Source organism: Gossypium arboreum, chromosome 1, assembly GCF_025698485.1.
Source record: "Gossypium arboreum isolate Shixiya-1 chromosome 1, ASM2569848v2, whole genome shotgun sequence".
In the NCBI taxonomy this organism is placed as follows: Eukaryota; Viridiplantae; Streptophyta; class Magnoliopsida; order Malvales; family Malvaceae; genus Gossypium; species Gossypium arboreum.
Genome location: NC_069070.1, coordinates 31636583 through 31708671, shown reverse-complemented (window position 1 = coordinate 31708671; position 72089 = coordinate 31636583). Strand labels below are relative to the sequence as shown.

Here is a 72089-nt window from a genome sequence, read left to right as displayed (position 1 = left end):
TTATTTGACTAATAAGTGTAAAATGCAATGGTAAGACACATTACACTCTTAAGAAAAGAACATAAGTTTAAATTTTAAAGACAATATTATTAGGAGGGACAACCCGGACATGGATCATAAAATGGACATGAAGAATATATATATATAAAACTACATTTAATCTAACAAAAAATTAAAATGAAAAATGATATGGTTATTATTGAAGGCAATATATGAGTGCCAGTGATTTTGGAATCAGACCAGATTATTCAATTAAACTGATTAGATTGGAAATTAGTCTATATACAAACCCAGTTAAACTGATTAAACCAACCTCTAAGCAAATCGTTTGAAAACAATAAAAAATAAAAAATTGGAACAAAAAATAATTGGTTAAACCTATTTATAATTTTTAATAATTTATTATTTTTATAAAATTTTAATTAATTATTTAATTATTGTTGGACTGGTGATCAAATCAATAATCTAACTAGTTTGACCATAATCCATTGTTTAAAAATTGATGAGTGCTATTGCCACCTTTAAATATTGAAGGTAGCATATGAAATTGGTAAGGCTTAATGCATACTTTTGTCCTTAAAGTATATCGTTTTTTCCACATTGATCCTTAAAGTTTCATTTTCTCACTTTAGCCCCTACCATTATCAGACGTTTTTTATTCAATCCTTTGAATGACACGGGGTACCGTTGTCGATTACTTGAGACAGAGACTCAAGATTTACTTTGAGATTCTGGAAGAAGTTACAAGAAGCCTTAGGTACAAAGTTGAACTTTAGTATAACTTTTCACCTGCAGACCGATGGTCAATCAGAGCGGATGATCCAGATTCTGGAGGATATGTTGTGATGTTGTATCCTTGAATTTCAAGGTAGCTGGGAAAAATATCTGCATTGGTAGAGTTCGCCTACAATAACAGTTTTCAAACGAGTTTGAAGATGGCACCTCATGAAGCCTTGTATGGCAGAAAATGCCGAACTCCATTGTATTGGACAGAACTTAAGGAAAATAAGATCCATTGAGTTGATCTAATCAAGGAAACTGAGGAAAAAGTTAAACTGATACCTGACTGTTTAAAAGTGGCATCGGACAGGCAAAAGTCATATGCTGATTTGAAAAGAAAATAGATCGAATTTCAATTTAGAGATAGAGTATTCTTGAAAGTATCTCCATGGAAAAAGGTATTAAGATTTGGCCAAAAAGGCAAATTGAGCCAGCGATTTATCGGACCATACGAGATCACTGAAAGAATTGGACCGTTAGCCTATCGTTTAGCATTGCCACCAGAACTGGAAAAGATTCATGATGTGTTCCACGTATCTATGTTAAGGAGATATCGATTAGACCCCTCTCATGTAATTTCACTGACTGAGATTGAAATTAGACCGGACATGACTTATGGTGAGGAACCAGTCAAGATTTTAGCTCGCGATGTTAAACAGTTGAGAAATAAAGATGTGGCTTTGGAAAAAGTTTTGTGGCATCAACATGGTGTAGAAGAGGCTACATAGGAGTCGAAAGAAACCATGAGAAGCCAATATCCGAACCTGTTCACTGGTAAGACTTTCGAGGTCGAAAGTTCCTAAAGGGGAAATGTAACATCTCGAAATAGGGCTTAGTCGAAACAGTGGTTTTGGGACCACAAATCTGATGTTGAAATATTTATTTTATGATTATTATGAGTTCTAGAGTATGAAAATATACATGTGTTAAAGTTTCATGAGGAAATTCTATGAGTAAAGTGTCCAATTAGAAAATAAGGACTAAATTGAATAAATTGCAAAACTTGGATTCTAGAAGCAATTTGTATGAAATTGCTTTAGAATATTAATTAGAAGGCCTTAAAGAGCAATTTTCCAAATTTCTAAATTTTTGGACAAAAATGGGCATGTATAGATGAAATTGTAAAGAAATGGCTTGAGGGCATTTTGGTCATTTGGCTAATTAATGAAATAAAATGGGAAAATAAGCCAAAAATCAGCTCATTTCTTTCATGTTGCTGTCAAAAATTTGGGGTTCTCCAGACTAGGGTTTTCAAGCTTTTCAAGCTCAATAGTAAGTGCTCCCTAGCCCCGTTTTTAATGTTCTTCGTATTTTTGAAATCCCGGAAGCTTGCTCTCTCCATTTCTACCTATATTTTGAGTTAAGGTTCATGTTTACAAAATGACCCATGTGTGACATGTTTATTCTTTGATGTTCTATGGAGGAATTTGAAAGTTGGATGTGTGTTAAACATCTTTTTCTAGGTGATTTTCATGAAAAACCCCTAAAAGGACCTATTTGCAAAAAGTGTAAAATATGTGGTAGCAATGTGAAATAATAGAAAATGTGGGCTGTTGTAAAAGGAAAGAACATTCAGCTTGGCATAGGTAATGTAGAGATTGCATGCATTTTGTTGTACGAGCCTAGGGACTAAATCGTAAAAATATGAAAGGTTAGGGGCAAAACGGTCTTTTGGACCGAGGGTGAAATTTAGATTCGAAAAGAATAATGTAAGGTATTAATGATTCTACTTTATTTTTATAGATCCCGAGGAACAAATTTTAGAGGCCGATCAAGGAAAACGGAAGGTTTCGGAATAACCGAAACGCAAAACCGAGACGAATACCAGGTAAGTTCGGATAACTTAAAGTAAATTCATAGTATGCTTAATTGCATGATCTATGAATGTATGGTAATTTCATTTGATGATGGCATGAAAATATATGAAATACATCAATAATAATGACATGTTGATAGATGTCCCGGTTGAGGTTGAAAAGGGAATCTGATGGATAAACCATGGCTTACATGACTTGAGATCTTGCATGTGTTGCAGAAAGGATTTAGCCTGGACGAGTAATCGTTGATCTCAAATATAAAAAGGAACTAGCCCGGACGGATGTTCATTGAGTGATCGAGCCTTCCAAATAATATGTGTGCATTTTGGATTTAGCCCAAACGGGTAATCCGATTAGGGTCCGAATTTAGCCTGGACTGGTATTTCAGATCTGAGCTCATTAAGGGTGTTTGTTGCTATAAGGGATTTAGCCTGGACTGGTAATCCCGACATCACCTTATGAGTTTAAATACGGGGGATTTAGCCTGAACTGGTAATCCCGCCGTAAGATGTGAGGTTCGCGGGAGTGCATACATGAGATGATCGCTTTTATGACTTGACGGTAAATGGACAATCCATCGAGATCTTCTGAGAAACTTAACGGGATTAATTTGAGATATAAAAATGAAAATGTTGAATGATGAGCTCACCTAAGACAAATAACATGGTGTATTGTTATGGGACTAACTTGTTGATTAAGTGCATGTGATAGGGAAATTATTTCATGCTCGTTGGTCTTATTGCTTAATATGGATGTATGCTAATAAATCGATAAGTTTAATATGGATGTATCCTAAAAAATCGGTAAGTTTACTTTCCAGTTATTTGGGCTTACTAATCATGTAAATGCTTACCCCTCTCTTTTCCCTGTCTTATAAAGCTCGAGGACTCGTAAAGATTGGAAGATGGTTGGAGAGTCAACACACTATCAACTAGTCTAGCTTTGGTAAATAGACACTTTTATTTTGTTCAATGGCATGTATAGGGCTTTTAGGTTATTTTGTTGTATGTGTCATTTGGTTTGCCTAAATGAAGGCATGTAAAGGTATATATATATATATATATATATATATATCTTCCTATATATAGCCATGGGAATTGGCTCATTTTGATGCAAGCTATGACCTACCAATTTATGCATACTTATGTTCATTACTCTTGTGAGAATCAAGTGTGACATCTCACATTTAGAGACACATATTATGTCCAAATCACATAGGATAGATTGGCCATAATTGGCAATGAGTTTTAATAACGAGCCAATCTTTAATGTGTCATAAAGTATAGTAATCATTGATACAAAGGAAATAACCTAGCATAAGTAAAATCGATGAAATGAGGTTTACATGCAATGAGGTTTATCGAGGTCAATAAGTATACAATTAGGCCTTTCTATGTATTATGGTAACCTATAAGTGTAAGTGAGTAATAGAGAGTCACCAAAGGTTTGGAAAGTAGCCTAACATGGTCCACGCGGGTAGACACACGTGTGTGACACACGGGCAACCCCATGGGCGTATGGTATGGCCGTGTGTCCCTTGCACCTAAGAAATTTCAAGTCAGAATGCATTGTAAAAATCACACGGGTAGAGGCACGACCGTGTGTCTCACCCGTGTGAAGGGCACGGCCTAGCACAGGGGCATGTGTCTTGGCCGTGTGCCCCCAAATGCATGTTGATGTCATAAACAGAATGCTCGAGTTTTTGGACACGGGCGACCACACGGGCATGTCTAGGCCGCGTGAAGGACACGGGCCAGGGACACGGGCATGTGCTTGGCCGTGTGAAAACCCTTGTAGGTTCGAATTAGAAAATTAAATCTAATTAATTCCATACGGGTAGGGGGGCGTGTCCCGAAGCACACGGGCGTGTGAGACACTAACCTAGAATTTTTCTTGAAATTTTTTCTAAGTTCTCGGTTTAGTCCCGAACCTTTCTCGACATATGTTTTAGGCCTCGTAGGCCCATAATAAGGACATTGAGATGTAATCCAATTGGTTTTATTTTGAAATGGAAGTTTATAAACTGTAATTCCCGTAAACGTTCAAGTACAAGTCCGGTAACGCCTCGTATCCTGTCCCGGTCTCGAGTATGGGTAAGGGGTGTTACAGAGAAAGTGTTATGTGGCAATTTATATTGTAATTATGATTACTAGACTACAAAATTTTGTTTGGCAGCTCAACTGCAATTATATGAGTGACACACTGCCACATATTGGTGTGATTGGATGGAAGGACTATTGGAGTCCTATATGATGTGTAGCGGATGGGGTAGGACATGATATGATATGATATGTTTTGATTCGTTATGATATGATAAGTTATACTTTGATTGAGTTATTATGTGCTATAAGACAATATCATGATTATTTTTAAATGTACTGAAATTAAGGGTCAAATCACACATTGGGCTTTAAGCTCACGCCAGGTGATCCTCCGACTTAAGATTGGATGGTGACTCTGGAGCTCGGGTTTCGTATTTTTGGTTAAAGTATTATGGACTTTTTATTTGTTTAGGACATTTTGGACTTTCTTGGATTTTTATTTGTTTTTGGACATTTAATTTTTGTTTAGTTCGTTAGGATTATTTTGGTATTTATCATGCAAGAGCTTTTATCGTTTAAGGGCGTTTAACTTATGATAACTAAAAATGAACTGTGGTTTACAAACGATATACTATAGGATTTTTTGCTGCAAAACTAAGGTTTTCCATTGCAAGACTAATTGGAATTCTCTAAAATGTTTTAGCATGTAAATATTTCAAGTAAATTGGTTTCGATTTTAGTAATGCAATTAAGTTGTGATTTCGAAAAATTATAATATTTTCAAAGAATTATTCTAATTGAATTTTCCTTCTATTGAAATCAATTTTCATCAAAATTAATCAGTTGTTTCTTTTGCTTGTACGATGTAATCTCCATGATTCGGTCGTAATGTCTAGGCCGAGTATGGAAAGTTACAATTTTTATAAAATTAAATTTTAAAAATATTTTTATAAAATTTATATCAAAATCAACTATTTAATATTTTAAAATACATGAATTTTTAATATTTTCCTAATGCTATTTTATGTGCTCTATTTGTTTTGTACCAAAATTATGGTCAAACACTCAACAATGGTGGACTTGGGAGAATGATGACATAATTGAATATTTGCAAATATTAAATTTGTCATTATGATAATAAATATTAAAGGAATGGATGAGCAAGTTAATATTAAGATATTCACTTCACTTTTTAAAAATTATTATTTGTGAATTTAATATATTGATCTATAGTCAAATCAAGACAATAAAAATATTTAAAATAATTAAAAATGTTGTTTAAATTATTATTTGAATTGAAATAATATTATTTTAGATATCCATTTAAAATATTTTATATATTTTGTATTTTGTACTTTTAAAGATTTTAGATGATACCAATACTATAATACCACTGTATGCCATGTGATAATATATAATTATATGAATATCTCATTTTAACTCATAAAGATAAAATTAATATATGTGAGAAAAAAATATCTAAGAATTAAAAGTGAAGAAAGTGATACACTTTCCAAAGTTTTATTTTATTTTTATATATGTTTAATTTTTCTTTTTAAAAAATAATTTTATCATTTAGATTTATGTTTTTCATATAAAACACACTTGTAAAATTGTGGTGAGGAGAAATAATAGTTATTTTATTCGAAATTAAAAATTAAAAATTAAAAAAGAACACATGCATCAAAACGCCATCGAAGCAGAAATTCTATGAATCGCAATTACAGAACTGTCCCTCAATACTGACCTATTTTTCTGGTCTGAGTTCTTCTTCGACTCGGATACGATTACGACTCTCCGCCCTCTCTTCTGGAAAAAATTGAATTTTCGTTTAAATTTTATTTACATTTTTAATTATTTTCCCTAGAAAAGAGACCATTTTTATCTCTAATTTTCCTTTTTTTTTTGTGGATTCAATTGAGATTTCTAGGGTTTTATTTAATGTACGGCGAAGATTTAATGTCGTATGAATGGAGATTGCCTATAGCCTCTCCATCGCTCTTCAATCCCATCAGCAGTTGATCACTGCAATTATCATCACCCTCCTTTCCCTCCTTGCCGTCCGTTCATTCTTCAAGAGGCCCCACCACAAATCAAACGTAACCGGTACCGCCACGTCATCCGCTAAAAAGCAAGCCAGAGAAACCAGACCATCTTCCTCCTGCAACCATACTTCCAATTCTGCGGCGCTCCTTAACGGAGGTGCTGCTGGGCCGGCGGAGGAGGATATGGTGATGGCGGATGTTTCGAAGGTTGTGGCAGAGATGCAGAGCGGGGCGTCAATGATGGAACAGTTGGTCCCGGAGATTACAACCCACGCGCTTAGTTACTTGGATTATCCAAGCCTTTGTCGGCTTTCCATGACTAATTCGCTTATGAGAAAGGCAGCTAATGATGATAATGCCTGGAAAGCTCTTTATCACAAGGTACCCAATTTCCCCCTTTTTTTATTGCCTTGATTTAATTGAATATTTATTTCATGTATACTTACCTATTACTGGGGTTCTTAGCATAAATTTTCTGGCTTATTCTTTTTGCTTGCTAGGATTTTACTTTGGAGCAAGATACAGTAACACCTGTTCATGGGTGGAAGGCATACTATGCAGCTACAAGAGCCATTATGAATGTTAATACCGAATTCTTTAACATCATCAAAGATAGGTCTCTTTCATCTATGAGTCGTTTTTGGCTGAATGCGGATTATGTAAAGTGCATTCATGCGTCAGGGGTTCTTTTTTCAGGGTATGAATATGTTGCTTACTTCAAGATCAGGATATGCTGTTCACTTCATTTTTGTTCTTATGTTGCCCGAAAGTTATAATGTTTCAGTATATAAGTTTTTGCTCGTATCTTGTTGCTTGAACATGGCACATCTTTTTAACCTTATGATTGGGTTAAGTTGCATGGACTTGCTGACCGGTTACATAGCATAGCCGATTGAGTGTTTGTGTAGTTAAGATGTTTCTCCGAAATGCTTTGATGATTCCAAGAATATTTGAAGATAGAGAAGAGCTTTTTTAATTTGTAGGGTGATTATAGGTTGTTTGTATGACCACAATGTTAATGGCTTGAGTCTTGGTTTCGGCATTGGAATGGTTTTACCAGCGTTTTGCTATTTGAACATAGTGAATGCCGTGCTTGGCATAGAAATGCTTTTGTCTTGACATATTGGTGCAATTTAACTGTGAGAAGAAAAGAGAAAAGGCCCCATGTTTTTTTTTTTATAAGTATGAGGCATATGTTAGAACAAAAGCATGTCACTTGTATGTAAATAGAATTTCGGAATAGACAAAAGATAATGTATTCAATCAATGCTGACAGTCATTTTTGTTATCCATTGCAGGTATAATGCTGTAATACAGAGTTGGCAGCATGCATTTAATTGGGAGCAAGGGGTTGATTTTCAGGTTAGAGATGTTCGAGCTCGGGTATTAACGAACATGGCTTGGGTTACTATGAAAACCTATGTTGACATGGATAACGGGGCATTTAACATGACTAACATCTTTGAGTTTCATCATGGACGGTGGTACCTTGTGGATCATCACAGCTCGGAGATGCTGGCTGATGGTGACATCGGACAACAAATTGTTCATTGATATCCAAAGATGAAAGAGTTATTAATACAATGGATAATTTTAGTAGTAGTAATATATTAGCAAAAGGCAAGATGCCTGGAAGTTTCTCTGGGATTTATTTCAAAGATCATTCTTTTTCTTTTTCTTTTTTTTTTTTTTTTTGTGGTAAATAGGTCCCTGTAACGTTTTAGTCTTGTTTTACTTTCTTAAGTATCATAATTTTGGCTGTATGTATTTATATATTCTTTTCAATTCTTTTTTCACATGAATGTGTACATGTGAACTGAAGATGGGTTCACAAAGTTGCATGATAACGTTCCGGATAAAAAAAAAAAAAAAGCTCAAGGACCAACGGCTCTGAATGAATCAATATTTTGATTTAGTATGAGGGTATGATTGAACTTTTCAGGGATGGAAAGTCAAAAGTAATTAATATAAAGGATATAGTTGTTAAGAGTTCCATGGTCTAGTGGTCAGGACATTGCACTCTGAATCCAGTAACCCGAGTTCAAATCTCGGTGGAACCTTTTACTTATAATTATTTTCTACCAAGTTCATGGCTTCAAGCTTTATTTATGGCTTATGCAATGAAAATAAAGAACAGGTTAATCTCCATTGTTATGGCCCTCGTAGCAGGGTTTCATACTGAAAGCCATAATCAGCTTACTGCTGGTTAAAGCCTTTGTTTTTGGTTGTATAGGAGGGACAAATGCCCTAAACTACTTACTGAGCCACGTCATATATATGTAGGAAAAGCCACCCCCACGACATCAGCCATAAACTGGTGAACTGGTGGAGGGCCTTTGAATGATGAATACCCCTTTTCCAAATCATCTATACAGGAATTCAATTTCAATGTGTCTAATTCCCTTTTTTTTCCATGCACCATAGATAAATCTATATCTCATTTGCTAAGGATGAAGTTAGAGATTTTGTTTAGAGACTGAATTAAGGAGTTGTTTGGTGATTTCTAATGTTAATTTTTAATGGAATATGATTAATTGGAATATTATTGTTAGAAAATTTACATAACATGTTTGACACGTTAACACTTTCCTAAAAATATAAGGTTACTTGATAGAATTATTCTTATTAAATAAAAATAAAAATATTAATATATTTTAACATTTATCAATAAATTTATTATTAATAAATATTTGAATTAGACATTTAATAATAATATTTTAATGCTTTTGTTTATTAACAAATATTTGACTTAATCCGTCTGTATGATTTTCTCATGTTTTGATCAAATTTATTATATGAATATATTCATAAAAACAACTTGCATATTAACTCAAGATTTTGAAGATGTACAATTTGTAAATTTTTCCTTATTATATTGTAGGTATAAATTCAAATATATTCATAAATCATTTTAATACTAATTTTAAATTAGTATTTTGATTTAGATGTATGACATTTTTTCAATAGTGGCCAAATTTTTCATTTTTAACACAAATGAATTTTTATTTAAGCTTTATTAGGGTGACATGTCATATATCTTCCTTGATGAGAAAATTGGGCAATGAACTAGTTAAAAAATAAAATTTAAGAGTAGGTGATGCCAATGTTGTTGTTGAGAGTAGAGGTGCTTATAGGTCGGGTTTGGATCGGCCTAAGCATGATATTAATATATTTTATCTTTGTTCAAGCTCGGCCTGGCCGTAAATATGGGCCTAAAATTTTGCCCAAACCCTCTCATATTTGCAAAAAACTAACCCAAATCTTACCTATATTATTTTTAATCTTTAAAATAATATTTATATTATATTATTTTAATATTTAATAATTTTATACATTTTTTTGAATTTTTTATAGTCATCTTAACATTATTTTAATATTTACATTAGAATAGTATTATATATTTAATATAGGTTTAAATTTTTAATGTGTTCTAAATTACATAATATATAAAAATAACATAATATAAAATATTATAAACTTAAAAATAGGTCGGGCTGGGCCGAGCTTGGGCCTTAAATGTTCAAACCCAATCCCGACCTATATTGTAAACGGACCTAATTTTTTTGCTCAAACCCACTTTTTGGGCCTAATATTTTTTCCTAAACCCTTCCAAATTTCTGGCAAACCTTCAAACCTAGGCAGATAACTTAACCCATGAACAGGTCTAGTTGGAAGTAATGAGATGTCATTTATAAATAGGTTTGTTTTGCATACACTTACTTAATTGTACAAGTTGTTTTAAGTTTTCTATGCTAGAAAACAAAATTTACTTATAACAAAATAAAATATAGATATTTACCTTTTTTTTTTTAAGTACTTTAAGATAATGAACTAAGTTGAAGAGACCAGATAACAACAGAACAAGCAAAAATTGTGGATTGTTTTGTGTGTGTTGAATACCATAAACGGGAATAGTATCAATAAAGACTCATTTTTAAAATTATTTACAGAAATAAGCCGCTTCTAAAAATAATTACGGGTATAGATCGAAAATTCAAAAACACATTGACGTGGACCCATTTTCAGGGGATAACTTAAAAAAATGCGTGGATGCGCTTTTGCTCATACTCGGACTACATTTTCAAAAAAATGTCATTTTTTAAAATATTACGAAGATAAACAAATTTTTTAAAAATTTACGAGAATAAGCCTTTATAAAGACCCAAAGTGGCAACGCCATCTTTTTAAAATTTTTTGGTGCTACCAATTAATGTAGAAATAAAACTTACAAAACAAATATTTATATAGACCCAAAGTCACATTTTTCTTGTTTTCTTAAGTAATGTGGGATGTGAGATATGTGTATATATAGACTCATGAATAGGCTTGCAGTTTATTCCTAGACAATGTGGGATTCCTTCCTCTTTTAACTAACAAAATAATATTAAAGGCTACACTATATTTTTATATATTTTTACTTATAGAGTTAAAATTTTTTACAAAAAATAACATTTGTTATATTATAAATAAAATTTTTAAACTCTATAAGTAAAAAAATATTTAAAATATAAAATGAGTATATAAAATATTTAAAAATTACTAATAGTTGAGTGATAATTTTGTAAGTTTTATAATTCGATAGCCAAAAATCCTAGTTAAATGACTACTAATGTAATTTAATCTAGATATAAAATATGAAAAATAATTATTATATTTTATGTATATTATGTATTTCTATGAAAAACTTATTCAACATAATTATATACTATGTTTAAATAGATTATCTATCTAGTCAAAATACATCTAAAATAAATTTATCAGCATTCATTAGGTGATGAAAATTAAATTAAAATTAAAATTAAAAAATAAAGAGTATAGTAAATATTTTAAAAATAAATATTTAAAAGAGAGATCAATTTTTAAAATTATAAAAAACTATTTGAATACCAAATACTCACCATTTATTTCTTAATCAAACATTCATAACATAAAATAAAATAAATACATAAATAAAATTAAAAGTATAACTTCTAAATTGAAATAATGGAGCTTTATTTTAAAAATTAGAGTTGCATGGATATTAACTACAAATATTTAAAATTGAATAGAAGATTACTGCATGTACAAGTTTCATTTATGCAATTTGTTCTTTTTTTTTAATGGTCCTTTTGTATATGCGACCAATTCTAAAATACAACAAGATTAAAGATCTCAAAAGATAATTTTATAATATGATAAAATCTTAACAAAATATATAAAAATAGAAATTGTTTTGTAAAAAATTATAAAATATAGTGTAGCATTTAACTTTATGTTGTTAGTTAAAAGAGGAAGGAATCCCACATCGTCTAGAAACAAGTTGCAAACCTATTCATGAATCTATATATACACATATCTCACATCCCACATTGTTTAAGAAAATAAGGGAAATGAGATTTTAGGTCTATATAAAAATTTGTTTAGTAAGTTTTATTTCTATATTAATTGGTGGCACCAAAAAATAAAAGAAAAATAGTGATGCCACTTTGGGTTTTTATAAAGGCTTATTCTTGTAAATTTTTAAAAAATTAGTTTATTTTTGTAATATTTTTTTAAAAAATAACCTCTTTTGAAAATTTAGTTCGAGCACAAGTAAAAGTGTGTTCACATCAATGCGCTTTTGCCTGACATAAAGAAAAAAGTGTTGACCTGAAAGTGTTTTTCTGGGTTATCATTGAAAACGCGTCCATATCAACACATTTTTAAATTTTTAGTCTATACCCGTAATTATTTTTTGAAATGGCTCATTTTCATAAATAATTTTAAAAATGGGCTTTATTAGCACTATGCCCACCATAAACACAAATAAAAAATGTTAATTTTGTCCTAACAATTTCTTTTTACTTTCCATCTACATTGGAAAGTAATTTTTCCGACAACCATCAAATGAATCACTTTCTATTGCTTAAATTTCTTAAAAAGTAATAAATTTTCATCAAATCACACGCCTTCTAAGAGTAAAGTGAAAATGATCTTAAGATTGGATATATATATATATATATATATATCATTATAATATATATTATTTGAATAAAAATTAAGTTGTTAAACCAAATTATTTGTTTAATTTGATAGTTTAGTCAGTTTTTTAATTTTAAATTTAGATAAACCTGATTTTTTTAAATTTAAGAGTTTAATTTTTTTATTCATTGTGTGCATAGAAAAAATATTCCTAAGTTTATATATCTAATTAATCTGAAAGTGCTACCAATTTATTGCATTAAATTAAAAATTTTACTATGACTAATTGAAAACTTTTGGAAGGTCAAAATAATTTTACATATTTTTTAAGTAAATAGAAAAAGGTAACTTAAAATTGTTAAAATATTTAGTTCAGTGTCTCGAAATTTATAGTCTTGTTTCAAGATATGATGCCATTGTCTCCAGATTTCATATTAGATTTCAAATTTTGATAAGTCTCATATTTAGAGTTATTTTAATATAGTTTTATAGTACTTTAGGATGTAATTTTAGCATTTAGATTAATTTTTAGTATATTTTATAAAATTTTGGATTAATTATATTTTATTTTATTTTTATCATTTTTAGAGTTAGTTCGGATTTACTTGTCATTTTCCTCCTTACATTGTAGGCTTCGGATGAAGAATAGAAGGCTTGGCGCAAAGAGTAAAAAGTAGTGAAGAGAAGTTTTCTGCTCTTTCGAATTTCAGTGCGGTAAAGCACAATCTTCAATTTTAGACTTTCAAACAGCAAGCAATTCGCTCCACCACAAGTCTACATTCAGTGGAGCAGAACTATTAAAACCTCAAAAATAAAGAGTGGCGTGATTTTAAGAGAAAAAGGAGGGAAACAGAAAAAAATCAACTTGGAGGCCAAGAAACAATTCTCTCATACTAAGGGCAAGTTGTCAAGCTTACAAAAACGAGAAGGAAAAGAGATCCGAAGATCTCGATATTAATTCGAGAATTATTCTCTCTAGATTATTTCTTTTTACTTTTTCTCAATGCAAGGTTGTTTTGAATCTCTTCTTGTGTTGTTTTCTCAAATCATTATGAACTAAACTCTATCTTCTCGGAATGATGATAAATTTTATTTTTAGTTAATTAATTATTTTCTTTTCAATTGTATTGATTTCTATTAATTATTTATTTAGTCTCGTGTTTATTTAATCTGGTTGCCTGATCACCAAGTTGCATTAATTTGATAATCTTGTTTTGTCTTGTAAGAGAAAATTAAGGTTTAGATCTAGACTAATAGATTAGGATTAACTTTAGTAGCGATGATGAACAAGTTAATTTATAGGATAAGAATATACCTAATGACCTAATCAATCTAATAGGTTCGTTTGTAATGACTTTGCCCAACTTTCTTAGCATAGGAATGTAGCTAGTGGAAAAGGGGGGATTAACTTAGCTAGATACTAGAAGGGTCTTTTTAATGCCTTTGAATCCTGGGTTAGTAATTACATGGATTGAACAATTGAACAATAGATTAACTAACTAGAATAGGTGAAGTTAGAGTTCCAAGATCTTAAAAATTGATTGAGAAACTTAGTAATTTTCATTATTTTAGTTTAATAGAATTTTCATAATTTTCCTACTTTAATTTTAGTAGTAATTAAAATCGATTTTTTTGATTTGGATTAGATAAAATTGAATAGTTGATACTTAGAAACTTAGAATTTGGTCATCGTGGGAATGATATCTTTTTATCACTTTATTATTTAATTCGACACATGTACTTGCTTAATGAATTTTCGCTATTCAAACTTCGAAGCAAAAATAGTGAAATAGAGGAGGCATATGCTGTGACATGGCTTCATTGTCTCGAGACATGCCCTATGTAACACACCAAACCCGACCTGGACTTTATGGCCTAATCTGGCGATGTCACATGATAGTGCTTTTTAAATCATACTTGACGAGTAAAAATCGTTCCAGTTACTTAATCTTTGTTATGATTAAAACATATCTCTTTTTCACGAAAGCTTTGAAAACAAACTATTTTAGGAAAATCCGTAATTAATTCCGAAAACCTTAGTTTATAAGAAAAATCATTTGTTTTTAGTGAAAGCAGAGTTTTGATCATGCTTGTCAAAAATAAAACATCAACAGTATAAAAATGAGTTAAAACCAGATAGTCCAAAGTCCCAGAAATTACAAAGTAAAACCCAAATTAAAAGAGGAAACAGATAACTAAGAAAAACTTCATTAACATAGTACGAAATCGTGGTGGTCACCGCCGAGTCCCCCACTACTCCGATCCGTCTATTGCTGGGGATTACCTACACAGATTAAACAAAAAAGGGTGAGTTTTCGTAAACTCAGTGTGTAATCCCCACAGAAATCACACATACAGAATACACATTAGGTGTCATATATAAACAATCTGGAGCCGGAGCCCTTTTACAGAATTGGTTAGGGCCTTAGCCCATTAGATACATAATCAGATACAACTTAGGGCCTTAGTCCATGTTAGATACAGAATGCAAACAAAATATCGAATCCTACCCACCAACCTCTACACACTATCTCCATCCAACCCTACACACCATGTGGGGATAAAATCGACCTACCATTCCGTACACACCATGCTGTACCAAAATGCGGCACATAATCATATAATTGCAGCTGAGCTGCCAGATATCAGGCTTTAGAGCCTTTCAGAATACTTCTTTCAAATAACATCATCCCACCCTGATGCAATGCAACATACAAAAAATGACATGCTAATATGCAATTTATCAGATCATACATTTAGTTCGGTTATCACAGTTCATACTCGATATAGAAATCAGACAGTTAGAATACTCAATGAGGGGTCTAAGTAGTGCTTACCGACCCTATGGTAGGTCTACAATCGACTTAGGTGACCCGTGCATCCTTATAGATCATTTCAGAAAAATGGGCTCGCACACCCATGTGGCTTGGCAGTGTGGATCACACGGCCTGGCCCAGAATCCCACAAGCCTGTGTGGGCCCACAAGCTCGTGTGGCCCACACGGCCCAATTGGTTAAGCTTGTGTGTCACACACGGCCTCATCCGGCCATCAAACGGTCGTGTCATCAATTGGTTAAGCTTGTGTGTCATGCCTATAATTATTGAATTTAGGGGGCTGTAAAAGGATGAAATTGGAATTGGAATGAAAATCGAAGCTTGAATTTGAAAGATATAACCATTTCAATTTTAGGGACTAAATTGAATAAAATACAAAATTTTAGGGAACTTCTTAAAAATTAAATTGAACTGATTTATACTTATAATATGATGGTTTAATGTAATTAGAATTGATAAATTGTAATGAATTATTATATTTTGGGATTTGAATCAATCGATAGATAATCAAGAAAAAAAAAGGAGAAATTGCGGATTAGTGTTTGACACTTTGTTTGTTGTTGTTTTCCAAGTAAGTTCATATAGAAATTACTTTATTAATTCAAGTTATGTTTTTATTATATCGTTCTACTTTTTGGTTTGAGATGTTTTATACATACTGTCTTTTGCCATCAAAGGGTTTAAATCGTAAATATGTAGTAAAAGAATAATATGTATAGATACATGATTTTGATTGAATGTATATGATGATATTACAAGGTTTAGAATGTATACGAATTGCTATTTGAATTATGAAACGAGTGTATATGGTTAAAAGAATTTAAAATAGTATGAGTTGTTGAAATTTTTCCCGATGAACCTAATAAAGTCTTGCACAAAAGGTTATGGGTTGATTCTGAAGATTTTTGAGATCCAACATTTTTTACGGACTCAAAGATACAAGTGACACAAGTTTAGCTCGGATGAGTAACATGTTGCTGTTTTAAAGATTTAGCCCAGACGGGTAACCTTACATGTATTTTTTCGGCTGTCCAAGTAATTTGACGTGTTTTCAAAGGTTTAACCTGGATGGGTAAAATGACACAAATGTATTTATTTTCAGCTCGATGAGCAATTGATGTCCCAAAGATACATGTGACACTGGTTTAGCTTGATTGAGTAACCTATTGTCGTTTTAAAGGTTTTATAACACCCCTAACCCCTATCCATCGCTGGAACAGGGTCACGGAGTATTACTGAAGTTTACAGATCAATTACAGAAAATTTCATTTCATTTACTATTTATATCCAAAATTTATCATATTGTCCCTTAGATGGGTCCTTGGGGCCCAAAATACACATTAGAATAAAATTGGGACTATATAGGGAACTCAAAAATTTTTTGCGAAATTTCAAAGTTTCTCTTAGGTGCAGGGGACACATGTACGTGTGGTCAGGCTATGTGGCTCATACGGCCGGGTGACATGCCCGTGTCTTAGGTTGTGTAGGTAGTCGATGTGTGGCACACGGTCGTGTCCCAGCCCGTGTTCAAATTAGGGTAGCTACTGACTTGAGTCACACGACTAGCCACACCCTTGTGTGCTAGGCCATGTTGACAATTTAATTTTCAAAAATTAGGTGCAGGATTCACATGGCCAAGACACACGCCCGTGTGTTGAGCTGTGTGTTTCACACAGCTGAGACACATACCCGTGTGACCAATTCTGAGCATTCTATTTCTAAATTTTTAAGACGCAGGTCCCACACGGCCAAGCCACACGCCATACGCATGACCGTGTGTCACACACGGCTAAGACATACGCCTGTGTGTCTGCCTATGTGGACAAAATAAGGTCATTTCCTAGCCTTATTTCTCATCCAAATTTTTCCTTGTACCTACATTAACATTTTAACACATTTCCAAACCAATTCAAGACATTTAAATTAAGCCAAAATTAACATTATTCATGATATACCTTCACATGAATTCAAACTTACTTTTTGAAAGACATATATGTTTACCATAATTCAATCTAACCATACCAAACACACATATAGTAACCATATTATAACCTCAAGTATATATGCACTAAATATATCATTACTAGCCATTCCAATGGCTAGATTACAAACAACCATTTAAATGTCAACATTGGCCAAATTAGCCTATACATGTCATTATACCAAAATAAGTTTGCTCTTTCTACCAAAACGAGCTGAAGGATAGTGTAATGATGCTTCGAATGATTCCAACCTTTACGAGCTTCCGAGCACTATAAAACAAAGAAAAGAAAACTGAGTAATCATTTCAAATGCTTAGTAAGTTCGTATAATAGGAAGTTAACTTACCAATCATATTCATTTAAAGTAAACATACAAACATGCATCCAAAACTATGTGGCCAATTGCCTAGACACATGCTCTTACCAAACAAGTTAGTCATGAAATTTTATATGATTATCAAGAAAACAGAGATGATCTCATCATGCATCCATTTCCAAGTATTTCAGGGATATTCATGATATAATTCATTTAATTCTCATATTTTCCCCTATCAAGAGTTTTGTACGTTGAATCATTGAAATATCGATGGATACCCAGGTAGTACGTACAAGATGTACTTATCATTGATCCGTCAATTCATTTACAGGGGTGCTCTTTAGAGCACATAATCAGGAAGCAGAATCTCAAGCCTTATCATAGGAAGCTCACATAGAGCCATTTCAAGAAGCTCACAAAGAGCCTATTGGGAAGTTTATCCAGGCTATATAACGAGAAGCTCATAAGAGCAATAATTGGGAAGTTCACAAAGAAACATATTAGGAAGCTCACGAAGAGCCTATCAGGAAGCTTACAAAGAGCCATGTAACGGGAAGCTATGGATAGACATATATCAGGAAGTTCAAGCGAGCACTATCGGGATGCTCACAAAGAGCCAATTTAATAAGAAGCTCATGAAGAGCCTATAATCGGGATGCTCATAAGAGCTAAGGTGTGTTCACAACAAATGTAAGATCTAAACCTATCAGGACACTCCAAAGAGCTATAATGGGAAGCTCGTAAGAACCTTATACAGGAAGCTCGAGAGGGCTAATACGTGATGCTCTTTTGAGCTATGGTGTGTCTGCAACATAAGCAAGACCATAACCAATACGAGAAACTTATATCCATTGATTTTCATTTGTTCAAACAAAATTTAAAACTTATCAGATATTATCAGATTTTCAATCAATTTCATATACATGACAATTACAAAATTTACATATACAATATTTAATTCAAATATATAAATGTACACAATTTAGTTGCACGAACTTACCTCGATAAACGTATGTATACAAGGATCTACTAATCTAATACTTTTTGTTTTCCTCGATCCAACTCAGTATTAGGTCTTTTTGAATCTGTATAAATGAATTTAACGTCAATTTAATCCATTTCATACTCAATTTAATTCAATTCACATCTTAGGTAAAATTACCATTTTGCCCCTATACTTTTCCTAAATGACAATTTCGTCCCTAGGCTCGAAAAATAAAATTCATGCAATTTAACCTTATTCCAAGCCTAATCGATTTTTACATATAACATTTACAGTACATATATTGTAACACCACTAACCCGTGCCCGTCACTAGAATAGGGTTACGAGGCATTACCGATCAATTCACAACTATAGCACACATTTATCAAACATAAAGCATTCATTCCCATATACTTATTCAACACAATCATATTGTCCTTTATAAGGGCCTACGAGGCCTTAAACATGCTTTAGAAGTGATTTAGGACTAAACCGATAACATACGAAAGTTTTGGAGAACTTAGAAATTTTTCATCAATATAGGGGTCACACGCCCGTGTGAACAGGCCGTGTGCCTCACATGGCTTCAAACATGCCAGTGTCATAGGCCGTGTGAAAACAGGGCATACATACTGACTTGGATCACATGGCCCGTGCCAAAATTGTAGGGTATACTGATTTATCAACACGGCCAAGTCACACGCCTGTGTGCTAGGCCGTGTGCCATTTAGGGGGTATACTAACTTGTACCACACGGCCAGTCGCATGCCCGTGTGTGAGACCGTGTGGAGCATATTGACTTCATTTTAAAATCAACACTAGGGGACACACAGCCGTATAACCTGACCATGTGTCGCACACGACTGAGACACACTCCCGTGTCTCTGCCCGTGTAAAGAAAAATAGGCCATTTGCAAGGCCAATTTGCCACCCTTTCTCATGCTCACCTAAACAACCAAAATGGTACCATTTCATCATACAATTATGCAGCCAAAATCATCAACCAAATGCACAATTTATACCAAATTCATTCAACCAAATTCAACACTTAATTCCATGCTAATTACCTATCAAATACTTATCAACTCAACTTCTAAAGTCATACTTCATCAAAGCATTTCTCAAGCATTAAACTTCATAATTCAATTAACCATTTGCAACCATAAAACCATAACTCTATTCGTACTAATCATACCAAAATAAGCTATCATTCATGGCTTTATATACAACTAAAACATATACATTTACAAGCCATTTCTAATAGCTAACCACACATCAATATTAACATCATTTACAAGCCAACTCACATGACTAATCACAACCAAAATAACACAACTAGCCTATACATGCCATATATGATATTTACTCAACTCAAAAGTACCAACTTAGATGTTTGATAGTGCGATGATGGTCCTGACGACTCCCTGATCCGAGTTAGATTTGATTCTCTATAAAACATAGAAAAATAACACAAAGTAAGCTTCACAACTTAGTAAGTTCATATTACCGTAATAAGCAATTTTACCATTCATTCACAATTCAAACAATAGAAACTCATGATACACAAATACATTAAATCCCAAGCCATTTGATAATTCATTCACTAGCTTACCAAGAATTCATCCATTTCATGGATTCAATGTTTATAAAATTTACGTACGTACCTATAGCAACTCGTATCAATCCCATTCTAATCCAAATCTTTAAATTTCTTGTTCAACTGTTTGGAATAGAAGTCGGATTCTCAAGCATCTCAATTGATAAGTACCTATACCATGACCCGAAGCCAAATCAAGGTAACTTATCCCCGGAGTACCTATACCATGGCCCGTAGTCAAATCAAGGTAACTCCTCTGAAGTGCCTATACCATGGCTCGAAGCCAACTCAATACCCTAATGACATGTCACTAGCATCCTAAACTATTCCTAAGGTTCAACCGGGATTTTCTAATACAAATTCATAGTCGAATCATTTTGAATTATTGTTGAATCATTGTCAAATCCTTCTTGAGCTTATCCATAATCACAAAATCTAAATTTATGCTATATCAAAGCAGATAAAATACAATTACAAATAAGTTTGTGACTCATGTTCAGAATTAACGAATCGGATCGACTATTCGACAACCTTATTTTTCCCCCGATCTAAATCTGAATTCGTCTTTTCTTGATCAAATATATTCAAAATTAACTTATTCAATCAACCATTCATTAAATTTAGTCCAAAACATACATTTAGGAATTTTTACACATTAGCCCCTAAATTTTCATATTTTTACAATTTAGTCCTTATTTCACAAATACTCAAAATTCACATAATTTTATTAAACTCAAGCTTGGACGAATTACATATAGGACCCTAGAAGCCCAAAACTTTCATTTACTTCACATTTCAACCCTTCAATTTACATATTTCATAATTTAATCCCTATTATGCATTTTCATCAAAAATCACTTAACAAAACCTGTAAAACTATTATCAAGCTTTCATATTTCAACATTAAACATCAAATAACTCATGGATTCAACAATGGAAACTATCAAAATCTTTAACAATTTCGAAATTAAATGTACGGGCTAGCTAAATTGAGCTGCAACGATTACAAAAACATAGAAATCATTAAAAACTAAGCTAAAACCATATCTTAGTCAAGCTATGTGTGTAAAGAACCCTAAATGAGCAAAATGGCTTCTTTTTCTTCTTCAATATTCAGCCAACATGAGAAAGATGGACTCAATTTTTTTTTATATTTAACACATAATAATTATGCTAATTAACATTATAACCTTAATGAAAAACCATTTAAAACATCTATTAAATGTCCATATATGTCCACTAGTGTTTTAAATGGTTTAATTACCATTTAAGGCCACCATATTTAAAAACCAAAGCAAATTAAGACCTTTAACAAGTAGAATACAACTTTTATATTTTACGCGATTTAGTCATTTTCTCAAATTGAGCAATTAAACGATAAAATTAGCTTACAGAATTTTCACACATATCAAATAACATGCTGTAAACACAAAAAATAATATTAAAATAATTTTATGACATCAGATTTGTGGTTACAAAACTACTGTTCTGATTTAGCTAAAACCGAACTGCTATATATATTTCAAAAAAATCAAAAATTTTCCATGAATTTTACATCTTAATAATTTAGTCCCTAAATCACAATTTCATGAAAATTCACTTTACAAAAGTTGTTTATCTATCAAAAACCTTTCATTTTCTACCATAAATTTCAAATTTTGAGCATAGTCATCCATGGAAAATTTTCAATACTTTAATATCTATTCGAATTGATCCCAAAAGTAGATAGATTAGGTTATTTCGGTCTCATAAATATAAAAATTACTAAAAACGGGACATGATTACTTACCTAATTAAGCTTGCTTGATTTTCTTTCTCTTTCCTAGGGTTTCCATAGAAAATTTGGGATATTATCATTTTTATTTATTCCAAATTCCAATTTAGTCCTTTTATTTTTCTAATTTTCATGGATTAATCATCAAAAATATCTACTAACTTTTCTTAATGGTCTAATTACCATATAAGGACCTCATGTAATATCCCGAATTAGGGCCTAATCGGAGTAGTGGTTTCGTGACCACAAATCCAAGATAGAAATAATTATTTTATGATTATTTTGAAGTCTATGATATGATTGCATGATTGTGTGAAAATTTCGTGAAGAAATTTTATGCATAAAGTGCTTAATTTGAAGTTAGGGACTAAATTGAATAAGTTGCAAAACCTGCATTCTAGAAGTTTCTAGTATGAAATTGCTTTGAAATATTAATTAGGAGGACCAATTTCTAAGTTTATGGAGAAAAATTGGACATGGATGGAATTTTTGGAAAGTTTAGTAAAAAGGGCATTTTGGTCATTTAGGGGTAAAATGAATTAAAATATAAAATTAAAAGCCAATTTTGTTCATCTTCTTCAACATGGACGTGTATACCAAGGGAGACTCCATGGCTAGGGTTTCCAAGCTTCCAAGCTCGATTGTAAGTCCGTTCTAGCCTCGTTTTTAATGATTTTTACATTTTTGGAGTCCCGGTAACTTGATTTAGCTTATGCTAGCAATAATTCAACCTAGGGTTCCTAATTGGAAAAATACCCATAGGTGAAATTTGTGTATTTTGGTGTTTTATGATAGAATATAAGGTTTTAAATTATGTTAGACAACTTGTGCTACTCGGTTTTAAGTGAAAACAAGTAAAAGGGCTTAACGGTAAAAATACCTAATTGTCATAAGTACATGCTAGAGTGAGAATTTGATGTTGCCATAGAAGGGCAAAATGATCATAATTCCATAAAACATAAGCAAATAGGATGAAGTTTAATTTCCGAACCTTGGGGCAAAAGTGAAAATATGCAAAAATTTAGGGGTCAAAATGAAAATTTGTAAACATATGGGTTTTGGACCCGTATGAATAGTGTGGCTAATTACTAGGCTAAATGTGGTATTATAGATGAAGGAAATCAAGATTCGGGCTTAAATCGGGAAAATACAAGGTTATGGACTAAAATGGTAAATTGTCGTTTTTGGATCGAGGTAAGTTCGTATGATAATAATAATGCAATGTTATGTTTGAATTATATTTCTTACTATTATTTCATATATTGTATGATTTAATATATTGGAAAAGTTGATGGAATGGTGTTTATGATGTGGAAATATGACATGAAAGAATGTTACATGAAATGCAAGAAAATGATGATACATGATAAGTGATATATAAAATATGTGATATATGTTATGTAAATTCTTAAAAGCTGATTTGATATTTGAGTTGTGTCTTATTATACTATTAATGGACAATTGGTACTATGGATAGTGAGATCGACACTTCGAGTAAGTTCGTACATAAATAATCAATCGATTCTTTTTATGTTATTATATTTTGATATCATATGAAATGTGGCTGCCTACCAAATGGTTATTTGATGTAAGTTATGAATTTAAATTGATTACAGAAAATTTAGTAAAATGTTGAAAAGTGAGGGATTTCCCGGTTGAACCTTCGGAATAGAAACGATACAAATGAACTATTGTGAGGTCACGTGTAGTACTAAGTGCAAGCTACTACGTAATGGGATAATTGGTCGCATGTGTAGTACTAAGTGCAGGCTACTATGCGTACTCGAAAACTGTGATCACGTGTGTAGTACTAAGTGCAGGCTACTACGTGTACTAGATTATTGGTCGCATGTGTAGTACTAAGTGCAGGCTACTATGCGTACCAGATAGCTTCGGCTACAAGTGTAGAAATGGGAAAATGTACAGGCAATTGTGTATCTGTTATTATTCCGATGAATTCAACGGGAAATCAATTAAATGAAAATACATGTGAAAGTGATTATGTGATGAACAAGTGCAAGTATATGTTTATTTGAATTTATGAGAAATATGCTCGATATTTGAGCGAACCTCGGCAAAATGGAATGGATTAAGTGAATTGTGTAAAAGTGAACTTTAGTAGTAAAATAGTGTTGAACAGCAGCAGTGCATGACTTTGAAAATATACCAAAAATTGTGTAAGTTGAATTAAATTTCAAAAAAATTATGGAATTAAATATTAGTGAGTCTATTTTCATATAAAAGAAACATGGGGAGCAAAAGAGTTATATATTATGTGATATTATAATTTTTGTGATACAGTGTCAGAATAAATTCGAGATCCCCTGTTCTGACTTTAGAAATTCACCATAAATTGTAAAAAAATTATTAAGAGTCATACCTTACATGAATGGATTCCTTATTGAGTATATTTTTAAGAGAAACAAACGTCATGGTTGTTGAAATTCTGTACAGGGAGGAATTTGGTTCGTAGTGCACAAAGGTCAGAGTAGTCATACCCTAAAATAGGGGAAACTTTAATGAATAAACTGTACTAATTGGCTAAACCAAAAATTCTGGAAATTTTATGGGAGAAATATATATGAATCTAGTTTCAATGAAAATTAACAAAACTAAATTTAGAGTTTTGTATCTTCAGATATGAATGATTTAGTAACTGTAACTCGATAACACAGCTTAACCTGAACATATGTAATTGTACAATTATAGTGTTTTATCTTGAAAAGCGTGGTAGTAATTGCTTATTATTTTCATATGAACTTACTAAGCGTAAAGCTTACCCATCCTCTCCATTTCTTTAGTATTGACAGGTCGGCTCGGGGTTGGAGACGTCGGAGGCAAAATCACACTATCAAACTATCATTTTGGGAAAATTAATTCAAATATTAGAAATATCAAGTGAGTGGCATGTATAGGAAGTTGGTTTGTGATATGTATTTTTATTATGATTTTGACCATACGTATCAGTTTGCATTGAGTTATCGTATATGATCATGAGATGTAGTCCTTATCCATTATGGTTTATAAGTTTAATTAATCGTGCCATGTCCTATGTTTTGATGTTATGATATAGTTAGCTTTGTTTGTTATGCATGTGTTCGAAAAGTTTTGAATTAAATGAAATTTTATGGCCCGGTTTTCGTCTATATGTATTGTTAAGTCTGGTAATGCCTCGTACTCTGTTCTAGCCTTGGATACGAGTAAGGGGTGTTACACCTCAAGTTTTGAATTCCATAGCTATTTGATACTTATAGCTACTAGAACTCAACTTTTGCATTTTATGCAATTTGGCCCTTTCTATAATTAAACATGTAATCGATAAAATTTTCATACGTATTTTCTATCATAATGTAGACCATGCAATATTATTAAAATAAATTTTCTTTCTGACTCGAATTTGTGGTCCCAAAACCACTGTTCAAATTTCACTGAAAATGGGCTGTTACAACTATCCCCCTTAAAGAATTTTCGTCCTCGAAAATCTTACCAATAAAGAGGTTTGGATATTGCTTTCTCATAGTATCCTCCGATTCCTAGGTAGCTTCTTCAATCTGATGTATTTCCAAAGGACTTTTACTAAAGCTACCTTTTTATTTCTTAATTCTTTTGTCTCTCGTGCCAGGATTCTAATCAGTTCTTCACTGTAAGTCATGTCAGGCTGAATTTTAGCTTCTGTCAGAGAAATAACATATGAAGGATCTGACCAATACCATCGCAACATAGACACATGAAAAACATTATGAATTCTATCAAGCTGTAGTGGTAATGCTAATCTATATGCAACAGGTTCAATTCTATCAATGATTTCAGATGGTCCGATGAACCATGGACTCAATTTTCTTTTACGACCAAATCGGAGAACTTTCTTCCAAGGTGATACTTTCAAGAATACCTTATCACCGATCTGAAATTCTATCTCTTTTCGTTTAAGATCAGTATAAGACTTTTAACGATCAAAGGCTACTTTCAAATTATTCTGAATCACCTTCACCTTTTCTTTAGTTTCACGAATCAAATCAACTCCATGTATCTTTTTCTCACTAAGTTTTATCCAAGACAACAAAGTTCTACATTTACGACCATACTGAGCCTCATACGGTGCCATTTTAATACTTGACTGATAGCTATTATTATATGCAAATTCAACTATAGGCAAATATTTTTCCCAATTACCTTCGAATTCCAACACACAACATCGAAGCATATCTTCTAAAATCTTTATCATACGTTCAGATTGCCCATCAGTCTGAGGATGGAATGCGGTACTGAAATGTTACTTTGTACCCAAAGCTTCTTGCAACTTGGTCTAAGATCGAGATGTAAATCGAAGATCTTTATCAGAAATAATGGAGATTGGTACCCCATGTAGTCTAACAATCTCAGAAACATATAACTCAGCCAATTTATCCAGGGAGAAATCCATACGTACTGGAATAAAGTGTGCAGAATTTGTTAATCGATCAACGATTACCCAAATGACATCTTTCTTTTTCGGAGATAAGGGTAACCCTAATACAAAGTCCATAGTAACTCTTTCTCATTTCCATTCTGGTATTGTAACTGGCTGTAATAATCCTCAAGGTACCTGATATTCACCTTTAACTTTCTGACATATCAAACACTTTGACACAAATTCATAAATATCACATTTCATTCTCGGCCACCAGTACATCTTTTTTAAATCATTATACATTTTGTTACTCTCTAGATGCACAAACATAATACCATTGTGAGCTTCGTACATTATCTTCTGTACAAGTTCTAAATTCTTCGGTACACATATTCTACCTCTGAATAATAGACAACCATTAGATCCAATGTAAAATTCTGAATTGGAATTTGACTCACATTGTACCCGTTTAACCCGTAATTCATCATCATTTTCTGAGCTTCAAAAATCTGCTGCAGAAATATTGATCTAGCTTTTAACTCAACTATGATTGAATCATCATCAGATAACGACAATCGGGTATTCATTGCTTGCAAGGCAAACAGGGATTTTTTGCTCAGAGCATCTGTAACCACATTAGCTTTTCCTGGATGATAATTAATAACCAAATCATAATCTTTTAACAGTTTAAGCCATCTCCGCTACCTTAGATTCAAATCCTTTTACGTCATCAAATATTTATGACATTTTTCACCAAATAAATAGTGTCGCAAATTTTCAAAGCAAATACAATGGCTGCCAATTCTAAATCATGTATCGGGTAATTATTTTCATGTGTTTTTAGCTATCTAGAAGCATAGGCTATTACTTTACCTTCTTGCATTAAAACACAGCTCAAACCATTCAATGATGCATCATTGTAAATTACAAATTCCTTATCTGATTCAGGTTGAACTAATACGGGTGCCTTAGTCAACAAAGCTTTCAACCTGTCAAAACTCTGCTCGCATTTATAAGTCTATTCAAATTTCACATCCTTCTGTAACAAATGAGTCATTGGAGAGGCTATCATCGAGAAACCTTTTGCAAACATTCGATAATATCCAGCTAATCCCAAAAAGCTTCTGACTTCAAACACTTTTTTTGGTGGTTTCTAGTTAACAATTGCTGATATTTAATTCAGGTCAACTATGATGCCTTCAGCAGATACTATATGTGTGACAGCCCTATTTTGACCCTAGCTGGGAAGTGGTTTCAAGACCACAAAACTGAGTCGAAAAATTTTCTAAATGCTCTTTTCTATGTCTATTAGTAGTGAAAATGCATGTGTGAAATTTCATGTTTTTAATTTTATTAATTGAAGGTGGAATCATAAAAAAAAAGGACTTCAGTGATTAAAGTTAAAATGTGCTGGGAATAATATGGGATGACCGAAATAAACATGAAACAAAATTTAAGGTTTTGCATGGCTAATTGTCCATAATAAAACTAGTGGCCGGCCAAGCTCATAATTATGGGCATTATATGCATGGTTTAATATTATTATATTAAATAGTGGTGAGAAATATGTAATAAAAAAATGTGTTAAATTAATGAAATGAATAAAACAAAGAAAAGAAATAAAAGTGTTCATCTTTTGATTTCTTTGGCCGAAAATTTCTAAGAAGAGAAGGGAGGGGAAACAAGCATTCGGCTACTCCTTTCTAGTCTTGATTAAGGTATGAAGTCCATGTTAGTTTGTGAATTTTTTGCATATATTAAGCTAGTTACTAAGCCCCTTACTTGCCCATGTCAAAATTTTGAATTTGGTAGTAATATGAGTATTAGGTTATGGAAGAGGTTTAAGGGGATGTTTGTTGCCTTTATGAATTAAGGAATAATTAGGAATGGATGATGTTGGAACTAATTTAATGTTCATATAGGTAATTTGAATGATAGAAAAATTGACTTGTGCATTTGTGAAAATGCCGAATGTGAGCATATATAATAGTTGAGTAATGCTTGTGTTTAAAGTGATGGATTGGAGTGGATGCTTATATGTGTTGTGAATAATTATAAGTTAAATTAAGGTTTTCTAAATTACCTTTGTCATTGCCGAATGTGTGGATAGTTGAAGAAAAATTTGTTAAAATGCTTAGTAAATGGATATTTGGTTAATGTTGTGTATATAAATTACTTAAAATATAATCTTTAAATGAGTACTAAAGGTTGTATATGAATTCAGCCTTGGGAGAAATGTTAGTATAAAAATGCTTGAAAGTTAAATAGGTTATTGCTTTAATGACCAAATGTGCCAAAGAATAATGCATGAACTAGTTGACCAATATGTGTTAAGGGAACATGAATAAATATATTTTGATGAGCTATACATTCGGTTATAGTATGAAATGCAATGTTAATATTTAGTTGCTAGTATGTATATGTGTGCTAGCCGAATTTGAACTTGAATAATGATTTGAGCAGGATGTACTGTATTGACATTATGCTTAAGTGAAATTATAGAATTGTAATGAAATTGATTAGTGATATACATGTTTAAATAATATGAATGCAAAGAGTTGTGAAAGAGTAAATTGGTAATAAATCTGCTTGGGACAGCAGCAGTAACGTGATTTTGGAAAATCACCATAAATTGTGGGAGTTGAGTTAGAAACTAAATAAATTATGTAATTAAAGCTTAATGAGTCTAGTTTCAAATGAAATCAACGAAAACATATTTTGACTTCTGTACAATTAGAAATTTGATTTGTAGTAAGGGGTGGTCAGATTAGTCAAACAGTGAAACAGGGGAAACTTTAAGAAAAATATGGTATTGATTGGCCAAACTAAAAATTCTGAAAATTTTATGGATAAAAGATATATGAGTCTATTTTCAGGAAAATTTTACGGAAATTGATTTGGAGTTTCGTAGCTCCAGTTATAAATAATTTGGTGACTGTTGCTCAGGAAGACAGGTTATTGTGAATTTGTGATATTGTGGTAAACATTGATAAAAAATTGTTAATGAGTTGCTTAATGTTTTCTTATAAACTTACTATGATCTATATGTGTGACAGTCGAATATATATTATATTCCTGAAGTAATGCTTGAATAGTCAAATAATGACTAGTTTAAAATTTTTGAATTTAAGCTCAAGAGCAAAGAGGATCGAAGTTGGATAGGGGAAAAGAGAAAGTAATTGAGTAGCCTTTCCGCAACCGTTCAAGTATATCCAAGGTAAGTTTTGAGTAGTCACCTTTAGTATATAATTGATGATGCCTTGATATGTATATATTAGATGAATTGTGACCTTTTGGTTCTACTTGAATTAAGTTGTGTGATAAATAATTTATGTATATGACTTATAGTCGAATGGTCACTATGGGTTAAATTTGAATGATGAAATGGATATGTGATATTTATGTATGACTTTTGAACCGAAATGTAAATGTTGGTGTTCATATGGAGCTTATATCCGAATGTAGCAAATGACTACTAATGTGATATGTTGAATGAGATGTGTTAATTTATGATTAAATATGCATGGTATTTGATGTGTATCCGGGCTCAAAGACTCGTAGGCTATATGCTGGTATTATATCCGGGTTAAATCCCGCAGGCTTCGCGCTGGTAATATATCCGGGTTAAATCCCGCAGGCTTTGTGCTGGTATTATATCTGGGTTAAATCCATGAGCCTAGTGCTGGTATTATATCTAAGCTTAAAGTCCCGCAGGTTTTGTCTTTGATTGGATTCGGTTTTAAACCTAGCGGACTTAACGCCGGTGATTCAATAAGATTATGAATTGAAAGTTTGAGGTAAACTACTATTGATTATGTATGATACATTATGATAGTCGTGCACGTATTATGTACTCGTATGTGAATTGATTTTTTTAAAGTGAATTATTAGTATCAAAGAACGATATATGTGTGTGAATGATTATTATATCTACGAATAAGAGCATGACCTATTCGGTCGATGTCCATCATTACATAAAAGTATGTGACTTAAATTAATTGTATGAGCTATAAAGTAAAGTAAAGTATGTGCTGAAATTTCTTTGTGTATTCATATATTTATATACATATATATTCGCCAATAGGTATTTTTTAATTGGTGTACTTGTGTATATTCGCCAAGTGATTTATAATTAGAATATTAGTTTTGTGATACTAAATGCTCGATTTAAATGTCAAGTTTTAATTGTTTGTATTGCTTAAAACTTACTAAGCTTTGAAAGCTTACTCGTTCTTTATTTCTCTGTTTTATAGATTATTGATTTTGGCCACCGACTAGGGGATCGCCGTGATTCATCACACTATTGATCTTTTTGGGTACAGTTATATTTTGGACTCGATATGGCATGTATAGGTTAGGCTGATGATAATGATGTTTTGAAATTGTAAATATTCTGGCCATACGAAAATGGCGTATAACTTAAATATCAGTATGTATTTCAGCTCGATCTCTATTTACGTTTATTTACAATGTGAATAAGATTATTAAATGTTTAGTTCGGTAATACCTCTTAGCCTTAATCCGGTGATCTGATTCAGGTTAGGGGTGTTACATTTAATTGGTATTAGAGCTATGGTTTAGTCGATTCTAGGACTAACGTAGGGTATATGAGTCTAGCCATACATGCCATTATGTGATAATACGATAGTGTGATGATTTCTGACAGTTAAAAATGTGTTTTCATATAGTAATGGATCCTAATCCCAATCGAGCCGTAGCTGATGATATCAAGAGTGTAGCGCCTGCTCCCACGCACGGGACAGCGCCGGTGGACTCTCAACCTAATGCGAGCAATCAAAATGACGAGGCTAGACAAGCCTTTTATAATGTGATGAATGATTGGTTCAACCAATACATTCGAACTAATACGGCTACTCCACAACCCCCACTCCCGAATAATACACCCCCTGCACCTACGATACCTCCGGTAATTGATCAGATGAGGTTGAATAAGCCCCCGATTGACAGAATTCGAAAGCACAGGGCTACTGAATTTAAAGCTACAAACAGTGATGATGTTGAGCAAGCTAAATTTTGGTTGGACAATACTATCCGAGCGTTCGATGAACTGTCTTGCACACCCGATGAATGCCTAAAATGTGCTATATCTTTGCTACGTGATTCTGCCTCCTATTGGTGGAATACATTGGTTTCTATTGTGCCCAGAGAGCGAGTGACTTGGGAGTTCTTCCAAACCGAGTTCTAGAAAAAGTATATCAGCCAGAGATTCATCGATCAGAAACGGAAGGAATTTCTTGAACTTAAACAGGGTTCCATGTCAGTTACTGATTATGAATAAAAATTTGTGAGACTTAGCCGGTATGCCCGAGAATGTGTTTCTTCAGAAGCTATTATGTGTAAACATTTTGAAGATGGATTGAACGAAGGTATAAAACTATTTGTTGGCATTCTTGAAATCAGAGAGTTTGTAGTACTTGTCGAGCGAGCTTGCAAAGCCGAAGAGCTCAGTAAAGAGAAAAGAAAAGCTGAAGATGGAGCTAGAGAGTTCCGTAAAAGATCTTCGGGAAAACCCTTTTAGCAGTCACTGAAGAAATTTCGAGATGATTCGGGCCGATCTAAGAACACTTCGGGCTTTTCCAGACGAGACTGTGATAGACCCCCTGTGAGTACGCGAGCCACTTCAGTTGCCAGTGTTGGAAATGATTGTCGGGATAGGATCGAGTGCAAGTTTTGTGGAAAATGGCATTCGGGGAGTTGTAGATTTCATGACCGCTCCTGTTATAAGTGTGGATCAGCTGACCACTTTATCAAGGACTGCTCGAGATTGTCTGAGCAGAATGTGAATCAGAATGGGAAACCGAGTACTACTACAGCACGAGGTAGACCACCTAGAAATATGGGAAATGCTAGCGGCAGTCGGAGAGGATCTAGAGATGCTACGACCAGATCCGAGACTTGTACTCCTGTTAGAGCTTACGCTATACGCGCACGCAAGGATGCTTCTTCGCTTGATGTTATTACCGGTACTTTCACTCTCTTTGATACTGATGTGATTGCATTGATTGACCCTGGTTCTACTTATTCATATGTATGTGAGACTTTAGCATCCAGTAAGACTCTACCTGTTGAGTCTACTGAGTTCGTGATTCGAGTGTCGAATCCCTTGGGTCGATATGTGCTATTCGATAAAGTGTGCAGGAAATGCCCCTTGATAATCTGATGTTTCTATTTTTCGACCGATTTAATGCTTTTACCGTTTGATGAATTTGATGTTATTCTCGGTATGGATTGGTTGACCGTGCATGATGCAGTTGTGAATTGAAAAAGAAAGACTATTGATTTGAGATGTGCAAATAGTGAGATAATCCGAGTTGAGTCTACTAATTTGAACGGGTTACCAGCAGTAATATCCTCGATGTTGGCTCAGAAATATGTAAAGAAGGGGTGTGAAGCATATCTTGCGTATGTACTTGATAGTAAAGAGTCAGAAAAGAAACTTGAATCAGTGCCAATGAGTATTCGAATGTTTTTCCTGAGGAGTTACCGGGATTACCACCTGTTCGAGAGGTAAAGTTTGGCATTGAACTTGTATCTGGGACTACACCAATTTCGATAGCTCCGTATCGTATGGCACCAACCGAATTGAAGGAATTGAAAGCTCAGTTGCAAGAGTTGACGAATAGAGGTTTCGCTCGTCTGAGTTTTTCACCTTGGGGTGCACCAATATTGTTTGTGAAAAAGAAAGACGGAACTATGAGAATGTGCATCGACTATCGTCAATTAAATAAAGTGACAATAAAGAACAAATATCCGTTACCGCGTATTGATGATTTGTTTGATCAACTGAAAGAAGCCTCAGTGTTTTCAAAGATAGATTTGAGATCGGGTTATTATCAGTTGCGAGTTCGAGACTTAGATGTGTCTAAAACTGCTTTCAGAACGAGATACGATCATTACGAGTTCTTAGTGATGCCGTTTGGGCTCACTAATGCCCCTGCTGTATTTATAGACTTGATGAATCGGATCTTCAGATAGTATTTAGACTGGTTTGTAGTTGTGTTTATAGACGACATTTTGATCTATTTGCGAGATGAAACCGAACATGCCGAGCACCTGAGATTAGTGTTGCAGATTTTACGTGACAAGCAGTTATATTCTAAGTTCTGTAAATGTGAGTTCTGGTTGAGAGAAGTTAGCTTTTTGTGGAATGTGGTATCCACATCGGGTATTCATGTTGATCTAGTAAAATATCAGCCATACTTGATTGGAAGCCTCCTAGAAATGTTACTGAAGTTCGAGCTTTTGGGACTTCTTTGGTTACTACGATACGGTTTGTAAAGGGTTTCTCGATGATAGCCACACCAATGACGAAGATACTTGTAAAGATGTTAAGTTCGAATGGTCGAAAAAGTGCGGAAAAGTTTTGACCAACTGAAAACCTATTTGACTGAAGCTCCAGTGTTAGTGCAACCTGAATCCAGTAAAGAGTTTGTCATTTACAGTGATGCGTCCTTACATGGGCTGGGTTGTGTATTGATGCAAGAAGGTCGAGTTGTAGCTTACATTTCGAGGCAATTGAAGCCACATGAGAAAAACTATCTGACCCATGATCTCGAATTAGCTGCCATCATATTTGCTTTGAAAATATGGCGACACTACTTGTTTGGAGAGAGGTGTCATATATATTCGGATCACAAAAGCCTCAAATATTTGATGACTCAAAGAGATTTGAATCTGAGACAAAGACGTTGGCTTGAATTGTTGAAAGATTACGAGCTTGTCATTGATTATCACCCGGGAAAGGCTAACATGGTTGCCGATGCTTTAAGTCGCAAGTCACTGTTTGCTTTACGAGCGATGAATGTACACTTGTCCGTTTCATCTGATAATGTGTTAGTAGCAGAATTAAAAGCCACACCGTTATTGATTCATCAAATATGTGAAACTCAGAAAGTCAATGAGGAATTGGTTGCTAAACAAGATGAATGTGTTTCGAATGTGGATTCAGAGTTTCAAATTCATGACAATGGTTGTTTGAGGTTCAGAAGTCGATTGTGTGTTCCAAGAAATTTGAAACTTATTTCGATGATTTTGAGCGAGGCTCATAGTAGCCGAATGTCAATTCACCCAGGTAGTACGAAAATGTACAACGATCTGAAACGTCAGTATTGATGGCATGGTATGAAACGAGACATTTCTGACTTTGTCTCGAAATGTTTGATATGTCAACAAGTGAAAACAGAACATCAAGTGCCTTCGGGTTTACTTCAGCCGATCATGATACCTGAGTGGAAGTGGGATCGAGTTACGATGGATTTTGTGTTTGGGTTACCTCTGTCACCGAGCAAGAAAGATGCGATATGGGTTCTTGTAGATAGATTGACTAAATCAGCTCATTTCATTCTTGTACATATGGATTTCTCACTTGATAAGCTAGCCGAGTTGTATGTTTCTCAGATTGTCAGATTACACGAGGCTTTATATGGTCGTAAATGCCATACACTATTGTTTTGGACCGAGCTTAGTGAAAGTAAAATCTTCGGGGTTGATTTGATTAAAGATGCTGAACAGAAAGTAAAAGTGATCCGTGAAAGTCTGAAAGCAGCTTTAGATCGTCAGAAGTCGTATGCGGATTTAAAACGAAAAGACATTGAGTATCAGGTCGGAGACAAAGTGTTTCTTAAAGTTTCACCTTGGAAAAAGGTGCTCAGATTTGGCCATAAGGGCAAATTGAGTCCGAGGTTCATCAGGCCATATGTAATATTCGAACGAGTTGGGCTGGTCGCATGCAGATTGATTTTACCCCCTGAACTTGAAAAGATTCACAACGTTTTTCATGTTTCGATGCTTCGACGTTATAGATCTGATCCATCGCATATAATTAATCCATCAGAGGTTGAGATTCAATCTGATTTGAGTTACGAAGAAGAACCAGTTCGTATTTTGGCTCCTGAAATAAAAGAATTACGAAATAAGAAAATTTCTTTAGTGAAAGTATTGTGGCTCAAACACGAGGTAGAAGAAGCTACTTGGGAGCTTGAGGACTCTATGAAAGAACGATATCCTAACTTATTCACCGGTAAGAATTTTCGGGGATGAAAATTTATATGGAGGGGAGAGTTGTGACAACCTTATTTTGAACCTAGTCGGGAAGTGGTTTCGGGACCACAAAATCGAGTCGAAAAATTTTCTAAATGCTCTTTTCTATGTCTATTAGTAGTGAAAATGAATGTATGAAATTTCTTGTTTTAAATTTTATTAATTGAAGGTGGAATCATAAAAAAAAAGGACTTAAGTGATTAAAGTTAAAATATGCTGGGAATAATATGGGATGACCAAAATAAACATGAAACAAAATTTAAGGTTTTGCATGGCTAATTGTTCATAATAAAACTAGTGGCCGGCCAAGCTCATAATTATGGGCATTATATGCATGGTTTAATATTATTATATTAAATAGTGGTGAGAAATATGTAATAAAAAAATGTGTTAAACTAATGAAATGAATAAAACAAAGAAAAGAAATAAAAGTGTTCATCTTTTGATTTCTTTGGCTGAAAATTTCTAAGAAGAGAAGGGAGGGGAAACAAGCATTCAGCTACACCTTTCTAGTCTTGATTAAGGTATGAAGTCCATGTTAGTTTTTGAATTTTTTGCATATATTAAGCTAGTTACTAAGCCCCTTACTTGCCCATGTCAAAATTTTGAATTTGGTAGTAATATGAGTATTCGGTTATGGAAGAGGTTTAAGGGGATGTTTGTAGCCTTTATGAATTAAGGAATAATTAGGAATGGGTGATGTTGGAACTAATTTAATGTTCATATAGATAATTTGAATGATAGAAAATCGCTTGTGCATTTGTGAAAATGCGAATGTGAGCATATATAATAGTTGAGGAATGCTTGTGTTTAAAGTGATGGATTGGAGTGGATGCTTATATATGTTGTGAATAATTATAAGTTAAATTAAGGTTTTCTAAATTACCTTTGTCATTGCCGAATGTGTGGATAGTTGAAGAAAAATTTGTTAAAATGCTTAGTAAATGGATATTTGGTTAATGTTGTGTATATAAATTACTTAAAATATAATCTTTAAATGAGTACTAAAGGTTGTATATCAATTCGGCTTTGGGAGAAATGTTAGTATAAAAATGCTTGAAAGTTAAATAGGTTATTGCTTTAATGACCAAATGTGCCAAAGAATAATGCATGAACTAGTTGACTAATATGTGTTAAGGGAACATGAATAAATATATTTTGATGAGCTATACATTCGGTTATAGTATGAAATGCAATGTTAATATTTAGTTGCTAGTATGTATATGTGTGCTAGCCGAATTTGAACTTGAATAATGATTTGAGCAGGATGTATTGTATTGAGATTATGCTTAAGTGAAATTATAGAATTGTGATGAAATTGATTGGTGATATACATGTTTAAATAATATGAATGCAAAGAGTTGTGAAAGAGTAAATTGGTAATAAATCTGCTTGGGACAAGAAGAAGATAGCGTGATTTTGGAAAATCACCATAAATTATGGGAGTTGAGTTAGAAACTGAATAAATTATGTAATTAAAGCTTAATGAGTCTAGTTTCAAATGAAATCAATGAGAACATATTTTGACTTCTGTACAATTAGAAATTTGATTCGTAGTAAAGGGTGGTCAGATTAGTCAAACAGTGAAACAGGGGAAACTTTAAGAAAAATCTGGTATTTGTAACACCCCGAATTTGGGCCTAGAAGTATTGGGCCTTGAGTGGGGGTCCGTAAGGAGGTTGTATATAGGTATTTAATTGTGCAATGAAATGAAACAATTAAATGTTTGCTTTAGTGGTTAATGGCTTTGACAGGTGTTGGAGAAATCTTGGGTTCAAACTTGGGCTTTAGCAAAAATTTTGGTATTAAGTGAAAAAAACCTGGATGCTCGGATGAGGGCCTTTTAAATTATTATGTTAAATAAATGACACAAGGAGCAATGTGGTCTAGTGGAAGTGGCGTAATTAAAGTTGTATGGGAGCCTGGGTTCAATCCTTGGCTCTTGCAATTTATTTTGTTTTTTTTTTAAGGGAACCTGGACTTTGGCCTTTAGACCTTATAATTAATTGGGGATAAAATATGACACAAAAAGAGCCTGTGTTGAAGTGGCAAGGTGGCGTCATAGAGTTGGCAAGGAGGTCCAGGGTTCGAAAATCATGGCAATCAAAGAGCATTTATTTTGCTAACAGGGGGCGGCAAGAGTTGGTGTTGAATTTAAACTCTGATGTTGGAAGGATCCCACATCGGGAAGCTAACATAAGAGTGGATGCGAAGCTGGCTTTAAATAGAGAGAACCATGAGGAGAGTAAAGGTACCTTTCTTGGTTGATCCCTTTCGCTTTAAGGCATGCTCGTTTGGGTTAGACGTCGGCTAAGAGTGCTCGGAGCGTGGATTAACTCCAGTCTCCTATCAGGTGTGTATTTCTCACTACTCTAGCTGTAGGATGGCTACTTCGGGCCGAAAAGGGCCATGTGGGCCCAATGGGCCTACGAGCCCAATTGGATAAGTTTGTTTGATTGTGTAGTAAATATTGGACTAGGCTAGGTGAATCTCATATTTGTGGCTAGATTTGGGCTAAAAGGGCTACACGAGCGTGTGGGCCCATTTGGGCTGAGAATGGGCTTTAGGGCCATTCGTATTGTTATCCCTGTTTAGAATACTTTAGTTTACCAATTACAGAAATGCCCTCGACTTATAAAATTACCAAAGTACCCTCGATTTATAGAATTACTATTTTACCCTTGATTTACAGAATTACTGTTTTACCCTCGATTTACAAAATTACCATTTTACCCTTGATTGTGAAATTACTGAAATACCCCTATAGGGTAGAATTACCAAAATACCCCTAGTTTGTAAAATTACCAAAATACCACTGGTTTGTGAAATTACCGAAATACCCTCAATTTGTAAAATTACCAAAATACCCCTGATTTACAAAATTACAGAAATACCCTTGACTTTCTAAAAATTATAGAAATACCATTGGTTTACAAAATTACTGAAATACCCTTGGTTTGTAGATTTACCAAAACACCCTTGTAGGATGAAATGACTAAAATACCCCTAATAGGTAAAAAGACCGTAAAGCCCCTGTAGGGTAAAGTGACCGTAATACCCCTCTATGGTAAAATGACGAATATGCCCTTATGTTCCGTATGACTGATGTGCTTAGGATTTACATATATTGATATTGGATTAGTTAAGTTTGAGTGATAGGTGGTGGTTATCGTAGGTGATTGATTTTGGAAACGTTTCAACTTCAACCCATAACAGGTGTGTAATAACCCTCGCAGTAGCTTAGATTAATATTTGCCGAAAAGCCGAAATGCTAAAATTCCGGCATTTTGGGAACTTGTGATTTTGCCTTTGCTTAAAGATGTGATAGGTACGTTATGATCGGTGTTTGGATCGATGGAGCAGGTAAGAGCGCGATGGTAAGTTGGGCCTCAATGGGCTGGAATCGGGCCCAATGGGCTTTCGGGCCCATTTGGGTAAAACTGATAGAAAATGGAATCTGGAAATGTTGCATGTTAACACGGTTAGTACTGTTGTAAAATTTGGATTAAGTAGGCTTAGTGGGCTAAATCAGCATTCGTAGGGCCCATTAGGGGTTTTGGCCCCAAAAGCCCGAATTTGATAAAGTGGGTTAAAGATCATTGTTTAAACACTTGAAAATATTGATGATTGTTAATGAACATGGAAAACCCTGATATTTGGTAAAATTACGAAATTACCCTTATAATATGAAAAATGACTATTTTTCCCTTGTGGGCAAGTGACTGACTTGGACTGTGTGGTTGATGGATTTGATTGTGAATATATGTTGGCGATATGAATAACTTGACTGTGATTGTTTGATTCAAATATGGGCATGACATTCTGCATACATGACATGTTGCATGGGTTGGGTTTTATAAAAGGAGGAAGTGCTAAAAGGGCTATGCCCCAATTTACCGAAAAGGACTTTGCCCTAGTTTATCAAAAAGGGCTTTGCCACAGTTATTAAAAGAGGCTAGGCCTCCAGTTATATGATAAAGCAGCTATGCTACCAGTGGAGAGTTTGGTTGGGTGGGTTGAGTTATTCCCCACATGGTGTGTTGGTTGGTACGGGTGGAGAGTAGCGGATGGTGGGTTGAGTAGTCTCCCCAAATGGGCTTGCATACATTCATTGATATTACATGTGATATTGAAATGGGCCTATGGGCCATACTGCTTACAGTAAAGGCTTCGGCCAGTGATATGATTTATGAAAAGGCTTTGGCCCAGTGATATGATTTATGAAAAGGATTCGGCCCAGTATATGTCGAAACTGAATTAGGGCTTAGGCCCATATTGCTACTGTTTAAGGGATAAGGCCCAGATCTTCATTCTCGAATAGGGCTTTGGCCCAGATTGTCTTGACAACGTGTTATTCATTGTTTGTTTTTTGTTGGGGATTACACATTGAGTTTTTGTAAACTCACCCGCTTCTAATCGTGTGTAATCCCTAAGCTTAGATGGTTTCGAGTGCGAGGACTCGAGATGGCCACACTCATCGCTTCTTTCTTTTAATTGCAATAAGTAGCCGGTTTATTCCTTTATAAGTTTTATCTTATTAATATTATTATTTGGTTTTGGGTTGTAATAAGGCAATTTTAATTATTTTTCTGGGATTATTTTATCTTATACCCTATATTTTTCTGATAACAATATGAGTTATACCTAGAGCGCGTTTCCAAAATGATATTTTTTTCAAAATAATGCAACGATACAATTAATCAGTTTATCAAAAATATCTACTTAAATGAATTCCAACTCGTTTTTCTCAACACCTAACCTAGCACCAAAGTGTGGCAATGGTTGTGGGCATGTCTAGGATTGGATCCAATCAAGAGCTTGGTACTTAAGCAACCTTCATGGCTCACCTCCTCTGTTTCGGATACCTACCTGGTGCACAGCTTCCATTCACTTTATTAACTTAGCAAAGACTATCTTTTAAAACACTAAGAAGGATGTTGAAAGAGGCATGGGTTTTCTTTAAACTTCAAAATGACACGTCGGATCCAGCCATAACGTCTGGGTCGGGTTTGGGGTGTTACAGTATTGATTGGCCAAACTAAAAATTATGAAAATTTTATGCATAAAAGATATATGAGTCTATTTTCAGGAAAATTTTACGGCAATTGATTTGGAGTTTTGTAGCTCCAGTTATAAATAAATTGGTGACTGTTGCTCAGGAAGACAACTTATTGTGAATTTGTGATATTGTGGTAAACATTGATAAAAAATTGTTAATGAGTTGCTTAATGTTTTCTTATAAACTTACTATGATCTATATGTGTGAAAGTCGAATATATATATTATATTCCTGAAGTAATGCTTGAATAGTCGAATAATGACTAGTTTAAAATTTTTGAATTTAAGCTCAAGAGCAAAGAGGATCGAAGTTGGATAGGGGAAAAGAGAAAGTAATTGAGTAGCCTTTCCGCAACCGTTCAAGTATATCCGAGGTAAGTTTTGAGTAGTCACCTTTAGTATATAATTGATGATGCCTTGATATGTATATATTAGATGAATTGTGACCTTTTGGTTCTACTTGAATTAAGTTGTGTGATAAATAATTTATGTATATGATTATAGTCGAATGGTATTATGGGTTAAGTTTGAATGGTGAAATGGATATGTGATATTTATATATGACTTTTGAACCGAAATGTAAATGATGGTGTTCATATGGAGCTTATATCCGAATGTAGCAAATGACTACTAATGTGATATGTTGAATGAGATGTGTTAATATATGATTAAATATGCATGATATTTGATGTGTATCTAGGCTTAAAGACCCTCAGGCTATATGCTGGTATTATATCCAGGTTAAATCCCGCAGGCTTCGTGCTGGTATTATATTTGGGTTAAATCCCGCAGGCCTAGTGCTGGTATTATATCTGAGCTTAAAGTCCTGCAAGTTTTGTGCTGGTGACTGGATTCGGATTTTAAACCTAGCAGGCTTAACGCCGGTGATTCGAATAAGATTATGAATTCGAAAGTTCGAGGTAAACTACTATTGATTATGTATGATACATTATGATAGTCAGGTATGTATTATGTACTCGTATGTGAATTGATTTTTTTTAAAGTGAATTATTAGTATCAAAGAACGATATATGTGTGTGAATGATTATTATATCTACGAAATAAGAGCATGACCTATTCGGTCGATGTCTGTCATTACATGAAAGTATGTGACTTAAATTAATTGTATGAGCTATAAAGTAAAGTAAAGTATGTGCTGAAATTTCTTTGTGTATTCATATATTTATATACATATATATTCGGCCAATAGGTATTTTTTTAATTGGTGTACTTGTGTATATTTGGCCAAGTGATTTGTAATTAGAATATTAGTTTTGTGATACTAAATGCTCGATTTAAATGACAAGTTTTAATTGTTTGTATTGCTTAAAACTTACTAAGCTTTGAAAGCTTACTCTGTTCTTTATTTCTCTGTTTTATAGATTATTGATTTTGGCCACCGACTCGGGGATCGTCAGCAGTTCATCACACTATCGATCTTTTTGGGTACAGTTATATTTTGGACTCGATATGGCATGTATAGGTTAGGCTGATGATAATGATGTTTTGAAATTGTAAATATTTTGGCCATACGAAAATGGTGTATAACTTAAATATCAGTATGTATTTCAGCTTGATCTCTGTTTATGTTTATTTACAATGTGAATGAGATTATTAAATGTTTAGTTTGGTAATACCTCTTAGCCTTAATCCGGCGATATGATTCTGGTTAGGGGTGTTACAATATGTCCAAGAAAACCAACTTTTCGAAGCCAAAATTCACATTTACTTAATTTGGCTTACAGTTGTTTCTCATGTAGAGTTTGTAATACAATCCTCAAATGATCAGCATGCATCTCGAGAATATACTAGGATATCATCAATAAATACCACCACAAACATGTCTAGATATGGTCTAAAAATTCTATTCAACAAATCCATAAATACTGCAGGTGTATTAGTCAAACCGAACGATATCACAAGAAACTCATAGTGCCTATGCCTGGTTCTGAAGGCTGTCTTTGGTACATCTGGGTCTTTCACCCGTAGATGATAGTAACTGGATTGAAGATCAATCTTTGAAAATATAGTGGCACCTTTCAACAGATCAAACAAATCACCAATACAAGCCAATGGGTACTTGTTTTTTATTGTGACTTTGTTGAGCTGTCTGTAATCAATACATAACCTCAATGGTCCATCTTTCTTTTTAACAAATAAAATTGGCGCCAAGGTGAAAAACTAGGTCGAGCAAAACCTCTATCAGTTAATTCTTGCAACTGTGGTTTCAACTCTTTAAATTCTGTAGGAGCCATTCTGTAAGGAGCTATAGATATTGGAGTTGTCCTTGGAACAAGATCCATAAAAACTTCCACCTTTCTAACTGGTTGTAATCTGGGTAATTCTTTCGGGAATGCATTAGAAAACCAACAAACAACCGGCACTAACTTAGTCTTCGACTCAGATACTTTAGTATCCAACACATATGCAAGATAAGCATCATACCCTTTTCTGATATATTTTTGTGCTGATATAACTGAGATTACATTGGACAACCCATCTAGTTTATCAGATTCAATACGAAGCAATTCACCATTTTGACATTTTAACACAATATATTTCTATTTACAATTTATCACTGCATCATGTAGAGTTAGCCAGTCCATAGCCAGAATTACGTTAAATTCATCAAATGACAACAACATTAAATCAGCCTAGAAACAATAACCCTGTACCATTAACGGACAATTTTTACAAACTTTATCCACTATCACATACTGGCCCAGGGGGTTCTAAACTTTAACCACAAATTTAGTGGACTCAACAGGTAAATTTTTAACAGACACTAAATTCGTACATATGTATGAATGTCTTAAACCAGGATCAATTAAAGTAGTAATATCAGTATCAAGAAGAGAAAATGTACCAGTAATAACATCAGGTGCAGAAGCATCCTCTCGTACACGTATAGCATATGTTCTCACCGGTGCTCGTGCTTCAGATTTAAATTTTGAATTTTTTGTCACACCTCGACTACCACTGACATTGCTGGGGTGATAGGGTGGTCTGCCTCTCAAGGCGGGATTGCTCGGCCTAGAGATTTGAACAATATATTTTTCAGGCTTTTCTGGCCAGTTTCTGAGATAGTGGTCAAAAGAACCACACTTAAAACAAGCTCTGCTTCTTATGTGGCATTCACCAAAATATAATTTATTGCAATGTTTGCATCTTGGTTTAGGACTTCCAACACTTCCTACACTTGTCACGGATGGAGACGGAGATCTTGGATTAGAGTGTTGAGAGCCTCGATATCTCCTAGAATATCCTACAAATATGATAGAACGATCATGATGTTTCTTTGATTTCTTTGAAACCGATAATTGTGACTTGCCCATAAATTTTTTACTTGATGTTTGGGCTTCCATCTCTTCTTGTCTCTTTTTTAATTTAGTTCTTTAGCTTTATGTGCTCGGTCAGCCAGTACAACAAATTCTTTTAATTCCAGAATCCCAACTAAAAACTTGATGTCTTCATTTAATCCCTCTTCAAACTGTTTACGCATAGCAACTTCGGTCGAAATACATTTTCTAGCATATTTGCTTAACCGAACAAATTCCCGCTCGTATTCAAATATAGTCATATTCCCCATTTGAGCTCTAAAAATTTTCTTTTTCTGATAAAGAAATCTCTGATTAATATACTTTTTTAATTCTGTTTAAAAAAATTCTCATGTAACATTTTCCCTCGATACAACAGAAATGATGGTATTCCACCATTGATAGGCTGAGTCTTTTAGCAGAGATACAACACATTTCAAACATTCTTCAAGTGTACAAGACAATTCATCCAAAACCCTGATTGTATTTTCTAGCCAAAATTCAGCCCTTTTCGGATTATCATCGACAGTAGCCCTAAATTCTTCTGCCCCATATTTACGGATTTTATTTACTAGAAGCTTACTAGTTCTAATAGGTTCTGTACTTGGTGGCATATTTGGAACAAGTTGAGGAATAGGAGGGGAAGGTTATTGTACAGCAAGATTTGTTATCAAGAATTCTGTGAACCACTCATTCATCATTTAAAATAAGGCTTCTTTTGTCTTTTCACCTCGACCCTCAAATTCGGGCTTTCTACTACTAGTAGATGTAGCTCTTTGAACTGAAGCTGGAGCATTACTCCTAGCTTTCTCAGATTCAGCTCTAGCTCGGTTGGACGACATTACTATATGAAAACACATTTAAAATGGTCAGGATATACCACACTATCACAAATTATATAATGGCACGTATAGCTAAACTCGTATTTACTACATTAGTCTAAGAATCGGCTAAACCATAGCTCTGATACCAATAAATGTAACACCCCTAACCCTTACCCATCACCAGAATAGGGTCACGGAGTATTACTGAAGTTTATAGATCAATTACAGAAAATTTCATATCATTTACTATTCATATCTGAAATTTATCATATTGTCCCTTAGATGGGTCATTGAGGCCCAAAATACACATTAGAATCAAATCGGGACTATATCGAGAACTCAGAGAATTTTTTGCAAAATTTTTAAAAAAAATTTAGGTGTAGGGAACACACGCAATATCTTTTCAAATTGATCCCCAAAATAGATAGATTAGGTTATTTTGATCTCAAAAATATAAAAATTACTAAAAATGGGACATGATTACTTACCTAATTAAGCTTGCTTGATTTTTTTTCTCTTTCTTAGGGTTTCCATAGAAAATTTGGGGAAGATAATGAAATAAGATGATATTAGGCTATTATCATCTTTATTTATTCCATATTCCAATTTAGTCCTTTTCGTTTTCCAATTCTCCATGGATGAATCATCAAAAATATCTACTAACTATTCTTAATGGTCTAATTACCATATAAGGACCTCAAGTTTTGAATTCCATAGCTATTTGATACTTATAGCTTCTAGAACTCAACTTTTTCATTTTTTGCAATTTGGCCCTTTCTATAATTAAACATGTAATCGGTAAAATTTTCTTATTGAAATTTTCATACGTCTTTTCTATCATAATGCAGACTATGTAATATTATTAAAATAAATTTTCTTTCTGACTCATATTTGTGGTCCCAAAACCACTGTTCTAATTTCACTGAAAACGGGTTGTTACAGGTTTAGCCCAACCGGGTAACTTGACATGTATACTACAACTTTGACTAAGCTACTTGATGTGTCTTTTAAGGTTTAGCCTAGTTCGGTAACCTGACATGATTATACATTCAGCTTGGATGAGCAATTGATATATTGGAGATACTTGGGACACAGATTCAACTCGGATGAGTAACCTGATGTCGTTTTAAAAGGTTTAGCCCAGATGGGTAACCTGATGTATGCTTATATATACATTTCTCTCAAATAACTGGGGTAACCGTATAATTGTGCATGATACGATTTTGATATTTTAAAGTGGTTACATGTTGAACTAATTATGCATAAACTAATTATGCATATCCTATTGAAATGTTGATATTGGATCAAATTGAATTGAACTATTTATTTTTTGAAATGTGTTTGAACATGTTTTATACAAGTTTGGAAGTGTACAAAGGCACTTGTAACGCCCCAATTTTCGGGAATTCTGTGAATGTTGGCAAAATTTCATGCTTTGATTTTGTCATTTGTGAGTGAAATTATGAAATAGGACCTATGTGAAAATGTTTGAAAATGCTATAGGCTAAATTGAAGTGGCCAAATAAATAGGAGTGCAAAATAGGAGGATTTGCATGACAAACCTCCCATTTTACATGAAGTGGCCAGCCATCATGTTGTTGTAGACAAAATGTGCACTTGATATCCATAATTTATGGTACAAATTGATACAAATTGATAATGGGTTAGGTAAATGTTCCATGATATTGGGTTAGGTAAATGTTTCATGATAATGGGTTAGGTAAATGTTCCATGATGGGAATTTCATGTCTTTTGTATTAAAGAATTAAATGGATGAAATATGAAATTTTATTAAAAGAAAAAGGGGTAAAAAGAATAAAGTTTTGCCCATCTTTGTTCATCATAGCTGAAAGTTAGAGAAGAGAAAGAGAGGAGAAAACTCTTGAGTATTCGGTCACTAGGAGGAGGAAAATTGAAGGTAAGTTCTTTGTACCTTACTTCTATTTTGAGGTTCATGAGTTCTTCTTGATTCTACCTTAACTCTTAAAGCATATTTTGATTTTTAGTTATGTTGTGAGCATTTAGTCATGAATTAAAATGAAGGAAATGGTTGTTGTTTCATGTTCTTTTGATGAAAAATGGAAGATAGGTGAAGTTGAGCCAAACAAATGAGCATGCATGTGCCTTAGATGCTAAGGGGAAAAATTGGCTAACATGTTGTGCTTTAAAATGACGAAATGGAGATTATACTTAAGTAAAATCATAGATATGTGATGATTGATTGGTGATATACATGTTTAAATAACAAGCATGCAAGTTAGGTGTGAAAGAGTGAATTTGGTAATAAATCTGCTTGGGACAGCAGCAGTAATGTGACTTTGGAAAATCACCATAAATTGTGAGAGATGAATTAGAAGCTGAATAAATTATGTAATTAAAGCTTGTTGAGTCTAGTTTCAAATGAAATAAACGAGAACATATTTTGAATTCTGTACGATGAGAAATTTGATTCGTAATGAAGAGTGGTCAGATTAGTCAAACAGTGAAACATGGGAAACTTTAAGAAAAATCTGGTATTGATTGGCTAAACCAAAAATTCTAAAAATTTTATGGATAGAAGATATATGAGTCTATTTTCAGGTAAAATTAACAGCACTTGATTTGGAGTTTCGTCGCTCCAGTTATAAATGATTTAGTGACTGTTGTTCAGGAAGACAGCTTGCAGTGAGATTATGATTATGTGATAAACATTGACAAAAATTTGTTAATGAGTTGCTTATTGATTTCTTATAAGCTTACTATGATCTGTAGGTGTGGTTGGCCGAATATTGTAAGGGATTAATATGTAGTTTGTATTTGAATAGTTAGATTAACGTGTTAGTAATCCAATTGTAGGTGGTTCGTGTGTGGATCTTGTCAGCATATCGTCGCAAACAGGTGTGTAACTAACACCCTCTTTCTTAGTCTGGATCGGCAAAAGTCGAAAAGCCGAAATGCCGAAAATCGGTATTTTGTAGATTTGCAAGTGTGCGAATGCTCGTGAGGTAAATCGATTAATGTTTTTGGTAAGCTGCAAAATTTGGACTGCAAAGTGCATGATTTCTGTGCCCTCGATATTTTTGAGCTTAATGGGCCAAAATTGAATGATGGGCCAACGGCCCAATTCGTAAGAGCCCTCGATGCGTGATTACGTTAGTATGTGAAAAGTAGGAATATGCATGAAAAACCCTAAAATAGATAAATTACTGAAATACCTTTAAAAGTGGAAAATTTACGCTTTTACCCCTAGTAGATAAATTACCGAAATACCCTAGGGTTAAATTGACCTAAATGCATGTTTGATTTGTTATTTATTGCATGCCATGTTGTTATTATCGATGCATGGGATTGGGATATTGACGGAGGAAGTATTGAAAGTGGCTTGTCCACGTCTTGGAGGCTTTGCCTCAATTTATCGATAATCGAGTAGCAAGGTGCAGAATCGTGGAGTGTTAATTTGGGTGGGTTGAGCTATTCCCACATGGAGTGTAGGGTGGTACGGGTGGAGTGTAGTGGTTGGTGGGTTGAGTAGTCTCCCAAATGGGCTTGCATATGTTATTGATGTTGCATGTATTTTAAAATGGGCCTATGGGCCATACATTATCTGAATAAGGGCTAAGGCCCGCTTTATTGTAATCTGAAAAGGGCTCGTCCAAGACCATTATTACTGAATGGGCTTAGGCCCAATAGGCTTGAGCTGACTTGGGCTTTGAATGGGTTTTCCTTACACACTGAGTTTCCCCAAACTTACCCCTTTTATTTTCATCCACGCAGGTAATCCCCAACCATAGTGGGCTTGGAGCTGTGAAGGAATTCGGAGTGGCCACCCGTTCTGAAAGTTTGATTTTCTTCTGGTGAACTGGACATCCTTTTATTTACGTTTGAAGTTTTGGGTTTTTAAATGTAATAAGGCCGCTTAATTATTTTTGATGGTTTTAATATGTATTACTAAGATAGGTATTACTTATTTTAACTGTTGAAATTGGATAGCTTTAGGGCGCGCTTTTAAAAACAACAATTGAATTCAAAATAACAGGACAACAAACAAAGCTTCCGCAATGAAAGTATTTTCCAAAATTAATCACTTTTCCTAAAAATGACTTAATCAAATCGGTTTCCTAGAAATATCTATGACGTTAAGGTGTGGCAATGACGGTATGCATGTCTAGGATTGGATCCGAAGGGAGCTTGGTACTTAAGCAGTCCGATGGACTCACCACCTCTTTTCCGGTTTCCTACCTGGTGCACAGCTTCCATTCACTTTAACCTATAATGAAATTATCTTTTAAAACACTAAGTAAGTTTTTCAGGATCAACAATATAAAATATTTTGAACGCTTCGATGTGGCATGTCGGATCCGGTCACAACGTCTAGGCCGGGTTTGGGGTGTTACATTTAGTGGTATCAGATCCTAGGTTGCAACAACTCGGCTGTGGAATGGGTTTACAAAAATAAAGATTTTCGAAATCGAAAATTTTATAAAGAATGCGAAAAACTCGATTTTCAAAATTTAGATCTTTAGAAGGTGGCATTCCGAATCTTCGGCTCAAGCCTGTAAGTATTACTCTGAACTCTTCTGAATATTTTTCTGACTTATCTATCTGTACTGAAATCCTGCTAGGATACTCTAGATAGGATGATACTGAAACCATAGGAAAATCTGATAAGAGGCTGAAACTGTAGCTAGACTTCAATTCTGCGAAAACAAACTCTGAACTACTGTCTGATTCATAAAACATCTGTAATAAACACTGGAATATTGAATTAATGCATAAAAATTCGTAATCAAGATAATACGATATGAGTACAAGAGCCGTTCGTGGAAGAGGCCATGGACGGAGCCGAGGAAGTGCTCGAGCGAGATCTTCGTCTTCGAGACATATGCCGGCGGTGGATGCACCGGTACCACCGGCAACAGAGGTAGAGTCTCATGACCGCGTTGCCGAGGATGATGCCCTGTCACAGGCAATGCTTCGTGTTCTGGAAAGGGTTGTCGGGGCAAGTACGGGCAATAGAGTTTGGGGATCTATTTCTGAATGACTTCAGACTAACGGAGCAGAGATCTTTAGGGGCGTGTCTGGTATAGCCCTGAATGTGGCGGAGTATTGGTTAGAGGCCACAGAACGGATTATGGACAACTTGGACTGCTCTGAGGAGATTGTGAGTGGGGTATCTGTACTAAGTCCTTTGGGTCACTCGGTTAGGGTAGACAAACTGTATAGGGATGTACCCTTAGAAACTCAAGGTAGGATTTTCCCTGGAGATCTGATGGAGTTACCGTTCGGAGAGTTTTATCTCATTTTGGGAATGGACTGGCTTGTTAAGCATAAGGCAACCCTGGATTGTACTGCTAAACGAATGGGGTTAAGGACCACAAAGTATGAGGAGGTTATGGTGATAGGTGAGCGAAGGGATTATTTGTCCAATGTGGTGTCGGCTTTAAGAGCCGAAAGGTGGATTCTAAAAGGTTGTGAGGCCTATTTGGCATTTGTAAGTTAGTCAGAAGAGGAGGGATTATCAGTGGATAAAGTTATGACTGTAAAGGAGTTCCAAGATGTTTTTCCGAAGGAACTTCCAGGATTGCCTCCGAACCGAGAAGTGGAGTTTAGAATCGACTTATTGCCTGGAACGGCACCAATGTCTATCGCACCGTATAAAATGGCACCGAAGGAGTTGGTGGAGCTAAAGGCACAAATTCAAAAGTTGTTGGATAGGGGCTTCATTAGGCCAAGCGTGTCTCCATGGGGAGCACCGGTGCTATTCGTGAAGAAGAAGGATGGTACAATGCGGATGTGCATTAATTATCGTCAGTTGAACAAACTGACAATTAAGAATAAGTATCCACTGCCAAGGATTGACGATCTGTTTGACCAGCTTAGAGGGGCTTCTGTATTTTCCAAGATCGACCTTCGATCTAGATATCATCAGTTAAGGGTCAAGGAGGCAGATATCCATAAGACAGCATTCAGGACTCGGTATAGTCATTACGAGTTTCTGGTTATGCCATTTGGACTGACGAACGCTCCTGCAGCGTTTATGGATCTGATGAATCGTGTGTTCCAACCATTTTTAGATAAGTTCGTAGTCGTCTTTATTGACGATATCCTGGTATATTCTGAAACTGAAGCGAAACATGATGAGCATCTCCGTATAGTGCTGCGAGTGTTAAGGGAGAAGAAACTCTTTGCGAAGTTCAGCAAGTGTGAATTTTGGTTGAGGGAGGTAACCTTCTTAGGACATGTGGTCTCTGCCGAAGGGATTAAGGTGGAACCTCGAAAGATTGAAGCAATTTTGGAGTGGAAGCCACCTAGGACGGTGTCGAAATTCAAGTTTCCTAGGGTTGGCGGGATACTACTGAAGGTTTGTGGAAGGTTTTTCTATGATGGCAAAGACCTCGACAAAACTCATAAGGAAATGAGTACCGCTTTGTATGGACTGAAGCGGCAGGAAGCTTTTGAGAAGTTGAAGAAAGTTCTAATTGAAGCACCTGTGTTAATTCAGCCAGAGTCTGGGAAGGATTTTACTGTGTACAGTGACGCATCACATGTAGTGTGACACCCCGAATGTGACCCTAGTCGGAGAGTGGTTTCGGGACCACGAAACCGAGTCACAAGAATAATTAAGTGTTATATTCCGTACTTATTGTATGTGGAATTGGTATGCGTAAATATTTCGTGTCTCGATTTTTATTAATTAGGTGCTAAATTATAAGAAAGGACTTAGTAGTGAACTTTGAAAGTACGATAGGAAAATAGGTGATGACTAATTAAAGCATGCATGCAAAATAATGGACTTGCATGTCAAATTCCCCTTTTACAAGTAATGGCCGGCCATGACAAAGAATATGGGTCAAACATGTCATGAAACATGTTTTGTTGGGCATTAGGGAGAAATAGTAAACAAATAAGCATGGGTAAGAAAAGAATGAAAAAAAAAAAAATGTGTGAGAGAGTGGCATACCCCATTGCCGTGAGTTGTAGAGAAGGAAAGAAAAAATTTTGTTCATCCTTTCTTTGAGCCAAAACTAAGGAAGAAGGAGGATTTTTGCTTCATGCTTGGTTTGGAAGAGATCTAGAAGGAGATTTGGCTAAGTTTGCATCAAGATTAAGGTATGTATGAGGTTGTGTTGGGAGTTTCATGCATGTTTTGGTTGCTAACTTGATGTGCATGTTAGCCATGGCTCAAATCTTTGGTATGCCATGGAAATGGTATTTGGCCAAAGTTGTTATAGTGATAAAGCCATTGCATGCTAAGTGTGAAGCTTGATGATGATGCATGCAATGATGGATTTTCTACTCATGAGTAAGATTTTGAGTTTTCTTTGTTTTATCATGATTAAAGTTGAAAAGGAGCATGATTGTCATACTTGGCCATGATGCATTCTTGAGCATGATTCATGCTTCTTGCATGTTAGTTAAAAGTTTGTGTTTTGGATGGCTATGGACACTTTGAAAATTCGCCATGCTCATATATGCATATATATGATTGCACATTTTGTTTGGTTATGAACTAAGTGATGAATATATTGATTTAAAGAAGAAAATGTGGAAGAATGCTTGTGAAATTGCAAGCACAATTGCCTAGCACACATATAAGTGCTTGATGCTATATTATAAGTTTTGGGCCACAATGTGCAAGCATTAATTAGTAGATTGCATGCTGTTTTTGTGAGGTATTAAGTGCAAATTTTGACCTCAACAAGTACATGAATATTCGGCCTTGGGTAGCCCATTGAAGGCCTTAGCATTTCCTTGATGTTCAAACAAATTGTATTGAATTGCTTGATGTAGTATAAAATGTGCATGACCATTGTGTATTCAAGCTAAAGAGTGGCCATATGACCATCTAAAATCCTTGTCATATTCGCCATAAGCAAGCACAATGAGGTTTTAATAAATTGAATTTGTTTGAATTAGCTCAAGAGCCAAGAGGGCCACAATTGGACAAGGGGAAGGAAAAGGTGATCGAATAGCCGAAAAAGCCGTTCGACAACATCCGAGGTAAGTCCTCAAGAAGTGACCTTACTTGAATTATGTGAGATGAAATATGGATGTGTATGATTATTGATTATGTGTGTATGAGTATTTGAATTCCACCCGGGCTAAGTCCCGAAGGCGAATGTGCTAATGATATTAATTGTGTTTGAGCCTTAGTAACGAAAATGAAATATGTATGTCCAATGATTATTGATGTATGTGTGCATGAGAAATTGAATGATATCCGGGCTAAGCCCAAGACAATTATGCTGAAATTATATCCGGTTAAGACCAAGGCAATTGTGCTAGTGGTTATATCCGGGCTAAGGCCCAAGGCATTCGTATGAAGTTATTCTATCCGGCTAAGACCAAGGCATTTGTGCACGTGATTATATCCGGTTATATTCAAGAATCTTGGGCTGGAGGTGAGTGTTGGTTGCTGAAATGAATTTAATTAGTACACTCGGACAGCCCAAAGGATAAGGTACGTTATATGTGCATTGGAAAGTCGACGTGTTTGAGCAACATTCGCTCAATCGACTAATGAATTTCAGTTATTGAATTGATTGATGCTTTGCGAACTTATACAATGATGAAGTATGAAGTAAGAATGTGTATTAATGAAATGATGCATTTGGCTATGTGAATGTATTGCTGTAAATTATAGTTCATTATATTCCTTGAGACTTACTAAGCATAAAAAATGCTTACCCGTTGCTTTGGCTCTTAGTTTTCTAGATTTCGCTCGAGGCAATCGGATTTGGGATCGTTGAAGTCGAAGTCATCCACACTATCAAGCCTCCATTTTGGTATAAATTTTGTTTGAACTTGAGATGGCATGTATAGGACTACCCCTTGTTTGTTAAATATGTTGTAATGTAAGTATGTACGGCCGTGCGAAAATGGCTCGAAAAGGAAGTATGAACTTAGACTAATTGTGGGTTGTATGTATATATTTTGTGTCATGATGTGGCTATGGCTTGAAATGAGAATGTTGGTCATATGATCAGCCATTGGCACGGTTAAAATGATCATATATGAACCTATGTATGGTAAGGCTAGTTGAATCATGGAGACCACCAAATAGGTGAGTCCTATCTTAAAACAGATGCTGCCAGCTGCAGTGGCGTGAATGTGAAAAATCACCAAAATTCATAGAAATGGAATTAGATAGTGAATAAGCTATGTAAATGAACCTTGATGAGTCTATTTTCATATGGAAGAAATGAAACGGTCATAGGAGTTACAGGTTAAGAGATATTAAAGCTATTGTGAGACAGGGCCAGAATGGTTTCTGGGTTCCCTGTCGCAACTTTAAAATTCACTATAAATTATCCAAAAGAATTAGGAGATATATCTTATATTTACAGATTCCATTTTGAGTCTAGTTTCATTAGAAACAAACGACACCAGAATTAAAGCCCTGTACAGAGAGATATTCAAGTTATACCGCGCGAAGGTCGGAGCAGTCGATCCCTGTAACAGGGTAACTTTAACTAATAAACTGTACCAATTGGCCCGACCAAAAATCCTAGAAATAAATCCATGGATGGATATATGAGTATAAATTCAGGGAAAATTTACGAAACCAGTTTCCGAGTTTTGAAACTCGAGATATGATTTTTAAGGCGACAGTGACGCAGTTTTCCAGCCTGACTGGAAATGTCAAATTGGTGGGCAAAAACATGTGAACTTGGTTTGTTAACCCTCGGGTCCGACACCGGCGATGGTCTCGGGTTTTGGGGTGTTACATGTAGGCTTGGGCTGCGTGTTAATACAGGAGGGTAAGGTGGTTGCATATGCATCACGACAGCTTAAACCTCACGAAGGGAACTATCTTACTCATGATTTGGAGTTGGCGGCAGTGATATTTGCACTTAAGATTTGGAGACATTACTTGTACGGGGAGAAGTGTATTCTATACACAGACCACAAGGGTCTTAAGTATTTGTTGACTCAGAAGGAGCTGAACCTTAGGCAAAGGAGATGGATTGAGTTGCTTAAGGATTATGACTATTCGATCGAGTATCACCAGGCAAGGCTAATGTGGTAACTGATGCTCTAAGTCGTAGAACTATATCTGATCTGAGAGCAATGTTTGCTCGTCTAAGTCTGTATGATGATAGAAGTCTGTTGGCTGAGTTGCAAGTGAGGCCAACCTGGGTGGATCAGATTAAGCAAAAGAAATTGAACGATGAGTCTTTGGTTGCTCGTTTTCAACAAGTTAAGGAATGGGAAACTTTTGAGTTTGGGTTAAATGGCGAAGGAGTTCTGTGTTTTTGAGGAAGAATTTGTGTTCCGAAGGACTCTGATTTGAGGCAGACAATATTGAAAGAAGCTCATGGAGGACTTTGTGCCATGCACCCTGGAGGGAACAAGTTGTATCACGACTTACGAGAATTGTACTGGTGGCCTGGACTTAAACGAGAAGTAACGGAGTTCGTAGGGAAATGTCTGACATGCCAGCAAGTGAAAGCTGAGCATCAATTACCCTCTGGACTGTTACAGTCAGTGAAGATACCACTTTGGAAGTGGGAGAGGGTAACCATGGACTTTGTGAGTGGGCTGCCTTTGACACCATCAAAGAAAGACTCTGTGTGGGTGATTGTGGATAGGTTGACCAAATCAGCCCATTTCAAACCTGTTCATACTGACTTTTCACTTCAAAAGTTAGCCAAGTTGTATGTGGCAGAGATTGTGCGACTTCATGGAGTCCTAGTTTCAATTATTTCTGATCAGGATCCCAGATTTACATTTCGGTTTTAGCAAAGGTTGCATAAGGCGTTGGGGACGCGATTGAATTTTAGTACGGCTTTCCATCCCCAAACTGATGGTCAGTCAGAGAGGGTTATTCAGATTCTGGAGGACATGTTGAGGGGATGCGTGATTGACTTTTGAGGTAGTTGGGAAGATTACTTGCCGTTGGAAGAATTTGCGTACAATAATAGTTACTAGACGAGTATTCGAATGGCACCGTATGAAGCACTATATGGACGAAGGTGTCGTACACCTAGTTGTTGGACCGAACTAGGAGAGGGACAAATTCTTGGACCAGAGTTGGTAGCTAATACTGAGGATAAGGTCATAATAATTAGGGACCGGTTAAAAGAAGCATCTGATAGGCAAAAGTCATATGCAGATTTGAAGCGTAAGGAGATTGAGTACTCAGTAGGTGATATGGTCTTCTTAAAGGTTTCTCCTTGGAAGAAGATATTAAGGTTCAGTAAGAAGGGCAAGTTGAGTCCGCGGTTCATTGGGCCTTATTGGGTTTTGAAGCGAGTAGGCCCAAGTGGCTTATCGGTTGGAATTGCCTCGAGTTAGACAGATTCACGATGTTTTCACGTCTCCATGTTAAGGCGTTATCGTGCTGACCCTGCTCATGTCCTGCCAGTTGCAGAAATTGAAGTTTAGACTGATTTGACCTTTGAGGAGGAGCCTGTGCAAATATTGGCTCGAGATGTTAAGGTTCTCGAAGGAAATCATCCGTTAGTGAAAGTACTTTACGTAATCATGGAAGGAAGAAGCTACTTGGGAAGCGAAGAGACTATGCATCAACAATACCCTCAACTAGTTGCATCAGGTAAATTTCGAGGACGAAATTTCTTTAAGGAGGGTAGAGTTGTAACGCCCCAATTTTTGGGAATTCTGTGAATGTTGGCAAAATTTCATGCTTTAATTTTGTCATTTGTGAGTGAAATTATGAAATAGGACCTATGTGAAAATGTTTGCAAAAGCTATAGGCTAAATTGAAGTGGCCAAATAAATAGGAGTGCAAAATAGGAGGATTTGCATGACAAACCTCCCATTTTACATGAAGTGGCCAGCCATCATGTTGTTGTAGAAAAAATGTGCACTTGATATCCATAATTTATGGTACAAATTGATACAAATTGATAATGGGTTAGGTAAATGTTTCATGATAATGGGTTAGGTAAATGTTCCATGATAAGAATTTCATGTCTTTTGTATTAAAGAATTAAATGGATGAAATATGAAATTTTATTAAAAGAAAAAGGGGTGAAAAGAACAAAGTTTTGTCCATCTTTGTTCATCATAGCTGAAAGTTAGAGAAGAGAAAGGAGAGGAGAAAACTCTTGAGTATTCGGTCACTAGGAGGAGGAAAATTGAAGGTAAGTTCTTGGTACCTTACTTCTATTTTGAGGTTCATGAGTTCTTCTTGATTCTACCTTAACTCTTGAAGCATATTTTGATTTTTAGTTATGTTGTGAGCATTTAGTCATGAATTAAAATGAAGGAAATGGTTGTTGTTTCATGTTCTTTTGATGAAAAATGGAAGATAGGTGAAGTTGAGCCAAACAAATGAGCATGCATGTGCCTTAGATGCTAAGGGGAAAAATTGGCTAACATGTTGTGCTTTAAAATGATGAAATGGAGATTATACTTAAGTAAAATCATAGATATGTGATGATTGATTGATGTACATGTTTAAATAACAAGCATGCAAGTTAGGTGTGAAAGAGTGAATTTGGTAATAAATCTGCTTGGGACAGCAGCAGTAACGTGACTTTGGAAAATCACCATAAATTTTGAGAGATGAATTAGAAGCTGAATAAATTATGTAATTAAAGCTTGTTGAGTCTAGTTTCAAATGAAATAAACGAGAACATATTTTGAATTCTGTAAAATGAGAAATTTGATTCGTAATGAAGAGTGGTCAGATTAGTCAAACAGTGAAACATGGGAAACTTTAAGAAAAATCTGGTATTGATTGGCTAAACCAAAAATTCTGAAAATTTTATGGATAGAAGATATATGAGTCTATTTTCAGGTAAAATTAACGGCACTTGATTTGGAGTTTCGTAGCTCTAGTTATAAATGATTTAGTGACTGTTGTTCAGGAAGATAGCTTGCAGTGAGATTATGATTATGTGATAAATATTGACAAAAATTTGTTAATGAGTTGCTTATTGATTTCTTATAAGCTTACTATGATCTGTAGGTGTGGTTGGCCGAATACTGTAAGGGATTAATACGTAGTTTGTATTTGAATAGTTAGATTAATGTGTTAGTAATCCAATTGTAGGCGGTTCGTGTGTGGATCTCGTCAGCATATCGTCACAAACAGGTGTGTAACTAACACCCTCTTTCTTAGTCTGGATCGGCAAAAGTCGAAAAGCCGAAATGCCGAAAACCGGTATTTTGTAGATTTGCGAGTGTGCGAGTGCTCGTGAGGTAAATCGATTAATGTTTTTGGTAAGCTGCAAAATTTGGACTGCAAAGTGCATGATTTTTGTGCCCTCGATATTTTTGGGCTTAATGGGCCAAAATTGGAATGATGGGCCAACGGGCCCAATTCGGTAAGAACCCTCGGTACGTGAGTCTGTTAGTACGTGAAAAGTAGGAATATGCATGAAAAACCCTAAAATAGATAAATTACTGAAATACCTTTAAAAAGTGAAAAATTTACAATTTTACCCCTAGTAGATAAATTACCAAATACCCCTAGGGTTAAATTGACCTAAATGCATGTTTGATCGTTGTTATTTATGCATGCCATGTTGTTATTATCTGATGCATGGGATTGGGATATTGACGGAGGAAGTACTGAAAGTGGCTTGTCCACGTCTCGGAGGCTTTGCCTCAATTTATCGTTAATCGAGCAAAGAAGGTCAAGAATGTGGAGTGTTGGGTGGGTTGAGCTATTCCCACATGGAGTGTAGGGCTGGTACGGTGGAGTGTAGTGGTTGGTGGGTTGAGTAGTCTCCCAAATGGGCTTGCATATGTTATTGATGTTGCATGTATTTTAAAATGGGCCTATGGGCCATCTTATTATCTGAATAAGGGCTAAGGCCCGCTTTATTGTAATCTGAAAAGGGCTCGTCCAAGATCACTTTATTACTGAATGGGCTTAGGCCCAATAGGCTTGAGCTGACTTGGGCTTTGAATGGGTTTTCCTTACACACTGAGTTTCCCAAACTCACCCTTTTATTTTCATCCACGCAGTAATCCCCAACCATAGTGGGCTTGGAGTCGTGAAGGAATTGAGTGGCCACCCGCTCAAAGTTTGATTTTCTTTTGGTGAACTGGACATCCTTTTATTTACGTTTGAAGTTTTGGGTTTTAAATGTAATAAGGCCGCTTAATTATTTTTGATGGTTTTAATATGTATTACTAAGATAGGTATTACTTATTTTAACTGTTGAAATTGGATAGCTTTAGGGCGCGTTTTCAAAAACAACAATTGAATTCAAAATAACAGGACAACAAACAAAGCTTCTGCAATGAAAGTATTTTCCAAAATTAATCACTTTTCCTAAAAATGACTTAATCAAATCGGTTTCCTAGAAATATCCATGACGTTAAGGTGTGGCAATGGCGGTATGCATGTCTAGGATTGGATCCGAAGGGAGCTTGGTACTTAAGCAGTCCGATGGACTCACCACCTCTTTTCCGGTTTCCTGCCTGGTGCACAGCTTCCATTCACTTTAACCTATAATGAAATTATCTTTTAAAACACTAAGTAAGTTTTTCAGGATCAACAATATAAAATATTTTGAACGCTTCGATGTGGCATGTCGGATCCGGTCACAACGTCTGGGCCGGGTTTGGGGTGTTACAGCACTAAAGGTGCAAACGGTAAGGAGGAGTGATTATGAACTTGGTTGATATGTTTATAAAATGTAAATGTGATAATAACATGAAAATGTTAGTATGGTGACACATGATTGTGTTTTGAATACTTTGATCTTATTATGCCAATGTACTAACTTGTGGTTGTTTCGTGAACTTGTACAAGAATGTTTAAGGATGGAAAAGAAGTTTCATGATATGCATCTTTGTAATTCTCATGATTAAATTGATATAAAGTTAGGTAAGTTAAGTTAAATTTAGTATGAACTTACTAAGCCTTTGATATGTTTACTGTCGGCTTCCCTCACTTGTAGATTGTTGATTATGGAATAAAGCAAGACGATTAGATTATCTCGGAGCTCACACTACCCAACTCCTGATTTGGTAGAATTTTGATCGTTTGAACCTGGTTATATGTGGCATGTGTCTAAGGGTGTCTTATTATTTGTAATGTTAAGTATGTTTTAAGACATACTTGGTTTTATCACTTATGCCAAATTGCTTTTATTTGAAAATTCAAAGCTTTTGGTTTATAAGTATGGTTTGGAAATCAAGCAAGTAATGTATGCATGATCAAGTTGTTAAATGGGTGGTGTGGTAGTTATGAATGGTATATATGCACAATTTATATTTTAACACCCCTAACCCGTATCAGTCGCCGGAATGGGGTTACGAGGCATTACTGATCATAATACCATTCAGAACAGACTTTCATTACAAGATTAATCATATAACTTTTTTTTTAAAACCAAACTAACATGTTTCGATATATTATTTATCTAATTAATCAAACTCCAGTTAACTCAATACAAATAAATAATCGTAGAAATCAAATGCTTAACTTATAACCCAATACAATTCATTTCATATTCAAATCATATATGCAAACCTAACCTTTAAAGCATACATATGGTTAATATATGAATTAATCTATCAACTTACAATTTGCATGCACCAAGATTAATTAATAAATTCATACATCATTATATTTCATATAAATAACATATATCACAATATCCACTTCATTTATCAAATATTACCAAACCTTATAATATATATTGCTTAACCACAAATATTCCATTTCACAATTATAACATGAGCATACAAGTAAACATATAATGACCTATTTTAATCAAATTGCCAAACCATAAATGTAGTTTATTAATAAATCTAAATAACATATCCAACTTGTCTCTACTTGGCCAATGCATTACATTAATAGCTATGATTTATGCATATATATACTCATACATTGCTATTACAACTGAATTAAAACAACTAATACCCATTCAAATATATATATATATACATATCATAATCATTTCACTTCAATACTAAGCCGGATTTAGTAAACCATTATCAACTATAAAATATATCATATAATACACCTATACCAAAATAGATCTCAAACACATTATAATATAGCGAATACTCTTTAGTACCGATTCATGATATAAAATTTACCTTTCAAAGATAAATCATTAATCAACTAGATATATATATATATATATATATATATATATCCAAGGCACATACCTTACAAATCATATGGAAAAGATAACAAATTAACTCCAGCCATATTCGGTTATTATAAAATATCCTTCATTACCAAATCATTTATAACATCTTAACTAGCATAATAACCGAATTCACATATATACTTTATCTTAGTAAGAACCACATCCAAATCAATCAAACATACCTATGTATATATTATGACCAGTTCATTCATATCACATCCAAAATCATTAATCAACTTCAATACACAAACACAAATCACAAATACCATTCATCCATAGCACATAACATTATAACCAAAACAAACTCAAACCATAATCAAACATAACTGATTTCAAGTAAAGAAATTAAGCCATTTTCGCATGGCTTATATACATATACTTTCAAAATAAACTTACTCCAAGGCTAGCCTTCATATGCCATAATTCAAGTTCAACTTATTAAGTACTGAAACAGTAGATAATGTGATGAACTTTGCTAATGATCCCAGAGCTCGTAACTTGATCCAAAATCTATAAAATAGAACAACATACACACAGAGTAAGCTTTTATAGCTTAGTAAGTCACAAGCAAATAAACTATTCATTGACATATACAACTCATTTAAAGTAAATCTAATTATGTTAGATCATATTAAACCAAAATCTTAAGATTTCACATATAACATGTACTTTTGCATATAAGTTTACTTATGGCCGAATACACATATATAAATGTTAACAAAATATCTTTCGGTTTCAAAGCTAACTATCATTATAGGATCACATATACATATACTCTTGAATCAAATATGATATCGCATGTAAACACATAGTAATGCCCGAATATACATCACAAGATACACATGTTCACATTAATGACTTACCTTGTTTCAAGTAGGTAATAAACCAATCCATACCTGATCATTTTAGCTCATTTTGCACATTCGATCACAACCTATCAATGCCTGATGAAACATTCGAAATTGGATAGGACACTCGGATAATCACACATATATTGTACAATGCCAACGTCCCAGACGTGATCTTACATGTAATCATATATCGATGCCATTGTCCCAGACAGGGTCTTACTTGCACACATATATCAGAGTCACATATCGATGCCATGGTCTTACTTGCACATCACATATTGAAATCCTATGCCATGACATATGTATCCTAGCTTTTCCTAAGGTTCATATAGGGCTTTCGGACGTCGTAACTCAGTCAAAACGAATTCATAAACATAGTTCCTAAGCATAATCACATTTGGAATTCACATATAAAATCTCATATAATTTAATTTCAGCTTATAAACTCATAAATAATTAGAATTAACAATATTTATTTGCTTATAAACTTACCTAGGATGATGTAAAACGGAACGGGACGACTAGTCGACAACTTTAGTTCCCCCCAATCCAAATCCGATTTCTTTGGTTATTGATCTAACATATTCAAATTAAACTCATCAAACATTTTTTATTCAATTTAGTCCAAAAACACATAAATGGGAAAATTACCATTTTACCCCTGACACTTTACACTTTTTACAATTTAGTCCCTATTGCACAAAACATACAATATGCAAAATCTCAACATACCCATGTTAGGCCGAATGTTCTTAGTATTCATACAAGTCCATATATTTCATTTATTTCACATTTTAGTCCCTCAAATTATTATTTTTGCAATTTAGTCCTATATACTCAAAATCATCAAAAACTCCAATACAAAACATGTTAATCCAAAACATATATTTCATATTTCATCATCAAAAAACAAAAATTACAAGCTTTCAAAAATTACAAGCTTTCAACAATGACATAACTCAAAATATTCATCAAAATAAAAAATTCAAGCATGGGTCTTGAAGATATCTTAGCAACGACCTCAAAAACGTAAAAATTATCAAAAACTGAGCTAAACACATACCTTAATCAAGCTTGACTATGGCCAAACCCTAGCTTCTTTTTCTTTTCTTCTTATTTTGTTATTTCATCAATGAAAAAAAAGTATGAGTACTAATGTTTTTTTTTTATGATATGTTTTATATTATATAACTTATATTATTAATTTACTAAATTGACCTTAGTTAAAATTTTATACTATCATATATAACATGTCCTTTGCCGTCCACTAATACTAATAATGGCCTAATTACAACATAAAGGCTTTACATTATAAAGACATTAACAATTTAGTCCTCACACATTAAACTATCAAGTTTTCATTTTTTGCGATTAAATCCTTTTATTTAATCGGGCACTCAAACAATAAAATTAAAGCACGAAAATTTCACAGATATAAATTCACATAAAATAAACATATAAAATAATTTTTAAATATTTTTTGACTTGGATTCGTGGTCCCGAAACCACCGTTCCAATTAGGGTCTAAATTAGGCTGTTACATATATAATAGGTTAGAATATGTATGTTTTGTACCTACATGCAAGAATGAACATGATTTGAATTGAGAAATGGAATGGTTGAATTGCATGTAATTGTACATATAACTTTGTTGTGATTTGGTGTCAAATGTTCCATATTAGTTGTTGATTTTATTAGGTGATTATATGTAACAACCCGATTTGGACCCTAATTGGAATGGTAGTTTTGGGACCACGAATCTGAGTCAGAGAAATATTTTAAAATTATATTCTGTGTTTATTTTGTGTGAATTTATATCTATGAAGTTTTCGTGATTTAATTTTGTCGTTTAGGTGTCCGATTAAATAAAAGGACTTAATCGCGTAAAATGAAAATTAGGTGGTTATTTCAAAAAGGGGCTGAATTGAACTTGGCTTTTTAAATGGAAGCCTTAAATTTGCAATAAGCCGAATATTAAGTGTAGTGGATGGTTAAATACATATATTATATGATATTATTATTATATCATTAAGGTTATTTAAGTAATTTGGTTAATAAACTTGTATATGTTAAAAAAAAGTAATCAAATTCATTTTATTTCCTTTGTTCTTCATCACCGAAACTAGACAAAAGAAAAATAAAGAACAAGAGCTAGATTTCGGCACTTACTAAAGCTTAATCAAGGTTCGTTTTTGTTCGATTTTTGATAATTTTTATGTTTTTGAGATCGTTGCTTAGTAATCTTCAAGACCCAAGCTTTAGTTTTTTATTTTGATGAATATTTTGAGTTATGCCATTGTTGATAACTTGTGATTTTTGTTGTTTGATGATGAAATATGAAAGATATGTTTTAGATTAACATATTTTGTATTGGAGGTTCTGATGATTTTGAATAATTAGGACTAAATTGAAAAAATAACAATTTGAGGGAATAAAATGTGAAATTAATGAAATATATCGGCTTGTATAGATATGGGTATGATTCGGCCTAACATGGGTACTTTGAAATTTTGTGTATTTTGTGTTTTGTGCAATAGGGACTAAATTGTAAAAATTGTAAATGAAAGGAGTAAAATGGTAATTTTCCCATTTATGTGTTTTTGGACTAAATTGAATGGAAATATGTTTGAATGAGCTTAATTTGAATATGTTTAGATCAAGAACCAAAGGAATCGATTTGGATCGGGGGAAAATGAAAGTTGTCGATTAGTCGATCTATACCGGTTTTTTGTTGTCCGAGGTAAGTTTATAAGTAAATAGACGTGTTTAATGGTAATTAAATGCTAAACTTATATGTTGTTATGAAATGTTATATTTATATATGCTATGGTCAAACATGGATAAACTTGGTTACTACACTTCCGATTTCGTTTTGACCGAGTTAAGACATCCGAAAACCCCGTATGAACCTTAGGAATAGTTAGGATACATATTTCATGACATAGGATTCAAATATATGTGTATTAATAAGACCATGGCATTGATATGTGATTCTGATATGTGTTTACGAGTAAGACCCTGTCTGGGACAGTGGCATCGATATGTGACTACATGTAAGACCACGTCCGGGACGTTGGCGTTGTACGACTTGTGAGATTATTCGAGTATCCTATCAAATTCTGAATGGTTCATCGGGCAAAGGTAAATTGTGTTTGGAAGTGAAATACGAGCTAAAAGGGCTAGGTATGAATTTAACTTGTTGGCTAACAGTAATAATGTAAGTATGTATTTGATATTCGTTCTTTTTATGTGTATTTGGTAATATTGAACATAAGTGAGATGGAATGTGTATTCGGCTTTGTGGCCAAATAAGTTGAGTATCAATGAACAATACATAATACTGTGCAAGTGTATGTGACTATGTGTAATCGGCTTTATAGGATATATATATACAAGTATAACATTATGATATGATTTTCGAGCTTATGTTTTTAAGTATATGTGTGCATGATTTTATTTTATAATTAGTTGTTTTGGAAGTTGATTATTAATAGGTTTGAATGACCATGTTAGTATTCGGCCTAGGTGGAAGAAAGTATTTTATTTGAAGTTTTAAGGTCGAGTATGGTAATATTGGTATAATTGGTTGATTATAATAAATTGAATATGTCACTTGGTTGTTTATTTGCTTATGACTTACTAAGCTGTGATAGCTTACTCTGTGTGTTATGTTACTCTGTTTTGATAGATTTTGGAGTCAAGCTACAAGCTCAGGGACTGTCAGCAAAGTTCATCACACTATTAACTATTTTGGTACCTTTAAAAGTTAAACACGAATTATGGCATGTATAGGCTGGAACATATTTTTGAAGTGTTGGTTTTGGTTATGTAACTAAGGCCATGTGAAAATGGCTTGCTATTTATGTTTAAATTTGAATTTATGTGTGCTTAGCTATAATGTTTTATGATCTTGATTTTTGAAATATGCGGATATGTTTGATTGTGGTTTGATTCGTGGTAGGTATATTATGTATTGGAAATGGCTTTATTTTTAAGCTTGAATTTAATTATGTTGGGCATGGTTAAATCTATTTCGATTAAAATGCTATATGTTTGGAATTATAAGTTATATGTGTTAGGTATTATGTGTTATGAATCGGTTTGGTGGTGATGATAGATATAATGAGTAATCGATTTTGTAGTTAGCACTATTTGGAGATTATGTTCTTGTATATAAACGTGTGTGGTGAGCTTGGTTAAATAAGTCAGCTTGAATAATGCTCTAGTTGGTGTACGTGAATTTGCTGTATAAATATGTGTATATTCGAGTGATACATATTACTTTAATTCGGTTAGGACTTGAAAAGATGGCAGTAGTTTATTTCGATTCGTGAGTAGTTTTAAATGAGATTTTGAATTTAATTAATATATATGATGATTGATGAATTGGCTTTTACACTTATATATCTATGTATATGATGTTTTGGTTTAATATAAATATGCATTTGTATTATAAAAATTATTTGGAAGATTAATTGGATGACCGAATCATAACTAATTAGTTTGGTTTCTTTTGTGCAATTTAGACAGGATAATTAACATGAGATTTGAGAGTACTTTAAATCATTATTTTCTGTCTTGAATGGTAATTGTTTGCATGTAGATGATTCGGGTCATTTATATTAGTATGTGGGTTAAGTTTGATAAATTTAGGCAATGATGGTTCGGCAATAATCCAAATTTGATATAGTTCAATATACATGATGTAATTATTGGTTCATGAAATGTATACATATTCATATATAATCATTCGATGAATTTGTCTATGACATTTAAGTTAAGGAACAAATTACTATGTGAATTTTTTTAATTGGTTTAAGATGTGTATGTAAAGAATTAAAAGTTATATCTTTGATTTTTAATTAGATATTCGATTACCAGTAGAGTGTTGAACATATAATGTGCACATAAGTAATATGATTTGTTTTAATGAATGTTTAATATTTAATTAATTATATGTTTTATATTTATATGATTTTTATTTGAGTTATTATGAGTAAATTCAGAATTGTGCTTTTGTTTAGTAATGCCTCACAACCCTATTCTGGCGACGGATACGGGTTAAGGGTGTTACATTATATTTTATGTTTTGGCATGGTATGCTTTGAACATGTTTATAATGGTTGAAATACATTTTACGACACTTTTTAAGGTTGGATTTGAAACAAGCACCAAATGGCCTATTTTTTTACCACACGAGTTGCCATACGGCCATGTGAAGGATGCAGGCTGATGGCATGGCAGTGTGGGTACTGTAAAAATGGTCAAGTTTTACTCACACGAGCACAATGAGTTACACAGCTTGAGCACACAGCCGTATGACCCCTGTTTTGCATAATTGCATTTAAACTTTTATAAAAGTTTCAAATTGGTTCTTGTTTGATTCGGGCCTATTTCAGAGCCTTTGTAAGCTCGATTTAAAGCCAATTTTGTTTACAAAGTATGATTTGTGTGAATGTATGAAATTATTAAATGTTTTAAATGAATTCTTGATTTAAATCATATGTAATTATTTTTTTATTTGTTGTAGCATCCCATAACTTGACTCCGGTGATGGGGATGGGTGAGGGGTGTTACATTTAGTGGTATCAAAACTATGGTTTAGTTGATTCTAAGATTGAACGTAACGTGTGTTGAGTCTAGAAATACATGTCACATTAATCTGTGATAGTGCGATGCTTTTGATCCAATTTGTCTCTACTTTCTTTTAAGATATAATATGTCGGTTGAGGTTAATGTGTAGTATTAGATGAGGTAGATGCTAATGTTTTCGCTTCCAATCAGGGAGCTAATTATAGCATGTTAATTTTGAAAGGGCCAAATAATGATATGCAAATTACTTTCTGTTAAAAGATGAACCAATAGTTCTTAGAGTATGTGTGAGCAAATCTTGCAGCTTCTCAACCTCCACCCTCGACTGTGTTTCCTACGACACCCCATTTTCCTCAAGATCGGATATATGTTCACAGACCTCCAATTAATAAGATTTAGAAAAGTGGAGTTGAAGAATTCAAGATAGAAACTGATGATGATTCAGTTAGAGCTGAATACTGATTGAAATAAATACATCAGCCAACCATACCTAGAAAAGGGAAAAAAATGAATTTTAAGAGTTGAAACTCCGAGACTCCAGTAAATAAAGTACGACTAAGATCGTCTCTAACTCCTCTACGAAAGAACTCAAAATATGTTTGTAGTCATTTCAATTCTTCATCAAGATTTTTGAGAAAAGATAAGGCGAAATTGAGTAACTTGAGATCCCTAACTACATCAATAATCAGCATTGGTAGTGTTCCTACAATGGATAGATCAATTAGTAATCACTTTGGAAAAACTCATCGAGGTGTGTACCGATTAAACAGTGGGTGTTACACCTGGATACTTTTAAGAAATAGAATTTAGAGGAATTCTGGGACTTATTTGAACAAAATAGAGAGTTGGCGAACTCTACCAGGAATTTTGGGAAAAAATTGTGATTGACAATTAAATAATTAAGTTCTAATTCTGGTTTGGATAGGATGGAACCAACTAATTCCATAGTGGGAGACATAATGATTTCCAACGATTGGATAAGAGGGTTTGGGAGACCGTGTATAGGAGAGAGATATATAAGTAAAAGTGGTTATTCTGGTAAAGGAGAAAAATTCTATTTAATTCAGTCTGTAAGTTTCTTTTTATTTGGTTTTTCTTCTTCGATTGCTCTGAGAAAAAAGAGAACTTAGGAGAGCTTTGCATGGAGCAGAATTTGTGAGAATTGGAGTCTAGAAGTAGAGAGATTTTAAAACTGGTAAGCTTCCTAACTTTCAGTGCTCGAGAATCTGAGAAAAAAAAAAGGAGGGCAAGGGCTCCTAATAAGTTTTTGTAAACTGGGTTCTAGGTTTTAAGGTTGAATAACTTCGATTTAATTGATAAATGGTTGTCATGCTTAGCTTGTAAGACCCTTACCCAACTCGATCATCGAATTTAGGTACGAAGAGTCACATCTGAAATAGGTTGATGTACACGTTTAGATCTTACTATTTAACAATCAGACTATATTACCTATTTACTTAAAAAACCTATACAACAGAGACAATAAGTTAAAATAAAATTTCACTATCTCAACTCCGTACTCTAAGGGGACTATTTAGTTACAATACATTCAAACCATAAGCGAAGTCTTTAATGGTGCCCCTTCCTATTGCATGACTCCCAACTAATGTTGATTCTTACTCCAACACTATCTAGCTTCGTCCTCCTCGAGTTCCTTACCCAACGAGTCATGCAATCATAGACCAAAACATTTGTAAGTTCAAATGAACTTAATGTGTTTCTTCGCTACTACCATGAATAGCTCACCCCTTTTTAGTTGGGGTATTAACTTAAAAGAAATTAAAACACTTTAACTCTCTATTTTTATTAAACTTTCGCGCCGTGCTTGAACTGGTGGGTTCTCATCTGCTTTGTAACACCCTATACCTAGCTCGATTGTTGAGCCCGAGTAACAGGACGATAGATCAAACATTGAACTTATACATATTCATACAGTTTCAAATATATGCAACCATCATCACTTTCAAATATTTGGAGGAGTGTTGAGTCTTAAACACCTTAGGAAACATTTAAAATGACTTAACAGTGTTTATCAATATTAATAACAAGTTTAACCATGCATGGGGACCATTTAACAAAATTTTCCAAAGGAGTCACGTAGGTACCGATACACCATTGCTGATATCGATATTTATGAGGAATAGTATCGATACCATTAAGAAAATTGGAACCTTTTTACCATTCTTTTTCTTTTTAAATTTTAGAACTAAACAAATTATCAATACAAAACAAAAGTATCTATATTTTTACCCCGAGTATCGATACTCATGAAAGGCTATCGATACCAAAATGAGCTACTATTTTCTTGCATATTCATTACAACATGGAGGTATCAATACTTATGCTCGAATATCTATACCTCAGCACAAAACATCAAAAACATAACAAAACAGGGAAAAATTCATACTTAAACATCTTCTTATCCAATAGGCATCAACTAACGTACCATTCAATATCAAAATGATCATAATCATAGTCCAAAATAAAATCTCTACCTCAGTTTAATTAAACTATAACAAACCAACAATATAATGGTAAATGTCTATCAAATCTTAAAATTCTATAATCATATCAAAACACTAAAGACATAATAGCATGAACAACCAAAGTTCTAGCCACATTTCCTTTATTCCTACAGTCCAAAGAATAATCAAAATGTCACCTACTCAATTTACTAAGCCTAACTTAGATCACTTCCTTAGGACCACACCACTCACACTGCAATGCTAAATATCTGTAATGGTTTAGAATGGAGTGTGTGAACTTAAACAAGCTCAGTGAATGTACAAAATTGCCATGAATACACACAATATCATACATTAAACGAAAGCCACAAAAGACAGATTCTCAATAGTATTTAACTATAGTACAAATCTAGCATACTTATGCACCACTTTCTAATACATCTAACATTATATTCACATATTTATACATGCATCACATTTCATACACAATTCATTAATTGATAAATTGGCAACTTGAGACTATGAAACATAAAAGTGGGCTCTATCACCACTCATTGGATACACGGATCTCCAACAAACAAATGACTCGAGGAGTCGAACATATCCCAAAAGTGCAGTATCAAGCTAACACTCTCCAACACACCAAAATATCCCGATGAATGGAGCTTAGCTCACATTCCCTTATATCCTCAAATTGATCTGGGCCTTAATGCCCCAAAATCATAATATAGGGTTGAGTACTCACATAATCCTATAGCATGCCAACTATATCCAAGGGTCTCAAAAGATCACAAAGCCAAATTATCCACAAATAAACACATATTTACTTACCGTTTTCTACACACTTTCTCTACACATTTACATTATTAACACAACATCATCACTATCATTTGGCATGTTTAGCATGCTCACAACTGAAACATTTCACAAGAGCTAACACAACATATATCACACATCATATTACTCAATCCACATCACATAGTCACAATTTTTTCAAAATACATGAAAGGAATAAGAAAGCTAGGGTTAGGCTACTCTTAAGCTCCCATTTAGCACTATGAATAGTGTCTACAAGTAGTGATTCTAAACACTCATCGTTCATACTTTTTCCTAATTGCCGAAAGCTTAAACTAGCTTCTCCTTGCCTTTCGCCTTTCTCAGAAAAGGCAAAATTGGCTCCAAATCTTCACCAAAGTTAACCATACAACAAATAAAATTAATTTACAGCCATAGACACACCTCAACAAGAAAAAACATAGGTTTAAGGTTAGTTCCTCTTAGAATTGAAAATTTTCTATTAGCAAACTCGAAACCCTAATACCTTAATCTCTACTCATTTCCATTCCTTAAAATCAATTCCAATAATCTAATTACTTATCTAAGAATAATTCTCAATCTTCAAACCACACAAAATTGCTCAGGTTTATGGTTTCAAAAATTTGACATACATGACCTCTTTTAATGAAAACTCAACAAAACCTTCAAATTCTTTAACGAAACTTTAAGGAGAGTTTAAAAACCTTTTAATTACATAAAAACAAGTTGAAAACACTTTGAAACAATAATTTCATTCAAAAACCTGAATTTCACCATTAATAAAGAAAGTTTCAATTTCTACCTAAAACCTTTGCTTCAACAGCTTAAAACTCAATTTAAATGGCTAGATCATGTCAAAAGCTATTAGGAAATCAAAATTTTACCTTGACTAAGGGAAAAATGAACGATTTGTGTGAATCTAAGAAAGCCCACAAGTTAAACAATAGCAAAATTAATGGTTCTCTTGATGTTCTTATTAAAATTCTAAAGAGGTTTAATGTTTGAAAGATGATAGAAACCAAAAGGATAGAAGTGATGGAAATCAAAATAGATGCATGATGTTTGGAATATCAAGGGACAGAAAAAAAAAGTGGGGGAGAAGGGGTTTTCATGAGTTTCCTATAAGTGGGGGGAATAGGGCATTTTTTTAAAACTTTGGTATATTTACTTTCGTGGTTTTCTCAATTTTAAACCATTTTTCAAACTAGTCCATGCTTTAAAATTAAAGGTCTTTTCCACTCTATTTTCACAAATTGATTTAATTTTCAAAAAGCCATAGATGAAAACATTTTCGGTTTACCATATTTTAAATTTTTGAATTGATTTTGAGCTATTATTCAAAAATTACCCTAAAAACTTCTAGACCTAATTTCAAGATGTGATACGCTTTCCACCTTTCTTTATCGATGGTTTAACTTCTAATACCACAAGAACCTGGTCAACCTTATATCCTGTTGTAAGGGTTTTGGTGGTTTCTAAATGTTATATTATCTTGGCGGATTCTCACTTTATCTAATTACTCTTGAGAATGGATCAT

The 72089-nt window shown here is 34.1% G+C and overlaps 1 protein-coding gene, 1 long non-coding RNA gene and 1 other non-coding gene across 3 annotated transcripts; all 3 read left to right on the top strand.

Moving 5' to 3' along the window:
- Nucleotides 1-6314: 6314 nt before the first annotated feature.
- On the top strand, nucleotides 6315-8480 carry LOC108468906 (F-box protein SKIP8-like). Its single transcript, XM_017769773.2, has 3 exons — nucleotides 6315-7065; nucleotides 7185-7381; nucleotides 7983-8480. Exons 1-3 carry the CDS (start codon nucleotides 6610-6612, stop codon nucleotides 8236-8238), a joined length of 909 nt encoding a protein of 302 aa, XP_017625262.1. The 5' UTR covers nucleotides 6315-6609; the 3' UTR covers nucleotides 8239-8480.
- Nucleotides 8481-8672: 192 nt separating this feature from the next.
- Nucleotides 8673-8744, top strand: TRNAQ-CUG (transfer RNA glutamine (anticodon CUG)). The gene has a single exon. It is a non-coding gene; the product is annotated as a tRNA-Gln (tRNA).
- A 38819-nt stretch (nucleotides 8745-47563) lies between these two features.
- On the top strand, nucleotides 47564-48707 carry LOC128295506 (uncharacterized). Its single transcript, XR_008285980.1, has 2 exons — nucleotides 47564-47638; nucleotides 48515-48707. It is a non-coding gene; the product is annotated as an uncharacterized LOC128295506 (long non-coding RNA).
- Nucleotides 48708-72089: the final 23382 nt, after the last annotated feature.

Excerpts from the sequence above, each read along its gene's own strand:
- LOC108468906 (XM_017769773.2), top strand. The coding sequence starts at position 6,610 with ATGGAGATTGCCTATAGCCTCTCCATCGCTCTTCAATCCCATCAGCAG. Across the intron at positions 7,066-7,184 it reads GGAAAGCTCTTTATCACAAG|GATTTTACTTTGGAGCAAGA; the intron begins GTACCCAATTTC and ends TTTGCTTGCTAG. Across the intron at positions 7,382-7,982 it reads TCAGGGGTTCTTTTTTCAGG|GTATAATGCTGTAATACAGA; the intron begins GTATGAATATGT and ends TATCCATTGCAG.